Source organism: Panthera onca, chromosome A2, assembly GCF_046562875.1.
Source record: "Panthera onca isolate mPanOnc1 chromosome A2, mPanOnc1 haplotype 2, whole genome shotgun sequence".
NCBI lineage: Eukaryota > Metazoa > Chordata > Mammalia > Carnivora > Felidae > Panthera > Panthera onca.
The window spans coordinates 109,956,711-110,028,799 of record NC_138340.1 but is presented as its reverse complement, the minus strand read 5'-3'; the positions used below and the strand labels follow the sequence as shown (position 1 = coordinate 110,028,799).

Sequence of the window (72,089 nt, the reverse complement as noted above, 5' to 3'; positions counted from 1 at the left end):
ATTCTTAAAAATTATTCCAAGAACTAAAAATGAATTTGGTTAGAATGAGAACACATAAAATAAAATAGGATAGCATGAAAAGAAAAATAAATGCAAAATAAAGCAGTAACAATATAAACTGGAGTAGGAGGTTAATGCAAGTTAGGGAGAGATAAAAATGTAACCCAAATGTGCGAGCTCTAAAGGCATAAATCATTGTTCTAGTTGTTCCCTGATTTGGTTTTAAGTTGCCTGGTGTTCAAAATAAAAAGAGAGTCAATTACAGTTTGATGAGGAGAAAACATGCTGTTTTCCTAGTTCTAACACTAAGAAAGCATATGGATCCTTTCTAAAGGACTTAAATACATCCCCCACTGTAAATGCCGTAATTTCTTAAAACTGCTTTTCCTAGTACCCCGCAATAAAAATTCAGATCAAAAACACCAAAACAAAACTCAATGAAACTCTCTGCGAGGATGGTGAAAATAACATGCCTAAACCACAAAGAGTTTTGTGATGGTTTATCTTGACTAAAAGAAAAATTTAGAGTATGTTTATATGTGATACAACTAAGAGACCATACAGTGAGTACTTTGGGTGTGAAAATAACATTAAACTCTTCCACATATTAAAAAGCTGGATAGGGGAATCTATGTGCTTAGGCAGAGAAATGGCAGATAAGTTTAATGTAAAAGGGCATACCATAGCTATTCTAATCTTACCTATAAAATAATAGGACTCTGAACCATAGGAACAGTCCAAGAGAAGATCCTGGGATCTTTTACCATAGTTCAGAATTTTCTCAAATATTTTCCTTGGAATAACTAACATCATTGGATGAGCTCTGAAGATGGTTCCATCGTCAAGTAAGTTTGGAAAATATTAAACACCAGTTCCCTCTCTTGGATAATCATGATCTTCAGTAACACATTAGAGACCTGTAATAAAGGATATCTGATTAACTTTTCTTTGCCTAAGTTTTCCCAAACTTATTTGATCATCAAATCCACATGTTGACATCTTGTGTGACTAATATTCTATAAAACCATGCATTTAAAAACATTTTGTAGTTTCAGAAGACATTGACTTGATGTGCTGTTAAGATTAAAATAGCTTTAAAAATGTCATTGTGAAGAAAGTTCTAGCAAAGGAAACAATAGACATTAACTCAAAGCTCTTGCATACCACAGCCAGAATACAATTCTGGTCAATCTATTTCAAAAAAAGTGTGGCTTCCTCAAAATACCAAAAGGCTAGTGAAAAATTGTATATTGAACACTTGGAACATGGAAGAAAAACAGAAGTCAGAGTTCCTTTCTGTACTATTAAATCTGGTAAGATGACTTTTAAATGAATTTTTAAATGCTATAGCTGTGATTTCAAAGAAAGCATGGGAGTCTATTATCTAAGTGTTGTCATACTTCTGTTTTAAACAGATACTGATGTAAGTCTTGAAATGTCCATTTTTCAATTAAGAACTTTGATAAATACACAAATGTGAGTATAAATTTTACAAATGGACTTTGTGCAGAGAGGCACACGTTAATTTTCCAGGAAAGATTCAGTTCAGTCAAGAGCGAGGAGCCATCATGAACATCTTAGCTGATGAATGTTCAGTGGGAGATACTTAATTTTATATTTCACTTTAATAAAGGAGGGAAACTTTCTGAATGATTGGTCAGTCAAATGGCCAAATCTTAAATTTGGTTTTATTTGCTAGACAAATGAGGAGCATTTTAGGTAGAATAAGCATTAATTATCTCCCATTCTAGACTCAATTTCCTCAACTATAGTGATAATAACTTTTCAATAGTAACTCCTCAATAGATTCCAAAGTAGTAATCCTGCCTTGCTATCTGAGAGTTAACCCAGTTGAGCACTTGACCTTCAAGAGAAATTGTAGCTGCTTGGTGCATGTAGTTAAATCGACGATTCAACTCTTGTACCCGATCAGAGACCACCTTGAAATATTTTTTTTTTTAAGTTAGAACTTGGAAAAAAAATAATCAAAATTTGAACTTGGAAGACAGATGACTTGAGCAGAGACTTTGATGCCACCTGTTAGTCGCTATGTGTGCTGAATAATCTTTTTTGATTGTTTTCAGTAAAAACTCCCCTTATACTAGAGTAGTCAAAATTAATTCTGAAAATGGATAGGAAATTGCTGTGCAAATAACACATTGAAAAAATGTATGCTGTACTATCTTCAGAAAAAAGAAAAAAAGCTTTTCTGATAGTTTTGGGTGGCTTCCTCTCTTTTTTATAAATTCTATTTCTTAAGCATATGCTTCTTGCCACTTATTCTTTTTTAATGATCTTTATTAGACATGAGTACATGATCACATCATGGTACCTACCAGTAAAAAAACAAAAGCAAAAACTTTTCATACTCAAGCACTTTAAATGCATGGCTGTAAAGTGATGTGCAAAATAGTTTTGTTAATTTTAAATGCAGAACAAACACTTAAAGATGCATATCTGACGCTACTTGTGTAATGTCTAACTTACTGAAATAAAGCAATTTTTCTTCTAGGAATTAAGCCAATTTTTTGGGTTATTTGGAAAGATCAGACACATTTATCAGGACCTTCTTCAGAAACACATGTGGGGCTGTAAGCAATGTATTTCCTGGCTTCTGACATGAGCTAAACATCTGGAAAAGCCAAAGCTGTAATGAAGCTGTGAGTTGGCTGTGTTCTTGCACATTTCTTTGCAATGCCAAAGCAAGGCTGGAGCCCATCAGGCACCACTATCATCCTCATAAAGTGGAGGTCCTTTTGCAGGCCCAGATGTGTCTAAGGGTGGAGAGGAAGGATGGGGAACACTGCCAGACCTTCCTGATCCTCCCTTGCAGAAAGGCCAAGAAGAGATATGGAGAACAGCTTGTCTATTCTTCTCTATATAGTATTATAATGGAAGAGTAAATATTTTCCTCATAATGGCTCCCCTGCCTTCTGAAAATTTATAACCATGGTGTTGGTTTTCTATTGATGCTGTAACAAATAACCACAAATTTTGTGGCTTCAAACAATACAAATGTATAATTTTGCAGTACTGCAGGTCAGAAATCCTAAAATCAAGGTGTTGGTAGAGCTGCCTTCAAGCACTAGGGAAGGCTTGGTTTCCTTGCCCTTTCCAGCTCCTGGAAGCTGCCCATATTCCTTGGCCTGTGGCCCTCCATCTTCAAGGCAAGCAGCAGACTATCTTTAAATCTCTCTGTCTCTCTCTCTCTCATTGACCTACGCTTCTGTCATCACATCTCTTTATCTGACCCTGACATTCCTGCCTTCCTCATAGGAACTTGGTATACACCAAGATAATCAAGGATAGCCTTCCTATCTCCATCTTAATAACATCTACGAAGTCTTTTGCTATCTAGTCTGGGGATTCAAATATGAACATCTTTGGCAGTTGGGGTGGGGGAGGCATTAGTCTGTCTACCACAATCATCTTGGTCATTTTGATTGCTTTTTTAGAATACTTTCATCATGTGTCAATTGGGACAATTATATTTACCTTATGGGATGTATCATGAGTCAATGAGATAATCTGGATTATGCAATATGGCAAAGCCCTTGAATGATGGCCTTGGGAAAATTTACTCTTTGAAAGTATTGTTCATTCAGAAGTACAAAGCTTGGATTCTGTACCCACTACTGCCTCTGTGACCTGAACAGGCAGCTTTGCCTTTTGGCTCTGTTTCCTCATCTGTATGCATAAGTGGAGTTTTCAGATCAGGCTATGAGGATTGGTAGCCCTGACATAAGTTTCAGTATAACCCCACCTACAAAAGAAAGGACTTACAACCTTCCCACAGTCCCACCCACTTATTTATAAGAGTATTGGGGCAATGTTTCTCTGGTGTCCACACATCAGTTCTCAAGTCATCGCACTGGGTGCCCTCTTGGTTCTCTGGTCCAGCCAAGAAAACTGAGAATCTATAAGATAGGAAACAGTACAATATGTTAGACAACTAGGATTGGGAATATGAGAGGGGCCAACAAACAAAAAATCTCATGGACATTGCAAATAATTTTACAAAAGCAGCGTCAAAGAGAATGATAATGAAGACACTGCCATAGCCTCTGGAAAGGCAGACAGGATTAAAACCAGTATTCAGAGTCATCATCACATTATCTTAAGGCACTACTTCTGCACTGAGCCAGTCTATCTGCTGTAAATGCTCCTAAGTTTTATTGGCCAACATTTTATCTTACTCATCCCTCCATAGGAGAAAGGCCAAGTGGGTGACAGCCACTGTCCACATTCTTCACATATGTGAAACAAATCCATCAGTGGTCCTGGGCACAAGGGATTTGATTTTTTCCCATTTTTTTCCTTTGGTTGAAAGTGTAAGAGGCAGTGACATGGAAAACTGGGCTGGCTCTGCCAGCTCAGAGCATCTCAGAATAGTCCATTCTAAGGTCTAGATGGAAGACTGGGGAATAGAGCAGGTGATCCCTGTTTGACTTTTGGGCTAAGTTACCATTTGTAATGATGACAAATTTTCATATTTCTTCGTTATTTCTCAATAGCTTCAAAATTCAAACGGAAAAGAGAAGTGCTATTTGTTTTTTGTTAAATGCTTTATGCTATCAACCAAAATCTATTTCTTCTTCTTCCATAGAAATATAATGTTAGCTGGGCCGATGGTTGCAACCAGGTGTGACCACGTGACTAACTTCGTGGGTACAGAATGTGGGCAGAAGTGTAGTATGTGTAATTTCTAACTTACTTTCTCAAAGATCCATGGTCTGGGAGAGTTCCTTCCTTTCCTTCCTCCTGGTTGGAAAAGACAGTGGCTAGAGCATATTGAGGATGGAAGGCTTGCCCGACCTGTCTGGGTGGCTTTGTGGAGTAAAGCCTATTTATAATAGACCAATGTCTATTTTTGACACGATGCACTTTTGGTCTCTTCATTATTACCAGATTGGCCTTTACCCCAACTAATACAGTTTACAAAAATTTTAAGAGCTAGCAATTTTAACATTTATTATGTGCTAGTGACTATGCTGAGCACTTTACATGTATTATCCTATTAGTTTTCCAGAAGATCCTATAAGGTAAACCTCATTATTTTATCTTCTTTTTTTTTAAAATGTTTTTCATTTATTTTTGAGAGAGAGAGCGAGTGAGTGAGCAAGCATGAGTGGGGGAGGGGCAGAGAGAGAGAGGTGGACAAAGAACCTGAAGCAGGCTCCAGGCTCTGAGCTGTCAGCATAGAGCCCAACATGGGGCTCCAACTCACAAACTGACATCATGACCTGCACAGAAGTCCGAGGCTTAATCGAGACTGAGCCACCCAGGTGTCCCTATCTTCTTTCTACATAGAAGGGAACTAAAGGCACATAAAATTTAAATAAGATCCTCATATCACACGTCTAACAAGAGAGCAGAGCCAGAGTTCAAACATAATGTACCCTGGCATATTGCGTTGGGACAAGGACTTGGGGCAGAGTGTTAAAGTCACAGTTTCAGAACAATTTCCAAGGAGCTTTAGAATAATGTATTTTGAGGATAGAGAGTATTTCTGGTTTGTCATGTTATCTTTGTGGTCAAGAATGGGGAGCATGTCCAGCAAGGAAAGCGGTATGCTTGAAAGAGCAAGCAGAACAGTCATAAGTGATGGAGGCAATTTTCTGTGGGCTTTCTGCAAATTTTGCAGAAGGTACCAATTTCTTTTGTTCGGAAATAATCTTTTCAAGATGTTCGCGTAGTGAACAGCCTCAGAACAGGTAGTGTCTCCTTTCACAGCAAAGGGTCAGGCATGCCTACCACCATTAAAAAAGATGAGCGTTCCCTCAGTTTAGGGTTCCTTTCTTTTAAGTGCATGTCAAGATGTTTGTCTTGCCTTGTGGGGAACCAACACAGATGCTAATCAGTTGATAGAATTAAGAGGAAGGGAAGTATCTTCAAAGGGAATAGAAATTAATACCCTAGAAAATAGATACCCACTTAGAATTTGTTAAATTCTAACTATGTTAACCTAATTCTAAAACACAGATAACAGTCTCTCTTCTAGGTCTTTATGCCAGAGTCCTCAAATTGGACGTCAATACCCTAAAATGTCAATAAATAGGTAGTTTAGAAAACATTTTAAAGATACAGCATCATAGAAAAATGAAGTTGAGAATAACTGTATAGATATTCTGCAAGCATTACAATATCCAGCATTATCTGAAACTATAATTCTGAATAAAAGAAAATAAGCAGTTTCATGTATCAAGGGTAAAAATGGTATTTGAGTATTTTGATTTTCCTAAGTGGAGAATAATGTGACCTTCTTGTATTGGGGAAAATATACTGGACCAGAACTCAAGATACATGAGGTCAATGTATCACCAACTAAAGAGACTTGTACAGGATAGTCTGTTTTCTTTTCAAACATAAAATGGGGGGACATGAAATAAATCATTCCAAAGATCATATCTAACACAGAAATTATGTAATCACAGATTGTCAGAAGTAGAAGGAAATTGAGTAGTGATAATGTGATATATATACACATCAGAATTTTGAATTTTCTCATAAATTGTAAATGATCATTTCTAAAGACAGATCATTATAGTTCATATCTGCCTAATTCATCTCCAAGTATCTTTTAATGATAGTCTTCTTTACATTAAGGTAAACTCTAATAGCTTGTAACTTTTATCATTGATCCTCAATTAACTTCTGTACCATAAACAAGAATGTTTTTTCCCCCGCGTTAGTATGTCAGTTATCTGAAGCAATCATGTCACAGACAATTCTTTTGTTTTCTAGTGTCTTAGTTCCTGATTCCTATTAATTCTTCTATGTATGAATTTGTATTCCCTCATGGTTCTCATTGGTTTTAAAATGTGAGTTGCTTCATGCAGGCTGTATACATCAGATACCACAGATATAATTTTGTCTATCCATCCTCCTGAAAAATTTCGTTGGAGCCTAGGGCCTAGGGCCTTTCTAGGGCCTAGTTTCAGAAGCTGATCCTTAGGAGCTGTGGATCCTGTCCAAGCTGGTGGTGGGATTGGAGGTGGGGAAGGAAGCCAAAACGTGTTCTGCCTAGGGTGAAGTTTTAAAAATTTCAATTAAACAGCACAGGAAAGCAAACTAGACAGACATAAATTCTATCCAAGCAAGTGTTGATATCTTAAAGATCATATACTAGGAAAGCAGACAAGTTTACCTAATGAAGGTGATTTTGCTTCTCAGGTGGGAGTCAGAGGGTCCCCAGGACAGGGTAGCCTAGGGCGGGCCTCCACATTCTAATAATTAAATCATAAGAATGTGTTGTTTTCCACATTTTAATGTACATATGAATCGTCAGAAATGCTTGTTAAAAATAAGATTTTCGGGGCACTTGGGTGGCTCGGTTGAGCATCCGACTTCGGCTCAGGTCATGATCTCGTGGTTTGTGGGTTTGAGCCCTGGGTCAGGCTCTGTGCTGATGGCTCAGAGCCTGGAGCCTGCTTCGGATTCTGTGTCTCCTTCTCTCTCAGCCCCTCCCCAACTTGTGTTCTGTCTCTCTCTGTCTCTCAAAAATAAATAAATGTAAAAAAAACAATTAAAAAAACAAGATTCTCAAGATTTTTGAGCATGAAGTGTCTTCAGAAATCTAACTTTTATAGCATTCTTCATATGATATGAATGCAAGATGGCCCATGAACACCCAGGAAAATACACTATTTCTGGTTTATTCATGGACCCCATGTCCTAAGGACCTGGACCGTTAGTGAGGGACTCCCTCCTGATGGGAGGGAGTAAAATAGAAACTATTCAACTGGGTTCTTGAACATCAATCTCAAACTACACCCTATTGCACTTGGTTGGCTAAATGTTCGTGGAATGAATGATTTCTTACTCCCTCTCTCTAACCACTCCCAAATCCTTGCTTGTTGAAAACATGTCTTTAATTTTAAAACTTCTCTCAATCCCTGTAATTGTTTGTCTCCTACACAATCCTTTGCCATCTTATGTAGAAAATTTTTGCCCCTTAGTTTGCCTTTTCCGAGGTGTGGGTCAGCACATCATTCTAGCTGAGTTCTAGCTGTGATTGTAATCTAAAGTTTGTAAGATCGTTGAAGTACAGAAGCAAAAGATGCCACTGTCCAGTGGAAGTGACTCCTATGGTAATGGAGAGGGAAGCACAGAGATGGAGGTGTGAACAAAAATGATGGGAGAATCACTAGATTTATGAGGGAGAATGGTTCATTCAGTTTTGTTCAAAGACCATTTAAGTTTCTTGTAGGATATTTAAAAACGGTACTAAATATTGTACAAAATAAACCATGGAAAGTCCGGGCCAGAAACTCAGAGGAGAGGTCTAGACCACACACAGAGTCATACATAAGTGATATAATTAGGTGAGATCATGAAGACAGAAACATGCAGAGACAAGAGGAAAAGGGACAGACCAAACCTTATAAAAATGTCTATCTGTAGAGTTACAGAAGGTTGGACAGAGGGACAAAGAGTGATCCGAGATCAAGAAATTTGAGGACAATGATAGGGAAGCCAAGGAAAGAAAATATTAAGGAAGAAAAACTTTCCCCTTAATAGTACACTTGCACCCCATAAAATTGGAAATAGTGAAATTCAGAGTGTGAAGATTAAATAAGAGGTCAGTGATGAAGTAAAGCAAGCAAGTCATAGCCAGCTGCTCTATTCAGTAATGAAAACAAAACAGAAGAATGATATAGTTTGATTTCTTTTCCTTAGAAGGGAATGGACTATGCTTGTACGCTGAAGAAACCATTGCACTGAAGATGTGAGCAAGTGGAGTAAGGGAAATCTGAGAGGATGGTTGGCAGAAACGTAAAAGTCAAAGAGTAGAATACTGAAGTTGATGTCAGATTGTTTCCAGTCAAATTAGAATGTTATTGTAGCCAGAAATGAGAAGGCCACGGGCTGGGGGGTAGATATTAGAAAGATGGGGTTAGATGAGTGGGGGTAGATATTAGATGGGTTCACTGAGACAGAAGTCTTACGTTTTCTATAAAAGAGGTACAGAGGTAGGCAGACAAAGGTTGGGTTTCTGGCTCTAAGTTCTGAGGAACCTTGGCTCATCATATTGTGGCTTCACCTTTCTAGTTTCTAGCTTCTGTTTTACAGGCTCCAGGGAACTTCTAGCTCTGTCTTCATCACGTGCACACGTGCTGGCTAGCAGAGGAAAGGGCAAACACAAACTAGGTTCTGTGCCGCTGCATCATGTGTATTGAGGCATCCTTTCTGCAAGTTACCACACAGATTTTCCTTTCATATATTTGGCCAAAACTCACATTAGCTACACTTATCCATGAAGGAGGCTGGAAAATGTAGTCTTTTTCCCTCATTGTGACCAGAGGAAAGTCACAGTTCTCCTACAACGAAAGAAGGGAAGATGCTATTGCCAGTCGCTGCCACAGACACGGTAAACGTTTTTGGTGAGGCCATCAGTTCTGTCACTTTGTCTAGTTGACCAGGAAAAGAAGGTGTTTTGGCCCGGGCTATGGATGGGAGTGGCAGTTGCCAAGGAGGTGGTGAGCAATTTAAGTATACAAGCAAAAATACTGTTGAAATCCTGATACTGAGGTCCAGGCTGAGGGACTGAAAAAGAAGGGACTGCACGCTAGGAACTGGAGAGGACAATAAGGTGAAGAGCTAGTTGAACAAAGAAGATAGGATTGGGAAAGGAGAGAAAATAGTGTGATTAGAAAAGCAAATTTCAAGTTGGCAGAGTGAAGGCATTTACATGTGCTCCAAGTCTGAGCTGTGGCTGTACTCATCTGGAATGGAAAAGTAGATGATTAGAGTTGATGTGTAGGAATTACAGAAGGATCCTTGAGGATGATGATGTCAGGAGATAAAAGTGGAAAGGGACATTGACCTGGAGACTAAAAACCAAGATGTTCATCAAATCAACAGTGAACAGATTGAGAAGGATTAGTGTCCTGGAGTGACTGGGTGGCTCAGTTGGTTAAGCGTCTGACTTCAGCTCGAGTCATGATCTCGCAGTTGGTGGGTTCAAGCCTTGCATCGGGCTCTGTGCTGACAGCGTGGAGCCTGGAGCCTACTTCAGATTCTGTCTCCATCTCTGTCCCTCCCCTGCTCATGCTCTGTCTCTCTCTCTCTTTCTCTCTCAAATATAAAATAAAACAATGTAAAAAAAGGATTAGTGTCAGGCACAGATTTACCTCCAACTGAGAAGAGGTTGCATGGCTATCACAGGGAAATAGTAAAAGCAGATAGTTATTGAGTAGTTGCTATGTGGCTATCATCAAACTGTTTATTTAATATGAAAATGATTTCTTTGTTAATGTCTATTTTTGAGACAGAGTGCGAGCGGAGTAGAGAGAAAGAGACGCAGAATCTGCAGCAGACTCTAGGCTCTGAGTTGTCAGCACAGAGCTGGACATGGGGCTCAAACTCATGAGCTGTGAGATCATGAGCTGTGACTGAGCCAAAGGCGGACGCTTAACCAACTGAGCCACCCAGGTCCCCTAGAAAATGATTTTTAAGTAAACTATTTTGGAATAATTTTAGATTTAAATTAGAGATGCAAAAATAGAGCATTTTTTTTAATGTTTATTATTTTTGAGGGAGAGCAAGCAGGGGAGGGAAAGGGAGAGAGGGAAACACAGAATGGGAAGCAGACTATAGGCTCTGAGCTGTCAGCACAGAGCCTGAGGTGGGGCTCAAACTTACTGCGAGATCATGACCTGAGCTGAAGTTGGCTGCTTAACAGACTGAGCCACCCAAGCACCCCGAAAAAATAGAGCAAGTTTTCATCCCCTTCATTCAGGTTCCTCTAACACCACACAGTGTCTTTCATAGCCATGGGACATTGGTGAAACAAGGAAATAAATTAATGTCAAGCAAACTTTATTGGGATTTCTGTAACTGTTGCTGTTTTTTGTCGAATTGGACCCTTGTTTGCAGCTGTGTCCTTTTGCAATGGCAGGATGCAATCCAAGATGCTGTAATATATTTAGTGCCCATTTACCTCCTTAGTCTCCTTTGGTCTGTGACAGTGTCTTGGTCTGTTTTTCTTGAGCTTGACATTTTACAGAATACTCAGGAATTTTGTGCATTTTTTCTCACTTCAGGTTTGTCTGATACTTTCACACAATTAGACTGGGATTCAGTAGAGCTGAAGTGTGCTTGTCAGAGCATCACTTAGGGAGAACACGCTGCCATGACTTACCCTTGGTGATGTCAACCCCAATCACTGGGTTAAAGCAGTGCTTGCCAGATTGCTACAGTGTAAAGTCATTATGGTTTTTGTTTTTTGTTTTTTTTTTTTTCCCTTTTCTGGACTCTGTTCTTGGGAAGCAAGTTACTAAGTTCGGCCCACATTCAAAAGGAAGGGGTACTAAGCTCCATCTATTGGGAGAATGTAGTATCTACAAACACTTAGGATTCTTCTGTAAAGAAAATTTACCCCTTCTTGCTCATTTATGTGTTTAATCATTTATATAGATCAGGATGGACTCAGAATATTTATTTTATTCTTTGGGTTTTAATCCAATGCTGTTGTTATGTTATTCAAATTGTTCCAGTTTTGGCCATTGGGAACTAAGTAGTTTATCATAAATCATTTATTGAATCCTCCAACAATCCAGTGAGGCAGGTATTATGGTTATCCTTATTTTGTAGAAACTATGACTCAGAGTAAGAGATCTTCCCAATGATTCATATCATATATGTACAAAGCCAGGAATCACACTCCAGAGCCTGTGTGCTAAGCTTTGCTATGCTCTCAGAGGGAGAAGATGTTCCACAATGTCAGTCAGTGATTAGCAGAGGTAAGATAAGAGACAACAGGTTTTGCAGCAGTTCATCATAAAGGCAGGAGTTGCAGAATGGATGAGCTTCCAAAGGTACAGTATATAGAAAAAAAAAAAAAAAAGACAAAATGTCAGAACCAAGTCTGTTACCAGGTGGAAGAAGGGAGAGTAGCTAACACAGGAAAGACAAGGACTGATAGAAGGTTTCAGGACAATGGATGTCACGGAAGCTAAGGGAAGAAAAAAGTTCACCGATGGTACAAATGGTACAATTTGGCCTGCAGGGATAGAGAATTAGCCTCTGGTGGGAAGGAAGTTAAGTGAACGTCCATAAAGCATTTTAATAGAAAGATGAAAAATAAAACAAGATTTTAGGAGATAAAAAATTATTTTAGAGAAAGGAGGTAAAGAATTTAGTAAGAAAAGGATGCAGGGTCAAGTAAGTATTTTCCAGGCTGGAGGGAGAAGCAGCACAGAGAGAAGTTTATAGAACAAAGACTGGACAGGGGCAATGTAGACACTATGTGCACAAGACTTGGAAAGGCAGGGTATTCATCTGGAAGTTAGGGGAAGCTCTCCTCACATACAGTAGGTGAGCCTAAGAGATCAAGGGTAGTGGCACTGTTGAGGTCAAGGTACAGACACACTAAGGATGCGTTACAGGTTTCTGATGATTTCAATTGTATTAGTAACACTAGAAGCAAGGTCATCCGCAGACACTGGGAGGCAAACATGAGAGTACTATCCAGTCCTGTGAGTAACTACCACCACTGGTCAGTATTTGACAGGCTCGGTGAAGGGGCACAACTGGAAGTCATTCCTGCTGATCGAAGCCACTGGAGTGAAAGCAAAGACAATTATCATGATCTCGATTTTTTTACTTGATGTTTTCAGATCAAATGGTTAAAACTGAATATGGAACTCTTAGACAAAAGACACAGTATTTCTAAAATGTCCAAATTAAGTATGGTGTTGGTCACTTGCCATGCTTATATGTCGAGCGTTGAGAAGAAATATCTAATGATTGTAATGATTGTAATGGCTAAACATAAGACTAATGTAAAAAAAGTTAATAGAATGAAAACTGTTGTTTTAGGATTTTTTTCTTCAAATAATTCTAACTGCAACATTCTTAGTGAATGTTTTCCTGAGTTTAATGCCAAAGGCGTAACGTATCATTTATATTTGTTAGAGGATAGGCTTAAGCAATAATTTTTCTAATCTGAGAACAAAATACAACATGAGTTGTTTTAAAAACTCATCAAATATTATTAAAAGCGGAGTTTTAAAATTTAATCTGAGACACTAACACCACTACATCTGTAACACCAATACAAAGTTTAAAAGAGTACTCCATTTCAGAAGCATTTTAATCTGCGACGTTACTTGAAGAGCCTTTTTTATATCCATGTAAAGGCTAAAATATCCATGGGCAGAATTTCATAAATTATTTCTTCGTGTCTCCTTCAATATTATACATTGCCTTTAATATCGTTAAAACACTGTACTAAACATGCTCTTTTCCTCTATATGAACCAGAAAGAATTTACATTAAAACATGTAATTTATACTTGATTTTATTACCATATATTATTGTATACAATTTTGTTTGATAAGGATATTATAAATCATATTTTGAACAAAATATGTATGACATAGGTATGCAGTAATATTTTGAAGAAAAAAGTCATGAAAACATCTACCAAAAATTTAGTAATACTGAAAAACACTAGTTGGTGCAGAGTAATGAATGAAAGCTTCCTCATACACTGGAACACAGGCAAATCTGGTACCGGAAGAACAACTTGGTTTAGGAAAAGTTCAAATTAGACATACCCACATACTCAGAAGTGCACATTAAGAAATGAGTCCCTCATTAGACCAGCACACGGAGCATTCTCTGTTTGGCACTTAGCAATACAGACAAATGTGTATTTGGTTTAATGTGATTTTACTATTCTTAGATACATTTTATATAGATAAAAATATACAATATTGCTTTAAAAGTTTTTAATTTTGTAAGTGTAGAACTGTCATCCTATTCACACTTTAAAAAGCCTATTTTTCCACTAAATAATTCACCCAACGGCATGTGGAAGACACTAACAAAAATGGTTATTGTGAAGGCTTTTAATGAAAAGCTTAAATGTAAAAATGGAATATTAAGCCAGACCACTGGTCTAAACCTTTAGTGATACCTCATACTGGAAACAAATTATGAAATGTTTTAGACAAATTGTTTTTTTTCCTTAAATTGATTCTATGGATTCAAAGAATGAACTGAAAATTCATAGAACTGACATACTTTTTCTGAAGCCACTTTGATAATCATTAATTTACTAAAAAAAAAAAAAAGTGAAAATAGTGCATTTTAATACTATACCTTGGTTTAAGATTCCATCATGTTTTTTATAGAATACATGAAAAATGTGCCTGCCCTTCAGATGTCACATTTAAATAAATGAGTCTTTTTTAAAAATTACCTGAGGACAGTAGAGTTATCGGGGGGATCATTTGCCTTACCAGTAATAAAGGCCATTGTATCCTAGAAACAATGTACTGTTTGAAGTTAAGAGAATGGCATGGGTGTCTTAAGACCAAAGTAAAAGCAGTTGGATTCATTATTTGATATTTTTAAAAGACGCAAGACTATATGTAAGACTCAAATTACGTGCATATATAAGGTATAGACTATTTTCAAATGAAAGCTTGAAAATACTTTAAATATAATTTTGTTCATTATAAACTATATAAATGCACCAATCGTGTCACTCATAACAATACTTTGCATCAAACATTGCCACGTTCAAACTTCACGCTCCTCAAATATGAGAAAAAACAGTTTCCACTGTACTAGTAAGTGAAAGTTATAAAGTCAACACATTCTACCTTAAAGTTCATTCTAGGTCTAAAGTAGTTTTTAAAGAATTTATACACAGTGAAATGGTGATTAAAGAGCTAGAAATAAAGCTACTTCCTCCTCGTTGCAAGTTGATAAACACGGTCCCATTCAAGCAGATCTTTGCACACCTGCAACACTGAACCACCATGGTGGAGATTTCAGTAAAGGTAAGTTGCAGTGTATCTCTTTCTCCCGAAAACACTGTTGACATTTTAGTGCTGCAGTCTTTATTTGATCAAAAAATAATTTGGAAAGACATTTTACTTTCAAAATTTTTCAACGTAAGGCACATAGCAACATTTAATATGTAGAAGCAACTAGGTAATAAATATTTTTTCAATCATAACTTGCCCTTTTCCTGAAGAAAGTGGGTGAGTAGTGCAGTTAAAACATGCCTGGACTAATACAAATGACTGAATTTAAGAAATACAAATAATGTTTGTGTGCAGAAAGTTATTAAAAAGTTTACTTTCTATCAAATATACATCCTACAGTGTTATAGGTATAAAAAATTGTGAGGCACTTACACAACAAAGGAGGAAAGCACTGAGATTATCTTTTTATAAAAGCACCAAACCACTTATTTTAACATCTGAGATAAAAGAAGATAAAAGGAAATAGTTTGTTATTTGGTGTACTAATAAGAATAGATAAGTTGAAAACTCAAAAGTATTCCATTTTTTTCTAAGTGTCATAAAGTTCCCCTGAATAAATTTTGTATATTCTCTAGTACTCAGACTATAAAGTGAATTCAATAAAGATAGCATCTCCCTCTCTCTGGCAGTACACTTTCTTTTTTAATGACTACAGTATATGTAGTTTTGGTAATTGTTTTTTAACTCTTAACATTAAAATTTGGTTTGGAATAATAGTGCGAACAACATACATCAATGCCTCCATGTAAAGTTGCTGATGTCCAACACTGATAGTTCTATTATTCTGTAATCTTCTTTAATCCATGGTGAAAAATGGGCTTGGCATTACAGGAATCCACTGGATGTCAAATCGGGGAAAGGTCTGGCTTCTGACATGTGATGAAGGGGCTGAAGGTGTGTGGGAGTCTGAGTGCTATTTATATTATTTAATTCAGCTGGATAGGTTTCATTTAAAACTCCTCCATTCTGAAACTGCAAACAAAAATAGCAATGCAACTTATTAGATTTTTCAAGTATCTTGAGCCACTAAATGATATATTAAAAAGTATTTTTAAAATCTTTGTCTTGCATGTTAAACTTCAGATTCTTTACATCATTCAATGAAGACCAACACAGCAAATATTATGTATTAGCTGCATTTATAACAATTTGGTTTCTCCATTAGATGGTACAGATGTGTGATACATGGGTCTCAGCTCAGAAGTGGTATTAGAGTATTTGATTAACAAATTGCCTTTGGTCTGGATAGGAAATGATGGATCAGAGAGTACCAGTTATGAATCACAGTTAGATATATCCGTCATACATAGGTTGGCTTTGACCAGATTTCATCTCAGGCAAGTTCTGGGTACCAAAGTCTTGACTGCATTCAAAATGACTAGACTGGACTGCAGACGTAGAACTTTTCTATAAGAGGTCATTTCTGATAGAAGCATCTTAATATTCCTAAAATATTACAGCACGGGTATGATTTCCTAAACCATTTTTATTTGTTACAGGCTTTTAGTAAGTGCTATAAAAAAGTATCCTAATTATAGATTTTTATCAAATAAAATGCTTGCTCTTGTCCTCTTATAATGCAAATAGTCTAATGAGTCTACAACTGCTACTAAAAAAAAAAAAAGCAAAACCAGATACATAGTCTGTACGCTTTTATAGATTATAGGGCCTTTGTATTGGATATAGTTAGTGAAAGTTATGGAAATTTTCATATAGATCAAAATCATGCCCTTAATTCCTTGAAACACAGATTTAAAAGATCCTCTAAAACACACATTAAATATATAGTGAAAGTCATATAATCCAGGTCTTCAGTATATGGCAGCTGTGGAGCCTTCAAATGGAAGTTATTATGCAGAGAATGGTAGCCTTTGATTAAGTTATGCTTACCAGTCATTAACACGATGCAGGTCAGCAATTGTCTTGAAGTATGTTATCAAAAACAATGCTATTCAATAAAATAATACTGTGAGCCACGTAGGCAATTTTTAAAAGTAACTCCCTGGGGAAATACATAGGTCTACAGACTTGCTATTAACTCACTGTTCATAAAGAAGTAATACAAAGTGGCAGGGAGGGGAGAAAAAAAAAAACTCGAAAGAACCTGGTAATGAAATTTTAGGTTATGTAAATTATTAAGTTGTCAACAACTTACTCAAGTTACCTATCCATGGTACTTCATAGCAATGTTGTGAGAGTGTACTGAATAATTCTGATATAATTGAAGATGTCAGAAATGAAGATAAGAAAAACTTTCATTACCATTTTCTATCAAAAAACTCCTATACAAGCCAAATGTAAGACAATTACAAATGTTAACTTGAATCTTTGTTGCTAATCTATAATACACAGAAAACAGAAACCACTGAACTTAGTTTAAATCAAGATTTTCTTCAAAAGCCTACTTAATTATACTATAAAATGAACTCAATATTTTCTAACAGAAAAGCATGAATGAAAAAATGATGTATTCCCCAGTGGCCACAGAGAGTAGCTACCGTTACTGTTTAAATCTATATATATATATATATATATATATATATATATACACACATATATATACACACACACACACAATGTTTAAATGTAAAATATATACATAATCTAAAATATATATATACATACATATATGTTTAAATGTAAAAAATATATATACATAATCTAAATATATATATATATATATATATACACATACACACACATATATATATATTTTTTAGATTTAAAGTGTGCTTGCTGCTAGAAGTATTCTGATGACATAAAGATATAGGGGCTCCTGGATGGCTCAGTTGGTAGAGCATGTGAGTTTTGATCTCAGGGTTGTGAGTTCAAGCCCCTTAAAAAATAAGTACAAATTTTGGGGGGTCCTGGGTGGCTCAGCCTGTTAAGTGTCCGACTCTAGATTTCGGCTCAGGTCAGGATCTCACAATTCATAAGTACAAGCCCCGCCATGGGGTTCGGTGCTGACAGTGCAGAGCCTGCTTGGGATTCTCTCTCTCTCCCTCTTTCTCTGCTTCCCCTGCTCGATCTGTCTCTCTCTCAAACAAACAAAACTTCTAGACAAGTAGAAAATTTAGCACAGTACCCAGCTTGACCACATGAGAGAAAGCCAGTAAGTTATGCTTTTTTACAAGATGCTAAAAAAAAAATTCCATCTTGAAGGATAAAATGAGGATTGGGCAGATAACATGGAGGGATTGCCATAGAACACTGAGGAGCCTCAGACTGAATTCAGGGATCACCAAGGACAAAGGTGTCTGAAAAAAGCACAACTGTATTGACTTTAACCTGATTTTAACACATACAAAAAAGATTGAGCTTTAAGAAATTACTTTTAAAAATGCAAATATATATTTGAAGTTTGATATTTAAAAAAAAAGGTTTTTTTTAAGTTTATTTACTTTTGAGAGAGAGAGACAGAGAGTGAGTGGGGGATGGAGACACAGAATTGGAAGTAGGCTCCAGGCTCTGAGTGGTCAACAACAGAGCCCAAAGTGGGGCTGGAACTCACAAACCATGAGATCAAGACCAAAGTTGGACGCTTAACCAACTGAGACACCCAGGCGCCTCTGAACTCTGAATTTTTAAAGGGTCCTGTAATTATTAAGAACAGAGATAAACCAAAGGATCTATTCTAAACAATATATGACATACTCATGTTGCTGTAGCCCTTGATTTTTTCCTCCTTGGCTGTTCAGTTAAAAAAGATCTATTAGTATTAGTAACACACTACTACTGGAAAAGTACTGGCTTATTAAAAAATAGTCACATAAAAAATTTATAATTGAGGTCTATAAATGTAAGAAGAATCACTAAAAAGGTTTACTCAGCCTGAGAAAACCCTTACCTTGTTTAAAAATGCCTGTGGGTCCGGCATTGTTGGATTGTACCGCATCTGGGCCTCGTGGCCGTGCGGAGGTTCCGGCTGGCACTGGTACATGGACACAGCCCCGGCATAACACGTCTGAGGAGTTACTATGGGCGACTCTGGAGTAAGTCCGTGTGTTTGGTTCTCAGGAGCTTGTAAACACGTGAAAAAATCTTCTAAATTAGAAGTAGTAGGGTACGGGGATGGTTCGAAGTTCCCTAAGGGAAAGTCTAACTGTGGCCCCTGGGAATGTTGTGGCAGCACAGACTGATCACAGGGGATAAAGTTGTGTGTATAAGGCATAGCATCCGTCTCAGATTTGTAGGGACACTCTTGACTGGTCCCAGGTAAGTCTGAAAGGACATTATACTGCTGTAGCTCTTGCTGTGGACAACCAAAAGGCACAGACTGGTTAGCGCTCCAATTGGCAAACATGCCATTAACTTGCATATGCTGCATTTTCTGACACAGTTGTTGCTGCTGCTCCGATGCTAGGAGGTTTTGCTGGTGCTGCAGCCGCTGCTGCTGCTGTTCTAGCTGCAGGTGCTCCTGTACCATACAACTTGAGTTCACAGCCACGGCCTGTTGCTGCTGGTAACCGGGACACTGGAAGGCAGGCTTGCTTAAAGAATCTTGGACATAGGTCAGGATTTCATCTGTGAGGTCAATATCTCTGAAGTCATCCTCACCAGAAAAGTCAGTTCTGAAAAATTCCTCATTCTGTTGCATGTCTTTGATATCTTCAAAATCAATGCCTAGGTGTTTCATAATGCTGTACAAGTCACTATTTCTGTTGTCTGCAAAGGGCCCTGATTGACCTCCAGAGATTGCTGGGTTCATATCCTGAGACTGACCTATTTGCTCATGTTTCAGGATACTGTTATTTCCCACTGGTGCCATACTGTCTTGCCAATTACTGCATTCATTCATAGGTTCGTTAAAAAGATTTCTTTCAAAAGCTGTGTTACTGGAAGCAGGATAGAGATAAATAGACTCATCTTGTTGCATCATGGCACCCAGGAGGGAATTGGGATTGAAAGATTCCTTATTTAGAGTTGATGTGGTAGCAGACTCTCTTCCACAAGCAGTAGTTTTAGTCCTCACTGGTAAGGGATCCATCATGGGAGGAAAAGGGTTATTTACCTGGTATAACACAGCTTCTCCAGAAGTAAACATAAAAGGCAACTTCATAGTTCGTTTTCGTAAATGCTCTGTTCCTTCTTCATCTCTAAAATTGGGTATGAGAAAAAAAAAAAGTTATATCAAACACTTAGAAAAATGTAATAGAAAAACAATATAAAAGCAAAATACATTGTAATTGAGTTTGATCTGGAGCATGAACTTTACTTTGACATAAATGTTCCAGATAACAAGTGTTAGAAAACTTGTTAGAAAAATTTAAGTCATTTAGAATTTATCCCAGAATTTAGTCATTATATCCATTCTCAGTTTCCACCCCTGAAATCCTCCTGAAAAAAATAAATTCAAAGTGGAATAAAGATCCAACTATAAAAACAAACTATAACACTTAGGAATTAACCATCCCAGCCAAGGCAACCCCTGTGCAGAGCAACTAGGGACTCCTTGCCCTCTACAGCACTAGTCATTCAGCCAAATGTGCCAGAGACATGCAACCTACATAGGAGATCTTCCTACACAAGTCTGCTCCTTCAAGATTGGGAGTACCTGTTAAACCTAATGAGAAAGTCAAAATGAGAAAATAGGATAACACTTCGAACAAAAGAGTAAGACAAAACTTGAGAAAAACTAAACAAAATGGAGATAAACAATCTACCTGATAAAGAGTTCAAAGAAATGCTCACTGGACTTGGGAGAAGAGTAGACAAACTCAGTGACTGCTTCAGCCAAGAGACATAAAATATAAAAAAAAAAAAATCAGAGTTTAATACAATAACTAAAATGAAAAATACAGAAGGAATCAACAACAGGTCAGACGATGCAGAAGAATGGATCAGTGATCTGGAGCACAGGTAATGGAAAGTAGGCAAGGAGAACAGCAAAAAGAAAAAGGATAAGTTAAGGGGTCTCTGAGACAACATCAAACACACAAACATTCACATTATAGGGCTCCTAGAAGAAGAAGACAGAAGGAAAGGGACTGAAAAATTCCCTAAACTGAGGAAGGAAACAGGTTTTCTGGTCCAGGAAGCAGCCAAACTCTGCAGGCCAGAAGGGGCTGTCATTAGATATTCCAAGTACTGAAAGGAAAGAAACCTACAGCAAGGCTATCACTCAGAATTGAAGAAGAGATGAAAACTTTCCCACACAAAAGTTAAAGGGAATTCATCACCACTAAACCACTTAAAAGAAATGTAAAGGGACTTCTTTCAGGAAAAAATAGGTCACAACAAGAAGTGAGAAAATTAAGAAAGGAAAATTGTCACTGGCAAACCTAGAGTACAGGCAGGAGATCAATCATTTATAAATGCATGATTTAACCTTATGATGATGAAAAGACAAAAGTAGTAAAAATGAATTAGATCTAAATATTAGTTTAGGTAATCAAAGATAAAACATACCATCAAATATATAAAAAATGGAGAGGGCAGCAAAAACATAGTACTTTTAGAAATGTGTTCAAACTTAAGCAACCATCAACCATCAACTTAATATAAACTGCTATATACTTGGGATGTTATATATGAACCTTAAGGTTACTGCAGACCAAAAATATGTAAAAGATTTAAAAAATAATATCAAATAAAGAGAAAGAAATCCAAGTATGACACTGAAGAAAGATACCCATCAGAAGGGAAGCAAGAAAATAAGAAGGGAAAAGAGAAGAACTACAAAAAAAAAATCAGAACAGTGAACACAATGGCAATTAATGTATTAATTAAATATAAATGGTCTAAATGCTTCAATCAAAAGATACAAGGTGACTGGAAAAAAAACAAGACCCATCTATATGCTACCTATAAGAGACTAACTTCAGACTAAAGACAAATTCAGACTAAAAGTGAAGGGATATGAAAATATTTTCCATGCAAATGAAAGCAAAATAAAATAAGCTGGGGTAACAATACTTAAAAGACAAAATACATTTTAAAACAAAGACTATAACAAGAGACAAGGAAGGCATTGCATAATGATAAAGGGATCAATCCAACAAAAGGATATAACAAATGCAAATATCTATGCACCTAGTAGAGGATCAGTAAATATATGAAGCCTAAATGAAAGACATAAAGGGACACAAAATGACAGTAATACAACAGTAGTAGGGGACTTGAGCACCCCACTTACATCAGTGGATAAATCATCTGGGCAAAACATTAATGAGGAAACAGTGGCTTTGAATGATACATTAGACCAGATGGAGTTAATCTATAACAGGGAATTCCATCTAAAAGAAGTAGAATGCACATTCAAATGCACACAGAACATTCTCTAAGACGGATCATGTTAAGTCACAAAACTAGTGTCAGTAAATTTGAGACTGAAATCCAAACAAGGATTTTTTCTGACCACAGATAAATGAAACTAGAAATCAACTGTAAGGAAAAAAAAAAAAAAAAAAAAAACCTAGAAAAAACACAAATACATGGAGGCTGAACAACAGGGTATTAAAAAACCAAAGGAATGACAAAGAAATGAAAAAGGAAATCAGAAAATACCTGGACACAAATGAAAATGGAAATACAGTGGTCCAAATCTTTGGGACACAGCCAAAGTAGTTCTAAGTAGTTGAAACCAATACAGGCCTATCTCAAGAAACCAGGAAAATCTGAAACAAATCTAACCCTTCACCCAAAGCAACTAGAAAAAGAATAAACACAAAGTTAGAAGGAAGGAAATACTAAAGATCAGAGCAGAAATACATGAAATAGAGACTATAAAGAAATGATTAATGAAACCAACAGCCTTTGTAAAGATAATCAATAAAACTTTAGCGAGGATCTAGAAAAAAAGAGAGAAAATGCAAATAAATAAAATCAGAAATAAAAGAAGTAACAACCAACCCTACAGAAATATGAGAGACTATATGAAAAATTGTATGCCGACAAATTGGAAAACAAAAACAAAACCAAATGATTAGGACTGCACCAAAATAAAAAGCTTCTGCAAAGTGAAAAAAACAATCAACAAAATGAAAAGACAACCTACTGAATAGAAGATATTTGCAAATGATGTATCTAATAAGGGGTTAATATCCAAAATATATAAATAATTCATACAACTTACCAAAAAGAATCTGATTAAAAAGAGAACCTGATAGACATTTTTCCAGGGAAGATAACAGACGACTAACAGACAGATGAAAAGATGTTCAACATCACTAATTATCAGGGAAATGCACATCAAAACTACAATGAGATACCACCTCACACCAGTTTGAATGGCTACCATCAAAAACAAGAAATAACAAGTGGTAGTGAGGGTGTGGAGGAAAGGGAGCCCTCATGCACTGTTGGTGGGAATGTAAACTGGCACAGCCACTGTGGAAAACAGTATAGAAGCTCCTCAAAAAATTAAAAAAATAACCACCACGCAATTCAGTAATTTCACTGCTGGGTGTTTACCCAAAGAAAATGAAAACACTAACTCAAAAGGAGAGAGACACCCTTATGTTTATTACAACACTGCTTACGATAGCCAAAATATGGAAGCAACCTATTGAACAGAAGAGAGGATAAAGAAGATATGGTATATTGCTCAGCCATAAAAAAGAATGAAATCCTGCTATCTATAAAAACATGGATGGACCTACAAGGTGTTACACTAAGTGAAAGTTAGAGAAAGATGAATAGCATATGATTTCACTTACATGGAATCTAGAAAACTAACAAAACACACACACACAAAAACAGATACAGTTTCATAAATAGAGAACAAATTGGTGGTTGCCAGACTGAAGGTGCTGGGAGGATGGGTTAAATAGACAAATGGGATTAAGAGGTATAAACTCCCAGTTATAATAAATTATGGGGATGAAAAGTACGACACAGGGAATACGGTCAATAATACTGTAATAACTTTATATGCTGACAGATGGCAGCTACACTTACGGTAAGCACTACATAATGTGTATCATTGTTGAATCACTATGTTGTACATTCGAAACTAATAAAATATTGTATGTTAATTATACTTAAAAAATCTCAGAAATCTGAGTGGGAAGAGTCATGTGTAAATAAAATGTAGAATCTCTATAGGAAAATACTAGCATAATTGACATAAAAATTAAAAATCTTACATGGCACAAGCATTCATAAATCAAGTTTATACATGGATAAAACGTGTCATGTTTGTAATTTCACATGTATACTACATATAGTATGTGTGTGTATAAATATATCCAACTTAACACCCATAGGAAGTAAAGAGCTCCAATGAGGACCCAGAGAGAAGCAAACAACATAGGAGAAAATAGACAAACAATATGAACGGACAATTCATAGAAGGAAAATGCCCTAGAAAGATACAAAAGATGTCCTGCCTCATTGGTAATGAGAAAATGCAACCAATAACCTTTGAATAACTAACAAGCAAACTCAAATAGTAAAAATATGAACAGCCCAAATGAAACCACTGATAAATGAAGAGCACTATACCTGCAATAGAACATAGATTCTTTACCAGAGTACATGGGATATGTTACTAACACTGACTATATATTTAACCATAAAACATTTGATCATAAATGATACAAAAAATACAAATTTCAAAACACTGACATCACACACAGAATGTTTTCTAACTTCAGTGGAATTGATGTAAAATTCAATAACAAAAACACCAGGGGCACCTGGGTGGCTCAGTCGGTTGAGTGTCCAACTTCGGCTCAGATCACAATCTCAAGGTTCATGGGTTCAAGCCCCACATTGGGCTCTGTGCTGACAGCACAGAGCCTGGAGCCTGCTTTGGATTCTGTGTCTCCCTATCTCTCTGCCCCTCCCCCACTCACGTGCACTTGCTCTAGAAGACATTAAGAAAATTTTTTTTTAAAACAAAAAACCCAGAAAATCCCCAATGTAAAAAGTACATACTACTATATTTAAAAATCATGAATAGAAAAAACAAGACACATCAAAACACAAGGACTGTAGTTAAAGTTGTGCTTAAGGGGGAATTGATAAAGGCTGGAAAAATAGCAAATATACCCAAAGAGGGTAGAAGGAAAAAAGTAATAAGCAGATATAAATGCAGCAGAAAACAAGCAAACAATAGGAAAAATCAACAAACCAAAAGTTGGATCCTTGAGAGGATTAGAAACTAATGGCTTTGTAGCAATATTATTTGAGAAGGCACAGTTTGCTAATAACAATGTTTCTTTAAAAGTCAGTACAGATACTACAAAATGAAAAGGAAATACAGCATAAAAGAGAAAAATCATCATCATGTTAATGAATCCAGAAATATTTAACAAAATTCAGCACCCATCATGATAACATTTAGTAAACTAAAGAGAAGGGAAGCTCTTAAATTAAAAACATATATATATATATACACACACACACATATATACACACACACACTAATATATATATTATACGTATATATACATGAGTGTACATATACTTAAACAAAAATATATATTTAGTAGCAAAATGTATATAATCTATATGGATATATGAATATAATGTATATAAATACAGAATATATGTATATATGTATGCATGTAGTATCTAGATATTGTATATGTGTGTATACATACACACACGTGTGTGTGTGTGTGTGTGTGTGTATATATAATTTAATAGCAAAAGCACTACCACAACATCATACTTGATGGTAAAATATTAAAAGATTCCCCCTGAGACTGGTAATAAGACAAAAACAAAACCTGATATCATTATTTTTTTCACATTTTACTGAGGGCCTAACCAGTGCAATAAAGGAATTTTAAAAAATAATAAATGTCTAAAGATTAAAAAAATTATTGCAAATGTTATGTAGTAAATTGTGAAGGATCCAGACACTTATGAGAATAAGTGGATTTCAATAAGTTCACTGAATACAAGCCAGCATTAAAAAATTCAACGATTAGAAACTGGTGTACACATGCATACTATTCTTTTTAATGTTTTATTTATTTATTTTTTTGACCAAAAGAGTGGAAGGGGGAGAACAGACAGAGAATCTCAAGCAGGCTCCATGATGTCAGTACAAGAACCTGACTTGGGGCTTGATCTCACGAACCATGAGATCATGACCTGAGCTGAAATCAAGAGCTGGATACTTAACTGACTGAGCCACCCAGGCACCACACCATGCACACCATTTAAAAACAGCATCACAAAACATCAAACAACTAGAAATAAAATTAAGAAAAAGATATGTAAGAGTCAGGTAAGAAAAATACAACCCATTATTAAGATAAAGACATAGGTACAGACTCATGTACCCATATGCACATACATATATTAACCATGTTCAAGGGTTGGAAGAGTCAGTATTGTAAAGACGCTGATTATCCCAAAATAAGCTCTAGTTTCAATGCTATTCCGTTCAAAATCACAACAGATACTCCGGTGAAATCTGACAACTTATTTCTAAAATATAAAGGATAAAGAAGAGAGGAGACAATGCTAGAGGAGAACAAAAATTCCTCAACTAATATGGAAAGCTGACACACAAATATCAAGATTTATTATAAAGATGTAGTAATAAAGATAATGTGCTATTGAGGTGAAAACAGACAAGTAGACTAATGGAATCCAAAAACAGAACCACAGACACAATCCCCTGATCAAAATGCAGTGGAGCAGGGAAAAAAAGCAGCCTTGTCAATAAGTGATTCTGATCAACTGGATATACATATAAAGGAAAATATTAATATTGATCTTACCTCAAGTCACATACAAACAAAACATCAGCTCTCTAGAGCGTAGAAAACATTTCTAATACAAATATCTGACAAAATGCTTATTTACAGAATCTATATGAAACACAAAAACCTCTGCTTGTTTAGAAAACATGTACTAAACACAGGACTGTTATGCATTTATTTTATATATGGCACTAGCTTTTCATCTTTCCTTCATACATCAGAAAAAAACCTGGAGTTTTCTTTGGTTATTCTCTTTCTGTAATTCCACCTATTTAGTTGTTCAATAAAGTTTGTCAATTCTGTCTTCTCAATGTCCTTCATTTATGCCTTGTTTCTTTACATATTTTCAGTTTTTACTTCCAGAGAAAATTCTCATAGAATTTATTTTGAGGTTTTCATGTAAGAGGATTTAAAAACCAAAGTGTTATTAAAAAAAAAAAAAAAAAAGAAATGAAGACATGAAACATTTTGTCTTTGTACTTACGTCAGTGGTCTCTGAGTTGCAATGATATAATCTGGTCTTCCATTTTTATACACTAAGCGTGCATTAGACTGAACCCAGGTCCATCGATTGTCTTTGGTGAGAAGCCTGAATACTATCATGCCACTTTCTCCAGTCTTAATCACTAAAACAAAATCCAAAAATTATCAAACCTGAAAACAACATTTTAATTCTTTTTAATGTTTGTTTATTTCTGAGAGACAGAGACACAGCATGAGTGAGGAAAGGGCTGAGAGACAGGAAGACACAGAATCTGAAGCAAGCTCCAGGCTCTGAGCTGTCAGCACAGAGCCCCACGTGGGGATCGAACTCAAGAACCATAAGATCATGATTTGACACGAAGTCAGTCGCTTAACTGACTGAGCCACCCAAGTGCCCCTGAAATCAACATTTTAAAGAAAACCTCTGAAACAAAGCCCTTATGACATATTTTTTGGACATATTTCTTTTATCACCAAAGATGATATATGTCTTGATAACTTTAAACACAATATATTAAAATGTATGGAAACAGTTCTTCAGAGTTGTTTATTTTCTACTACAGACTAAACATTATTTAAAAAAAAAATTTTTCTTAATGTTTATTTTTCAGAGAGAGAGACAGAGCACGAGGTAGGAAGAGGCAGAGAGACAGCGGGGACACAGAATCCGAAGGAGGCTCCAGGCTCTGAGCTGTCAGCAAAGAGCCCGACATGGGGCTCGAACTCCCAAACCATGAGATCATGACTTGAGCCGAAGTCAGTCGCTTAACCGACTGAGCCACCCAGGCGCCCCAAGACTAAATTTATTATTTAGTAGATTAAAGGGAAGATTAAATCAGAAAATTCTGGTAATACATCTAACTACAGAGAGGGTACACAATTTGGGGAAAACAAAACTATTAAAATTAATTTCATTTTAAAAAGGGAATGTTTCTACCACTTAGGATTTTATTTAACCATTTTAAAGCATAATCTATATTAGCATAGATTTATAAATTAACGATACCATTTAAAATGCCGTTAAAAATTGAGCAAAACATTGGGCAAAATGTTCATTTTCATAGTAATTAAAGTACTAGACTCTTGCATGGTAAGTGTAAGGCAGTTAATAAATTGAGTGTAATTCAGGTTAATCATAATGGTTTGACATCAACTGTAAGTTTATCCAGTTGCTTTAAACTCATTACCTTTTGTGAAATTGGAAACATGTACTAGAATATATGCAGTTTTTTGGGACACATTCATAACAAAATACAACTTACTCCGGATATGGTACTCTGCACAATAAAGCATATCAGCAGCATGAATAAATTGATATCCTGATCCTCTCATGCACAACTCTGCTTCAGTGTAGCCTAAAACAAGTTTTCCTCTGTTTAAAAAAAAAAAAAAAAAAGGTAAATAAGAAATTAAAATTTAACATAAATGAAATAACCTAATTGATCAGCTATATGCTATTTTCTGCACTGTTTTCCTTGATTCAGAATTTCATATGAGCAGTAGAAAAAACCATATTCATGCAAGTGCTCTCTTTTGTTTATGACTGTTAATACCAGTTTTATTTTCTTCCTCTGAAAAAAAAAAAAAAACTGTTGAAAATTAGCATGGCTAAAGATGAATCTAACAGAGTAGATTATGTAGGTAAAACAGAATCTTTAATAAAAACCTAGAAAGCATATACTCCATTTCAAGGGGCAAAGCTTTTCACATCTGTCTGCATTCCTGTATTAGGGGAAAACCAATTATAGGTTTTGACACAGTATGAATGCTAATATCACAGTCTACCTCATAATTTTCTGGAAGTTACTCAACTTCTAGGGCTAAAAATCAAATAGAGTCTGTGCATTAAAAAATGTAAAACAAACCAACAAATGTCATCAGGATAGTGAATCTTACTAATACAAGCAAATCATCTTTATGACACAGAAACTGTGACAAGTATCGTAAAAAAAATTACAAGAGGATTTGTGAGCCTGATGAAATTATTTTAAAAGGAAACACTGAAAGAGTATGAAATAACAGCTAATTTAATAATAAACATTATAATTTACACTACATGTTTTACATACTAAAAGAGATTTGCTACAACAAAATATACGTTTAATGAAAGAAAACTGAACAAGTTTTACTTACTTGGCATCACAACCAGTAGGTGTAAAGTCCAATTTGTGTTTGGTTCTAAAGATGAAGTTTTTGGTTCGAATTTCAAGTATGGAGGGTGGCTGCAGTGGAGTAGCTATTGCAAACAAAGCCAACTGAGGTGGAAGGATTGACCCATCTTTGCCTTTCTTGTTCTGTCCGTGAAGATACTTTAACCTCCCCTGGAAATTCATTGCCTTTAAAAAACCAAAACCGGCTTATTAAAATTAACCCTTTAAAACTGTTAATTTCCAAAGGCTCAATCATGGCCATTTCCAGTGTTGTTGATAATTCCATAAAAGTTCCTGAGGCTGACTGATGTTACTTCCATTCTTTTCTCCACAAGAAGCCCATTATAATTATCCCAAAAGGCAATACGAATTAGATGCTAAAGGGGCAGCCCAATAAGGTACTCCTTTTTAACTGTCACAACAAAAATACCCGTATCATCTTCTGAGCTCACAAATGCCCTGTCATTCACACCTAGAGGACGTAGCTCCTTCCCCCCGTGGCATTCAATACATGTTTCCTGAATGAACGAATAATGCTAAAGTCATCAAGTACACATTAATTTTCAAATAGAGATGAGCTATATTCCACAGCTCATGCTCTATTTCATAACTCATGGCAATCTTTCATATACAGATAAAATGCAATTTCATTAAAATGCTAAAATTAATCATAAAATCACATAAAGAATGCAGAACTCAAAGTAACAATAAAGGGTACTTTTAGAAAGAAGATCGAGGAAACAAAGATGATTTAAACGTGAACATGATCAACTTAGTTGCTTAAAACAGTATTAATCAGGCTGAGGGATGATTCTGACCTCAGTATGATATGGTAGCAGCACAATGAACCAAAGACCCAATTACACAAATTCCACCTGAGAAATACATATTAGCTGATCATCAGTACTAGGAAAGCTATCTCAAAGCACAATTCTAACTCTGGGTCAGCAAAATTATCTTCAGAAATAAACACATTAACAAAAATCACTGTTTGCTAATAATGTTTAAGATCTGGTTACTTCAAATTCCTGCTAATTCACAAGAGTAATATGCACTATGCTTTGTACTGTCTTCTGTGCCTAGTGGAGTGCACTTCCTTAAGGACAAACACAGTATGAATCTGAGCATCCTGCGAAAGCTGCTCCCTGATTATCCTGTTCAGGTGTTCAGAACAACAGCATCTCATACCAGATGACTACTTTGCAATCATGAATATACAAACATTTTTCTTTCTTTTTAAATGTTTTTATTTATTTTTTTAGAGAGAGACTGCAAGCAGGGGAGGGGCAGAGAGAGAGTAAGACACAATCTGGAGCAGGCTCCAGGCTCCAAGCTGTCAGCACAGAGCCCAACACGAGGTTCAAACCCACAAACCATGAGATCATAACCTGAGCCTAAGCCGGACGCTTAACTGACTGATTTACCCAGGTGGCCCTACAACCATTTTTCTATATGGCAGTTACTGTAGCTGTGTAGCAAAGGACATGATGATTTTCTGTTCAGCAGGAATCAAATGCAAAGAGGGTTTAAAGCAACAGTCTGCTGCTAAACGGCTACTAAGTTGTCTTTTACATAAAAAAGTCCCAGAAATATTTTGCCAAGATACAAAGTCCATGTTATTTCACTCAGCCTTTGTTACTATATCCTAAAAGATCGAGATTTGGAGTTATGGAAAATACTAGAAATCTGAAAAAAAAAAAAGTTACTTTCCTTCATGCAATTATTTTATAAAGGAGGTTTTTAAAATCAAACTCAAATCTAACCGAAGAAAATGGTTTTGACATTTATTTCTTACTTTCTGAACTGCAATTGCCAGTATCATAAGATTTTGCACCTTACCAGGAAACCGGATGAATTATCCAGGAGACACCTTAGTCGGCACACGAAGCTCCTCTCCATAAAGGAAGAGTTTTCTGGAGGAAGCTGGTCTGGGTTATAACAGACTGCTGGCTGTGGGAGGCCATTAGCTTCTAGAGAAATAATAGCAACACAAATTTACATCCCATTTTGCTGTACAATCAGGTGTTTTGGGATAGATAAAATTTGTGTTAATTTCTTAACCGGATTCTATTCTGAATACAAAAATGAAGAATCATTTTCAGAAGAGGAGCTAATGAAAAGAAATACACATACAGAATATCACTTTGACTACACAGAACTTCACCTACTCAGTTTTGTTTTTATTTCTATTGTCAATAATCTTCATATTCTCTAACACTTTTTATCTTCTTAACACCTTCACACATTTCTAAAAGCATTGATTGAGAAAAGATTTTACCCTTGGATTTTTATTTGGTGCATTTTACAGACAGAACAACTTCTACACACTCCAGGATCAACCTTATACATTCCTTCCAATCTTTCAAAAGTTATTTGTATAAAATATATTACCAAGTATGGTAACACTTCTTCGCTTGAAATTCATCAATGGGGGTCATTTGTCAAAATATTCCTTAGGTCTTCAGTCTGTGACTTGACTGTGACATACAACTGCAGACTCCTGTCTTTCCACTTCTTCCCAACCTTAACCAAGGAGTTATATGCCTCCAAAGGTTCTCTGCCTCCTTTCACAGACTTACATTAAAAACTCCCCAACACTATCTTTCGGTAAACATTCTTACCATCAATTCTTTGTCCAGAGTCTGCACACTGCGTAGGGTTTAATGTCCAGTGCAGCTGACGCTGAAATTCAGGTCGATCTTCAGTGTGAATAAGTTCATACACACTCTGGTGTATGACATCAGACTAAAGAAAAAACATAGAGGGAAATTTTTTTAAAGCTGTGATTAAAAAAATGTGTCTTACTAAGTTAATTTCAAAATGTAGCTACATTACGGGGTGGTCGTTAATGGTGATGAATGCACATGAATCAGACAGATGATCACAGAGCTGTCCAGTCATCCAAGACAGGAAAAGCTAGAGAGAGGGGAGCACTGTCACTAGTGAGCAAGAGTTCCTTGCCATCACTTCCCTAGCTGAATGCTCTTCAATTATAGAAGTCAACTCTTCACTCCTTCATGGCAACACATTAAGTTCTGTGTCTTTTTAGCCACTTCTTGATCTTTTAAATCCTATTTCTTTTACAAACGGTTGTCTGAAAATCCAGTTGTCTTAGACTTCTCTAAGCTTAAAAGTATTAAATTATTTCCTTCACTGTCCTCTAATGACTTTCTTTAACGTTAAATTTTTATTTCCGGTCCACTCTGGAAGAATAAGGGATTATACCTCTACCAGGTCAGAATCCTTCTTCTACCACTTGACTCTCCACAAGATAGGCTTTGTCTCAGAGCCAGGTTCCGCTGGTTTAGCTATCTAGACTTAAACCTCCTTGTGAACGTAACTAGCATTAAACCATCTCTATGCAGTCCATTACCCAATTACCAGAGTTCTTCTCTGAAACACAGACTGTAGCACAGGTTCCCTTAAAAAAAAAGCTTAGAGGCTTCCACTGTGTACTTAACAGAGTATAAACTTCAGTCGGTTTAACAGTGTAGACACTGTTACTCAAGCCAGCAGTCTCAGCATCACCTGTGAGATTGTTTGACATACGAATTCATAGGCCCCACTCTGACGCACTAAATCAGAGTATGTCGGAGTGGGGACCAAAGATTTTAGTTTTGCATCAAGTTCTTCCAGTGAGTCTTAACACATTAGAATTTAAGAACTAGCGATACATAAGAATAGCTAGCAGTCAAGTGTACTTACAAAGTGTTCTCACATCATATCAGATGCTCTTGTCCCTCAAATACGACAAACACCACTCCATTTATGCACCATTTATTCAAGAACATTAAACAAACCAAATACATTCATCTCTTTAAGCACTTCCAGTCTACTGCTTAGAGTAGTGCTTCTATCTCTTCTTTCCTGTGCTCCTCCTACACTCAAGCCCACCCTCTGAATCTTATGCTTAAATACCATTTGCATCAGGAAAGCTTCCATTATCAGCATTAAGTCAGAATTAAAGATATAAACCATGGTATTTTGCCTGTACCTTTACATATCACCTCATTCATTTCAGAGCTGCCGCATGCCCTCCATAGTATCCATAACTAATTTGATGGCAAATAATCTCCTGTCTGCCCCCCATCCAATGTTTCTATATATGAGATTCCTTAATAAGTGAAAGATGAAACACAATATCCATGAATCTCATAAAACATTTAAGAAAATTATAATGCAGTAAATTATTAATAGTATAGAAACTATTAGCTGCAAAAAGATGATTTTTATTTTATAAGCATATTTTAATTGACATTTTCTATATATAAGTCAACTCTTCACTCCTTCATGGCAACACATTAAGTTCTGTGCCTTTTTAGCCACTTGTTGATCTTTTAAATCCTATTTCTTTCACAAACGCTTGTCTGAAAATCCAGTTGTGGATTTTATATATATATATATATATATATATATATATATATATATATATATATAATGACATTTTCTATATATAAAGTATCAATTACATCCCTAAAATGTATGATACATAATTTCTAAAAAGATTTTAAATGACTCAAGAAAAATATATTTACCTGCTGGAACCCTAAGTAATCTTGTATAGTAGAAGAAGCATAAAAGACCAAAGCATCTGTAGTGACAACCAGCACGAAGCCATTCAGAGCCTACAAAGAAAAAGATTAGTAATTAGAAAAAGATTCTAAAATTAGTAATATGACTAAATAACAATATGGTCACTCATAAATAATGAGGTTGCTTAAGGCTGTTACTTTATTGCTGAAAATTTTTCTCTTTAAAATGGCTAAAATCACACCTCATAAACACAGATACACTGTATACTGTGGGATGAGTGGAATCTATTCATACCTTTTGATTTAGGTAAGGAAAAGTTTACAGCTAAATTTAATGCTCAGTCACAGTAACTTCAGTAAAATCAGTTTCGTCTTCCTCGTGCTTCAGATACTGCTTTAAATATACTGTATATTTTTACTGTACATGTTTTTTAAATTGTATAAACATGTATTATAATCTATCACATTGCTTTTTAGAGAATGATAGTCTGTAAAGATGCTTATTATTTTCTGAAGAGAAATTTGATACAACATCTTTGCACAGACCATTCACACATTGAAGCAATTTGAAATCTGAATACTCCCAAAGCATTAAAACAATTTAAAAGCTTTTATTGGCAACATAATCACATATATGGACTGCACATAAAATACACATACATGTAATACAAAATATACACTTTAATTACTAATATATTCAAGTTTAAAGCTGTCATTTTATATAAGACAAATGTCCATCTAATTACTAATATAGTCAAGTTTAAAGCTCTCATTTTATATGTGCTATTTCTATTATTTCCATCTATATTATACTTCTTTTTCTTTCAATTTTACCTGCTTTTGGCCAATTTTTATTTTTATTATTCCCTTTGCTCCCCTACTTTCAGCTTGGAAATTTATATTCTTTTCTGTTCTTTCAATCATTACTCAAGTCCACTGTTAATATTTCTATACTCTTGGATAAAAGAAAGAGTATTTATTTGGATCACTTTAAACATTTATGGTTATCACATATTTTATCTCTATGAGCCTTCACTGTTTGCTGCTTCAGTTCAGCTCAGCAGAGTTCAATGTGTTCTTTGCTGTTATCATGCTAAACCCTTCTGAGACTCTCCTCTTCTTCATGTAAAAGGAGACATGGTGTGGTTTAGTGAGAACCATACAGTTTGAAGTCAGATTTGAACTGGATTGCTTTCCCAGTCTCTTATTATCTCTGTGGCTTTGGTTATTTATGCCTTCAAATTTTAGTGTCATCATTTGAAAAACAGGCAATTTGGTTAAGAGCCTATTTCATCTTAGCGCCTGGCACAGAGTCGGCACTCAATTAACATAAGGCACCATTACTATAAGGTTGTGGAAATGAGCAATTTACATGACCATGCTTTGTGAACTGTTGAGGTATGTAATGACAACAATTAGCTAATTCAACACTTAATCAATGATGACAAACTAAAGAGGACACCTATCAGGTACTGGAACTAGAGAATTACCAAGACATTGCCACTGTGCTTAGAATGCTAGCAAAGTCAGGTAGGTATCTACCTTAGTTATTAGATACAGTAGATGAACAGCAACTGTCTTCCTTTTCACTCTAATTCTTTTCATCTTCAAGATTCTTGGTCTCTAATATACGCCTGCAAAACTGACTGCAAAGACAATAAACAGCACCTACTATTTAACAGCCACTTTTCTAAACGTTTCTGTTTATTCGTCAACATTCCATTGAGGTAGGTGCCATATTCCAGTATTGCAATCAGGTAAACGAGGTGAACTGCAAAACAACTTGCCGAAGGTCACAGAGCGAAGCTGAGCCAGGAAACAACTAGCCTTGCTCAATGAAGCCTGTCCACGTACCTATCATGGTCTGCCTCCTCTAGGAGTATTGCTCGCCAGCTGTGGCAGGACTGTTACACTTTTAATCCCAACTGGGCTCTAAAGTTCTTGATTTCAGAGATTATGGCTACAATGCCTGGTGATTTCCCCAGAAGGAATGGGGCTGGCACCCACCAGGAACTTAAATATTTACTCATTAACACCCTACAAATTATTCTTAAATTTCAGTTGGCAGTAATAATAGATATACCGTTTTTGTATTTTTTCCTTCCAAAAATATCTTCTTTTTAGATAGGAGTATCCACTTATCATATGCATTTTATTTTGTAGAGTGTCCTGCTTTCTCAAACAGTGAAATGAATTTAGTACTTTCCAATGAGCTCATTATGCCAGAAGACACAAAGATAATTTAAGTTATAATATCACACTCTCTTAGACAGTGAATTGTCAGAAATAAAAAGCCTTTAAAAAGAATATATGCATCCTGATTTTATGTATATCTCAAATGATCTTAAATACTATATGGAAGAAAGTTATTATACTGAAAGAGTCAATAAAAATATGGTAATTACATATTAATGAAAGAAAATATCATTCTTTAGACTTACAAAAATTTGCCCTACCTATCTGAAAGTCATGTTGAGGTTCACTTACTATTTCACGTAAGACAAATAAACTGCAATCAGTAGTGTTAATTATTGTTTCAATGGCTGTTAACTCAACAACAAAGCTGTTGATTATAATCAGCACCACAGTAAATAGCACCAGACAGAACGTGATGAAATAAATGAAAATAAATGTCTGAAATAAATAATGGCTAATGAGAAGATACAAAAAGTCATTTTTTTTTTCATTTTTATTCCTGGTAAAACAGTAATAAATTTAAGCTAAGTTTAAAAGTAATTATTTAAAATTTTTGCTAATAAACTATTATGTAACATTTTCTTTATGTATCTCCTTAGTTAAAACCAAAGGAAAAGATTTCTCATTAAAAAGTTTCATGCCAGGGGCGCCTGGGTGGCGCAGTCGGTTAAGCGTCCGACTTCAGCCAGGTCACGATCTCGCGGTCCGTGAGTTCGAGCCCCGCGTCAGGCTCTGGGCTGATGGCTCGGAGCCTGGAGCCTGTTTCCGATTCTGTGTCTCCCTCTCTCTCTGACCCTTCCCCGTTCATGCTCTGTCTCTCTCTGTCCCAAAATAAATAAAAAACGTTGAAAAAAAAAAAATTAAAAAAAAAAAAAAAAAAAAAAAAGTTTCATGCCAGAGGGTATACTCTACCTCTGGAAACATTCTCTATGTCTGAGGGATAATTGGTTGCTAATCACATGTTGAAAGTATAAAGTTAGATGCCATTATGGCAACTGTATATAATGAAGTATGCCATTTTCACGTGTCTACAAGGTTTTTGGTCAGCTATTTCAGAAGAGGTAACAGCCAAGCATGATACTAGCAAATCAGATAACGTGTGATGCTTCCAAATGGAAAATCTACTACTGATATGCACTATAATTCATAACAGATGCATTTATTTTAAAGACCTAAATGTTTTCAATTTTCAGATAATTAAAAAAATGAGACTAGTTTTTCATTAGTATTATTTTTATTCTTTGTCGTTGACATAGAATATGTTTACAATTTGCCTAAATATTCTATGAGGGAAAAAAAAATCATTGGCCCATAATTTAAACAGTTTTACCAAATGTTAAGCATTCCATATGTGATTATTTTCATTTGAAATAAAGGACTTCCTTATTACTTTACTACATAACCCATGGTGTGTGTTTAATCACATGAAGCAACAATTATTAGAATGTTTTCCTATAACCTGAAGAAGGAGTCTTTACGTTTCAAGCTATTATATACATAAACATCCTCAGCCAGGGACAGGTTGAGTACTCATGCTTGAATATATTTAATTTGTTTAACCTAATGGGTGCAAAACTTAATTTTCCTAATTACAAAATTATAATAAAAAATGTTATAAATTGTTGGGTTACACAAAAGCATTTTCAGAAAGAATTAATGGAGCTACCAAAGTTGCGGCTACTTTCTGTTACAATGGCAAACGGAGTTCTTCACTAGGTTCACCGGGTAGAATTGAAGATGATCACTTAATAGTAATAACATATCAAAGCACACATCCTCATTCTATCTTTTTTTAACAAAACAAATACCTGAGAATTTTAGCTGACAATCAAGCATCCTATCAATTCCAAGAAATAGAGTAAAAAAAAAAGAAAATTAAAATGTTTTCACAGACAAATCTAGAAACTAGGTTCTAAAACAAAAATTAGGACTTACAGCTGTTAAGAAAATCTGTAGCGTGTTGATAAGACATACCCCATAGCTAAGAGTTAAGAGCATAGTGAAAAATAAAATTCAGGTAAGAACATTTTTGAACTGTTAAGTAAATACAATTAACTGCTTTAATGAAGCTATAGTCCTGAAAAGGTACATATAAATTCGGTGTCTTAAATGAGAACCTTTAAAATAATGTAGGAGTTTTGCTATTTAAAGAAATACAATAGGGAAACTGATAGGTAGACTTCTAATCTACTCGATACCATTACACTTTTTCATATAGTAGCATTATACCACTGTTGCAGTCCCAGTAAACGTGGCATGAAGCACCCTGGGTGAGTTCTAAGTAAACGGGAGTAACTGAAAGACTGATCAATTAGTCTTCCATTTACAATGTTTTTTATTAGGAGAAGCTATATTTACTAAAATTCACCTGTAATAAGAATTCTCCTTCTTGTAGACTCAGGCCTTCTCTGAATTTTGTTCTACAGTTTTCCTGAACTCCATTTCTGTCAGTTGGGGAGGCCTGTAATGCAACTGTGGAGAAAAGGAAAAAGCAACGATAGAGTGAGCGATTTCAAAGGGCTATAATGGAAAAATCTCTATATACCTAACAAAGACACAATTTGAAATACTGGTATCTACTGCTACTATAACGACTAAGCAAATACTCCTTTGTCAATGAGCGGTTTCCGAGTCAATGGACAGATTGCTAAAAATTATTAATTACAAATAAATAATTTATTTAAATTAATAAAAACAACTTCTGATGAGCTCATTATGATTTCTGGCACATAACTTAAGAGTTTTAAAGACCTGCATGGTACCTCTATAACTACGCCTCCCATTTCTCTTTACTCATGAAAATAAATGATTTTCATACTAATATACACTTATCTAAACAGTGAACTAGTAGTGGTGAGGAGAAAGAATCAACCATATGCTTTATTAAGAAATATATTTCCATCAAGTTTAGAATCTTCTTGTCTAACTTTTGGGTAAAAAAGGGATTAGTATTGTTAGCAGAGTCTTGCTAAATTTATAAATCAACTCATGGAGAATTAACATCGTTGTGATTTTGAATCATTCTATCCAATAACATGCATTTTCTTCCTTTTGTTCATATCTGTATTTTTTTGTCTCACTAGAATATTTTAAAGTTTCCACAAAAAAAGATTTGTACATTTTTATGTTTATTCCTATGTATTCCATCCTGTAAAGTGCCTTCCCCTTCCTAACTGCTTGTGGATTATGGATTGAAGGGGAAGTCTGTTGCCATGGTGGGATGCTTGCTTACTTCTGGAGGTAGCATGTTATAATGCTCTCTCTCTTCCCCTCCCATCTCTCTTCTTCATAGTGTGTGTGTGTGTGTGTAGCTTGGGAGGCACCACAGCTGAGGGTACTAATAATTGCTGCTATGTTCTTAGAATTTTTCCAAGCACTCTCAAATATTATCTCATTTAATAGTAGTATCTGGCAGAATTAAGTTCAAATCTTAGCTTTGCCATTTATTAAAATGTGTAGGGTCTTTGAGCCTCCGTCCTAATATGTGAACTGGTAATCAAAAACTAACAAACAAAAAAACAATTTTGCAGGGTTATTGTTAAGAATAATGAGAATATATGTGAAGTTCCTGGCATTCAGCAGCTCAATAGTAGTTCAATAAATGGTAAATTATTAGCAGTGTTTCCCAGATCCTATAGATTATCTTGTTATAATATGCAACCTTTTAGATACAATTACAATACAGTATTTCCATTTTTCTGATCTATTTTTAACCTTCAATATCAAATAAGAGAAATCATTAAGTGAAACTGACTTTGACATTCCTTTTAAGACTCATTTCATTAGATTTTTATTGCACCAAAGATAATCTGGCTTGGCAAAAAACAAGATTTACTAATAACCAGATTTTCTCTCCAGTTGAGCAAAGCCTCACATATAAAACATTTTCACGCTGAAGTGTATTTTCTGGTAAGTCAGTGCATGTGTCACACTGGAATCTTATGCCAAGTTCTTGCTTTTGCAGAACTTGAAACATACCACTTTGAAAGAAGAGGCCAAAAGTTTGGCCTCTGAATGTAACAATTTCAAGAGGCCAAAGAACATATTTCCTTGGGCCAAAAAAATAGTTTGAGGTACATAAATTGATCTAACAGTTAATCAAGACCAAAGGAAATGGTTAATCTTTCTCAATGTAAGTAGAAGAGAAAAAGGCTTTTTCTCCTTTCCTGTTCTGTTGCTGCTTGCTTCCTAATGGTCAAATTTGACTGAGTGCATTAGAACCTCACAATGTCAGGGTTAACTATATTCTCACTTTTCCAAAAGCTCCAGTGCAAGGCACCATTTAAGAGTTACACCAGGGGTGCCTGGGTGGCTCAGTGGGTTGAGCGTCTGACTTCGGCTCAGGTCATGATCTCACCATTTGTGAGTTCAAGCCCCACATCAGGCTCTGTGCTGACAGCTTGGAGCCTGGAGCTTGCTTCGGATTCTGTGTCTCCCTCTCTCTCTGCCCCTCCCCCACTTGTGCTCTGTCTGTCTCTCTCTCTCTCTCAAAGGTAAATAAACATTAAAAAAAAAAAAAAAAGAGTTAACACCAAATATCAGTAAGATTTACTGTTAACTTCCGAGCAGTGCTAGTGCTGGGTCATAGGGTAGATCTATTATTAATTTTTTGAGGAACCTCCACACTGTTTTCCAGAGTGGCTCCACCAGTTTGCATTCTCACCAACAGCGCAAGAGGGTTCCCAGCAATAACACTGCTAGGAATTTACCCAAGAGATACAGGAGTACTGATGCATAGGGGCACTTGTACCCCAATGTTTATAGCAGCACTTTCAACAATAGCCAAATTATGGAAAGAGCCTGAATGTCCATCAACTGATGAATGGATAAAGAAATTGTGGGTTATATACACAATGGAATACTACATGGCAATGAAAAAGAATGAAATATGGCCTTTTGTAGCAATGTAGATTGAACTGGAGAGTGTTATGCTAAGTGAAATAAGTCATACAAAGAAAGACACATACCATATGTTTTCACTCGTATGTGGATCCTGAGAAACTTAACAGAAGACCAGGGGGAGGGGAAGGGAAAAAAAAAAGTTAGAGAGGGAGGGAGCCAAACTATAAGAGACCGTTAAAAACTGAGAATAAACTGAGGGTTGATGGGGGGTGGGGGAGAGGGGAAAATGGGTGATGGGCATTGAGGAAGGCACCTGTTGGGATGAGCAATGGGTGTTGTATGGAAAGCAATTTGACACATTTCATATTAAAGAAAAAAAGGTTTACTGTTAAAAAGAAAACAACAAAACCAAAACCTACACATTGCAAAAAGCAAAGTATGTAATTATAAAAATGGATAGATATTACTAGTATCAAATTTTAAAATGTCTAAATTATCAGGAATCTCTTAAAATTAATTTTCAATTAAAACAACTGGTGTCAGTTCCAACCAGAGCTACTGGACCACTGACACTATTCAACTCAGAACAAGTTACAATTTGTTTCTGGCTTTGTATTAGGGATATTAGCCAATGTAATTAGAAATCAGACTCTGCCCTTAGCTGGGAATATAAGTTATAGAAATAAAGAACCAAGAATGTCAGAAATGATTAAGTAGCAAAATGGGATTTAATTAAAGTTTTACAGGATCTTGGAAGAAAAAAGAAAACAAACCCTTTTTAAACAACAGGGCTTACAATTCTAAATGTTGGAAGGTTTATGTTTAATATGTGTAACTGCTTAAGTAGGAAAAGTGACAACTACATTTTAGGGAAGGATCACTGGAGAGTTCTTCCAAAGATATTTCTGTTGCTCTTAGGTTTAAGATTAATAACTAGTTAATAACTAGTTAATAAGGTTAATAAGGATTTAAATAAATACTGTGCAAAGATGAGTCCAGGAATGATGCATTCCCTTCGCATTCTCGTTTTACAAATATACTAATGTGACTTTTTAGAGATCTTACTTTACGTCTGGGCCTCCAGTCCCAAACTATGCCCCTCCATGAAGTTTGTCCTCTGTTTCCTGACCTCATACCTACCACCTCTCCCTTCTTAAAACTGCTTGAGCTACTTTAATACTAGTCATTTTCATGTATGCATTTCTCCCCTTGATTAGAAAGCCACAGAAGAGTGAGATGACTTGGGGTACTGGCACCAGTGTACTTCCTACCATTGAAGTGGCCTAAAATAATTTCCTTAGTAATAAGATGTGATACGTAACTGAGCACACACTGTATGCCAAGCAGTTTCCATACACTAGATCTTATCAGTCTTCCAAACAGTATCCTGGGAGATTGGTATTATTTTGTCCTTTCAATGAAACTGAGACTTAGAGAGGTTAGGAAACCGTCTCCAGGTCAGAGGGCTTAAAGCAGTGAAGTCTAGATCAAACCCAGGTAGCCTACTCGTGCAAGCTATTATTAACCACATGCTGGACTCCTCACCTACGGCAACCACCTCTGACCTTTAGTGTCTTCATCTTTAAGTGAGGACAAGGATACTTCTGGAGACAAATTCTTGTTAGAGCTAAAGTAAGATGTGGAGTACCTAAGTAATACCTAGAATCACAATTTACAGCCCAGGATTGAGATAATTGAGATAATGGGCTATATGTTGAGTTGATATACCCTCAAATCATTATGAAAATCAACACTGAAAATGCACATCAGGGGGGCACCTAGATGGTTCAGTCGGTTAAGCATCTAACTCTTGGTTTCAGCTCAGGTCATAATCTCGAGATTTCATGAGTTCAAGCCCCACGTCAGGCTCTGCACTGGCAGTATGGAATCTGCTTGGGATTCTCTCTCTCCTTCTTTCTGCCCCTCCACCACTCATACTGTCTGTCTCTCAAAATAAATAAACTTAAAAAAAAATTTTTTTAATGCACACCAGAGATAAGTGAGCGTATTTTCATTTCTAAACAGGGAGTATTAATGAATATCATCTATTAGGACTGCTATGATGCCTATACATTACAGATTTGAAAGCACTTCACAATGATGAATTGTTATAAAACTTATATGAATAATCAGATGCATAGGACACTTACACATTACATCACTGGAATGAAATATACAATATTTCACAGAAACAAAACGTAGCATCTGAAAGTAAGTCACAGCCAATTCTGTTACATGAGAAGCATTTGCTATAATAAATAGACACTTGTTAAAATCCTCCCCATCTGCAAGAATACACTTTCTAAAATATAAAGATGTGACTTTGAACAGTCTGAGGAATATTAAGATTTTATAGCATCAAAATATTTCACCTAATTCTTCATTGAGAAGTCATTGAAGCCATTATACAAGAATTTAATCTAATGGATGAATGAATCTAGAGGGTAAATATCATCGGAGCATTATCAAATGGTCATTTAAACAAGTGATTCAAGTCTTAACTCCCACATGTATTTAACCATATCCATTTCCTATATGACACCTTCCTTCCTTATACATCTAAACTAGGATTTCCATTTCTCCTATAAACTAAAAATCTCCTCTTTGAAAGCATGCTCTGAAGTGTTCAACAGAGAAATTCATGAGGAAGAAATATTGCATATGGTAAATTATATTTTGTAGGCTACTGTATTTGTAATTAAACAGAAAGATGACATGGTAAGTATCTTGCCAGGAAAAAGCATAAGATTTTTAAATCTCTACTTATTGATTTAAATTCAATTTATTTTATAATAATTATTATCCCCTTTATTACTTCTGGCAGAAAAAGTTAAATTCCATTTGCACACTGATATAAGCATAAGAGAGAGCAAAGCTATCACTATAAAATTCAACCACATAAACTTCTATAAATTAGGAAGAGTTAAGTAATGCAGTAATTCTTAAATATAAACAAAACATTCCTAGTTTAGTCCAATATGGATCAGTATTTGTAAATAATTTCCAAATAATATATTAACTGTACCTAAGGAGAGCTTCTTCTACATACTTTGGGGTAAAAGAAATATTTCAACTCTAAGTTTTTGTTTGTAAATGAAGTGTTCTTCTTTCGAGGAAAAGAAGGAAGAAAAAGAAGGAAGAAACTGAAATTCAAGAAAACTATGCTACATGCTGAGTTCCTAGGACACAAAGACTAGGTCTATATAGTTTACACAATACTTTCCCCTATGATATTGACAGATTTTTTTTTTTCTACCTAGAAATTTCTAATCATCAAAGGCAGAAATAAAGTAAATTCAGTTTTTGAAAATGCAAATGCATGCTTCTATCTTTAAGAATGAATGTAGGTTGCATGACTGGTAGTCTATCTTTTTAGCCAATCTAAAACACATTATTTTAAAGCCGAGTAAGTCCTTAAAAGTTAGACCTATTCCTGCTCTCAATTAAATGGAAATTGACTAGATGTTATTTAACATTTCCCCAGTTTTCCATTTAGCGATCATCAATTCTACTGTAACTGTGTTAGGGCCCTGAGGTAATGGAACCAACAAGAGCAGTTAGTTTACCTTTGTAGTGGGGAACGAGTTGCACTGAGCTTTCTACATATTCAAGACTGGAATTCAAACTGCATTCTAAGTAGCAGAATTTAACCAATTAAAGCAGTGATTCTCAAACGTTCATAGACAGTACAATTACCTAGAAGGCTACCGCTATTAAAAGACACTGCGGGACCTCACCCTCTAAAATTTCTGATTTAGGAGATCTAGGATGGGGCCTTATAGTTTGCGTCGCTAACAAGTTCCCAAGTGATGCTGGGACCAGGTGCCACATTTTGAGAACCAGTGACTCTAGAAATTCACAAACTTTTAAATGTTCTGAATCTCATTCTCTTATTATTTTTTTTTAAATTATTATTCCTCTGCTTAAAGAGTGCTTTCATTAATATGAATGTCTTCAGTAAATGACTCAATGCCACTTTTATAAAGATCAAAACAGAAGCACATAATTTAAGACTAAAATATAAAGCAAAAAATTCTGTATATATATAACAAAAATGTAACAAATATAAATATATGTATAAATATAAATGTACAAGTGTATAAATATATGTACAAATATAAATAAATGTAACAAAAAATTCTGTATATATATAAATACAGCAAGTAGCACATAGCCCACAGTGTATTCCTCACCAAAGCAAGCCATGTCACTTTTCCCTGAACAAAGTGTCTAGATTTCAGTGTGTGCCACTTCTGAAGAGGAAACAATATGGGGAAATAAATAATTACATATTATGCTTAAACGCTAAAAAGTTTACTAGCAAATTTCTATCTCTAAATCAAAATATAAAATTAACTCAAGAGATTGTCAGAGAATATTAACGCCAGGTCTGAAAGGCCTCTATGCATATCCAACAATGACAACAAAATTGCCCATTAAAAGAAGTAAAATATCAGTGTTCCGTAATTAATAATTATAATTTATAATTTTAGTTGTAAAATTTACTTCATACAGCTCATACTTTTAGGATAAATCCACCATAAACTTAGCACATGAGGGAGGCAAACATTCTTATTGTCCATGCTGAGACGATGAAGGCTCTGGGCAACAGTGAGGTTAAAGGTCTTATCTAAGGCCAAAGGCTTAGCCTCTATGTCTCCTGCCTGCCAGTGCTTTTGTTCCGTGACAATCCGCCTCTGCCATCCTAAGATAAAGAGACAGGAGGCTGACTCCATAACAGAGAGACCAGACGTAATGACACTAGACACTATTAACACTCCAGTTGACAACAATATCTGTAAAAGTGACCATAAGAGGCACGCCACATCATATGAGAAAATTTAAGGCTAGAAGAAAGCAGAATAATTCAATACAATTTTAGGTTAGATTGATTCGAAGTGACTGCTTGTTTCCCTTCCCAACCTCTACGGCAAGCACCTGAATGGCTTTCTGGCTTCTATGGACAGTCGGGGACAAGAAATGATCTCCTGCAGGAATATAATTTTTCTCTCTGGACTGTGATGTCATTTTAGTTTACACTTTCATGTGCAATTTTCTTTTGAGCCTCTAAGAACTTGAAATAGCAAAAGCTTTTTTTTTTTCATGGATATACATCTTCAAATTTACATCCAAGTTAGTTAGTATATAATGCTGTAATGATTTCAGGAGTAGAATCCGGGGATTCATCCCCTACATATAACATCCAGTATCCTCCTTAATGCTGCTCCCATTTAGCCCATCCCACCACCCACAACCTCTCCACCAACCCTCAGTTTGTTCTCTATATTTAAGTTTCTTATGTTTTCATACAGTTTCATACTCCATGTACACACAGATTTGCTCTCCTTCACTGCTCCTTAAAAGATCTCATCTCTGGTATTTTTCGTCTTATTCTATATGCTCTCCTCTGGAATATTTTATTCACTTTCATGGTTTAAAATATTATTTCAACTGTATTATAATGATTCCAAAATCTAAATCTCCAGCTATTGAACAAACAAGAATTTGAGCTATGGGGTGCCTGGGTGGCTCAGTCAGTTCAGTGTCTGACTTTGGCTCAGGTCATAACTTCACGATTTGTGGGTTCGAGCCCTGCATCAGGCTCTGTGCTGACAGCTGGGAGCAGGGAGCCTGGAGCCTGCTTCGGATTCTGTGTCTCCCTCTCTCTCTCTGCCCCTCCTCCACTCATGTTCTGTGTTTGTCTCTCAAAAATGAATAAACGTTAAAAAATTTTTTTAAAAATGGTTGATCAAAAAGTAGAAAAGCTGTAAAAGCATGATTTCAAAATACGACATAAATATGATTACTAACTAAAAATGATTAATGGTAATGTAACTATATTTCAGGCCTTAAAGCGATCAATTAATGTAACTATATGAGGCCTTAAAGCGATTAATTTTCTACTATACGTAAATACAATTTCTAAAACACTACAACAAGATGATGCTGTAGATTTGCATTAACCAGATCACACACACACACACAAATCAAATTAACACACACACACAAAATATCAAATTAACTACAGACATTTAAAATCTTTATTTGGGGGAAAAAAGGAAAAATTGCAAGTTGGAGGGCTTTAATATTACCCCAATGGGTGTGCCCGGGTGCCTCAGTAGGTTATGCGTCTGACTTCAGCTCAGGTCATGATCTCATGATTCGTGGGTTTGAGCCCCACATCCGGCTCTGTGCTGGCAGCTCGGAGCCTGGAGCCTGCTTCAGATTCTGTCTCTCTCTCTCTCTCTCTGCCCTTCCCTTGCTCATGTTCTGTCTCTCACTCTCTCTCAAAAATAAAATAAACATTAAGAAAATTGTTTTTAATTTTACCCCAGTGGTAATCTTCCTAAAAAAAAAAAAAAAAAGCTAAATGCATCAATTTATGACCACCTGGACCTGCTCATGGCCAAGCAATTAAGGATCCTACAGACATATAATGCTAAGCATGATCAAAGAGAAAACCCATTTAAAAAGCAGTAAATTTACAAGAGGAAAAAAAGCAAAACATAATAAAAGATATAGCAAGTTCAGGTTCAGTCTGAATCTTTAATATGCACTTGTTGTCTTTTTTGAAAATACCTATCAAAGCAAATGAATACTCAGTGATGAAAGTATCCTATATAAAATATCATAAAATGTTAAATTTATTCACAGAATCTAATGAATCTTGTAAGTTACAATATCTGAAGAAAAGAGAAAGTATATTCCTTATCCAAAGAGATCATATTATTAAATGTAAGAGCCAGGATTTAATACAATTTCAAATGGGCTCAATAAAAATATTCTACTATTCCTTTTATTTGTCCCTGTTTCAGTTTACATCGATTATAGAAAGTCCATACATTAAAATTTAAAAGAACCTTTACATTTTTAAATCTTTACATTTTATAGCTTTAATTATGTAGCTATCATGAATGTTATAATTAGTTTCATGTTTAGAATATGAATTCTGGAAAAAAATATATAATTCAATTATAGTAAGGTAGATAACACCACACATAAGTGAAACTGAATCCTATATGATGATTTCAAACATGCTCATCATTTACACAAACAAACCTACCATAGAACTTTCTGGAATTAAGAAATCACATTTGCTGTGGTACCACATTGCTGAAACTTTTGCAAACTACTTGCTATACAGTAACTTCAAAATTATATAATGTAGATGAATATAGCATACAAATCCCATGAATGAAAAGCACACATATAATAAAACCCTTAAACTTTATAAAATTTCAACCCCTGAAAGGGCTTTTTATTTCATTCATTTCTCTGCCTGTTCAAGCTCATTCTCTGCACATGTTTCTCAAGACAGTGTTCTGGGTTACTCAGACACCAAAACAGGATTGAAATCCAGAGAAACACACAAGCTCAAGATGAATAAACACAATAGCTCTCTTTTGAAAACCTAATGAACTGGAAATGAACTGTTAACTAAAGACAAAAGGAAGACCAAGAAAAGAGCACGGGCAATTTTTTAATTTAAAATAAAGTCAACAAAGATCCATATTCGACAATGAGGTTGACTAAATGTTAGATCACCACATCATGTAAGTTAACTATTGTTATCCTCCCCTCTTAGAGCATTTTTTAGACTTCATGAATTTAGAACATTCCACTATGTAAATAATACTACACTTTATAAAATGGTGATTATTTTAAGTACATGTAATGGTTCAGAATGATTTTCCCCTATGTTACTTAGTTTTTAAAATAACCAGAAACTACTCCCTATAACAGCTGCCTATGCAGGAGTTGGGAATTAGATCTCAGGTCCTCAAACTTGCCAGGCTTACTGAAACCTAGACAAAATCATCTCTTTCTTGTGTTTAAGTTTTCCTTTCCACAGGTTAAATTTATGTATCTCAATTATAAAGATGTCACAAAATATAACCCATGACATATATAATGGAGTATGTAAAAGACTTCACAGTTAATAATTATATTTTAATGGTGTAATATATACTATGAATATTTTATTGACATAATACTACATGCCACTGATCCGTACTACTGCCTCACTGAAAGAAAACTTTTCTGCCTTTTCTACCTCATTAGATACTTGTGCCTCAGCAGACATATGAATTGTAATTTTGGGAATGCTGTCCAAAAGTAAAGTAATTTAAATGCAACACTGACATAATAATGAATATTTTAAAAAGAGACAATGAAATCTAACTCAAATTTTTTAGATGCTACAATTACTCTTACCAAGAATATGACATTACCATACTGATTCCAATCAGTCAACAAACCCAATGTCCACTGTTTGACTTGGAACTAATAGACACAATACAAGAAGAAACAAGCCTTTCCCTTAATACCACCCAATTTTAAAGGCTGGGTTATAACCACCCAAATCCTAGTCTCCCTGAATAAACTATTACTGGTCATAGTCAGTAAATTATTTAAACTTCTTAGATATTTTCCCTCTCAGAGGTAACATGATATTTGAGTTTAATACTCATTTTGTAACTCGGGTCATCCTTTTATGCTCCTCTTTTCTTTTTAATTAAAAGAGTATGTTTTAATCTTAACATTCTAGAATTTGGTGAAAAAGTTTAAATATAATGTTAAAGACTTTAGTCTTCCATTCTGTATTTCCAGGACCTAAGGCCACACTGACTTGTCAGGTCACAGCTCTATGTGATCCTATAACTGTCCTCAGGCTCCCCTCTGGTCTGATTTAATTTGCCTTGACAGGCAAAAATGGCACTTTACCGTGTTTAATCACCAACATCAGAAAACATCAATTTTGGATTGTGGGTATTTTTTTCTTTTTTTCAATATTTGTTTATGTTTATTTATTTGAGAGAGAGTGTATGTGCACAGTTAGTGGGGAGGAGGAGAGAGAGAGGGAGAGAGAGAATCTGCTGTTAGCAGATGCCCAATGCAGGTTTCGATCCCAGGAACTACAAGATCATGACTTGAGCCAAAATCAAAAGTCAGACACTTAACCAACTGAGCCACCCAGGTGCCCCTGGGTATTAATTTTCTAAAGACAGAAAAGACACTACAAAGAAACTTCAAAGATACATAATTTAGAGGAGTCTTTATAAAAAGAAATAGGCACGGAAAAATAAAAGAGAACCCAGAAGAGCAATGTTACTGAGGAAATTGAATAGAACTTCAACAGCTTTTACTATTTTAATCTATCATTATTAATATATTGTTATTAATCCTTAAAATATGTCTACATGTGTCCATTGTGCATAAATTAAAAATAAAGTATCACCTTATTCTTATCAAATTTACAAAAGAGAGTGATTTTTTTTTAAATACATAGCTCTATTTGAACATTCCGTCTACACTAATAAAAATTTTTTTAAGTCCCAAGACTGCCAGACTGCTGGCAGGTACAAAAGGAGCATCCAACAAAGAAGCAAAGAACCAGCAAATCAGGAACAATACTCATAAAGAGAAGGCAAAGGAACAGAGAGACAGGCAAGGAATGCAAAGGGAAGTACTGATTGGAGAAGGATACAGTTGATACTAGTTCATCCTAAAAAGATGTATGTAGCTTTCACATTTGCATCTTTAAATTCTTGTACACACTTCACTGTATGACCCAGCCAATCAGAGACCATGTAAAAAAATTTACTGCTACAATTCCATAAAATATTTCTCATATTTGCATATTTATAGATAGAAAATAAAATAACCGATAGAACCAAAAACTGTAATTGGCGACTAGCAGAGAGAGTATCTGGCAAAAGCAAAATATTAACATCTGAAACTAAGTTCCACAACTGTACATTTAAATCCATAATCTAAAATTTCAACATGAATTTTACATTGTTTTTCAGATATAAGTTAGTGAAACTGAGTTAATAAATATTTACTGAATGCCTACTATGGGACGGACCTTGTTCTAAGTATGTTAAGGTACAATAGTACACATAATACCCTCAAGGAGTTTCCATTCTAGTTAGTGAAACAGGCGATATATAGGAATTTTAAGTGCACCAGAAAAACCAAAGCACTATAATATAGAAATGAAAATGTTTGTAATGATTACTTCATTTGTGGCATAAACAGAATACAAACTGAAAAATAACTGTCTGAGCTTTATTTTCTAGAATATAGTTTACAAGTTTTCAAGGATTCAGTATTCAAAGATTCCCTCAATTATTTCTTCAGTTCAAACCAAAATAACTAACAGAACTTCTAATCTTCTTACTTCCTTTGAAATATTCCCTAAGTAGTGCATTATAAATACTGAATAGGTACATTTTTAAAGGATTTCACATACTATATTTATCACAGTTGCTGAAACACTAGACCTTGAGCTATTAGAGAGCGGAAATCTTTTTCTACCTCTTTTTCTTTTTTGTGAATTCAGCACCTGCACAGGGTTTAGAATAAAGTGCAATCCTGAATTACAAATTTATTATATAATAATTTTAATCTAATAGTGTCAAAGAAAGTGCTAACTTTATCATACCTGAAAAATAAATATTTTGTTCAAAGTTGTATTTCAGAATGTTTTGATCAATTAGAAATGGATAAATAGTAGTGTACTTAAATCCTAAGTGCTGCTTTTCAGACAGTCAGAGCAGTATTAGAGTCATGGCTCCAAAGTTTAAGAAGATCCACCCAAGCTGGATTATTTAAACTTGCAATAAATAGATGTATTTTCTTGGAAAAATATCTATTGTTACTGTAAAACTTGAGTTTCCTTTTTAACAAGATTGTATGATTACTCGTTTATATTGTTCTTTCCGCAGGAATCACACACCCCCTGTTTGCATCCTGTTATTCACTTAGAGCTTCCCTTCACTTCACTATACTGTTTTCCCTAGTAGGAGAGTGGTTTTACTGCACATTAGAACCCTAAACTGTCCGCATGCTCCAAGTCTCCTGGTTTGTAGCATTTAGCATCTGTCCAGATCTTAAACATTACCTCGAAAAATGAATTGTCTGCGTCCTTTCCAAATATTGAATTGCCATCCTACATCACTGGAGGCCTGGAAAAGACTGGAATCTTTTCTACTGATTGTATCTCTCAGTTTCCATCTAATTCTGTGAACAACTTAAGAAACTACTTAGGGTATACATTCCACTAAAACCTAAGCAAACACATTTATATTCTTCTTAAAATTTTGTACATTTGGATTTGTTTTTCTGAAGGCAAAGAGACAATTTTTTAAGTAATTCAGGCGTAATCAAAACCAAGTTAAACCAATGCCTCAGACTCATCTAGGATCCGTAATAAAAATACAGACTCCTTGGTTCTACACTGAAGCCACTCAGAATCAGCAATAAGAGGGGCATGCCCTAGAATGTGCCTTTTAATAACCTTTCCAGGTTATTCTGATACACACTGAAGTTTAAAAACTGTAATGCAAATGACCTAAAATTAAAGGTAATGTAACTGATGAAGGAATGATGAAGGATAATAAGATCCTATTGTTAAATACATTGAACCAGAATGAAAAATTAACTCATTAATGAAGAGCTAAGAAAATAACTGTTAATACCTAAGACCTCCAAAAGGAGCCCAGCTATGCTATAATAACATTCTTTGTAAGTAGGTTTGAAATCTACCTTACTTGGGGTATTCAACAGGACACATGTGTCTCATGAAAAAAATCTATCTATCTATATAAACTTATACATTAAACATACATATATTACTTTAATTAGCATATGTGTGTGTGCATAGATATAAACACACACACTGCCTAGAAAATGGTAATTATGTTAGCGCTTAAATGGTACCTGGCTACTTGCTAAGTAGCTTCAGTGCTAACCCACTATTTCTTTTCTTTTAATTTTTTTTTTTTGAGAGAGAAAGGGAGAATCAGTGTGTTGAAGGGGCAGAGAAAGGGAGAGAGGGAGAGAGAGGGAGAGAGAGAGAAAGAGAGAAAATCCCAAGCAGGCTCTGCACCTTCAGTGCAGACCCCGATTCAGAGCTCAAACTGACGAACCGTGAGATCATGACCTGAGCTGAGATTGGTCCAATGCTTAACTGACTGAGCCACCCAAGAGCCCCTTACCCACTACTTCTAAACAGGGCACAATCTATACATTTTTTTTTTAAGTGTATTTATTTATTTTGAGAGAGAGAGAGAGAGAGGGAGGGAGGGAGGGGGGCACTTGTGCTCACACATGCACAAATGAGTGGGGGAGAGGGAGAAAGGGAGAGAGAGAGACACACACACAGAGAGAGAGAGAGAGACAGAGAGACACAGAGAGAGAGAAAGAGAGAGAGACAGAGACAGAGAGAGAGAGAGAATCCCAAGCAGGCTCTATGCTTAAAGGGCAGAGTCCTACATGGGGCTTAATCCCAGGAACGGTGAGATCATAACCTTAGCCGTAATCTAGAGGCAGATGCTTAACTGAGTCACCCAGGTGCCCCTTTTCTCTTTTTAACATTTATAGTTTGATTTCCTATCATATAGGAGCAAGAAACGAAAAGGCAAAAATGACTAACATCAATGCATCTTTACCAAAGTCAAGGAATAACATCTCTCTGGCTTCTAGTCAGTCAACTTTCTAAGGGCAGAAACCAGATCCTGTTTGTCATAGAACCCCTTGCCACAAGGTCAAGCAGTAAGCACTGCATGTGAACTAATGCCGAGGATTAGGACAGCATTCCACAAAGCTGGGAGTGGTTACAGTCTATGATAGGGGCTCCCAAACTTCCACATACATCCAGCCCCACCATTCTACCAGAGTTTTATTCTGCAGGTCTAGGGTGGGCCCAAGATCTGGCATTTGTAACAAGTTCCCAGGTGACACTACTGCTGCTTATCTGGGGACTACACTTTGAGAACCACAGATCAGGGGAAAGTCCTCAGGACTGTGCTATATAAATGGTTCCCAGAAAAGAGAAGTAATTGGAAGATGGTTAGGAAAAACAACACAGGGCATCCAGAAACCAGGGTTCTAGTTCCAACTCTATCAAAGAATTACTGTTTAGTTGATAAACACACACTCACACTCTCTCACTCTCACACACACACACACAAACACACACACACACACACACACACACACACACACCACTGAATCCCACATAACCCATCCTAGAGATGAAGAATCTGGTGTAAAGGAAAATTCAAAGACTTTATAGATAAGAAACAATTTTAAGTGTCTACTATGAACCTTTAAACATATAATCTGACCTGAAGTGATTATCCTCATAATCAGTGTGTATTGCCCAAATCACAACTGTTAAACTACATAGTTTTTATCCAAAATAAAGATCATACACAGCAAGCAAATAAAAAAATGCCCAGCCTAAACACAGCAAACCATTTAAATATAAACCTGCAGGGAAATAGCTGTTTTCCAATATTCTAAACACATATTATAAATTCAAGTATCTGTAGATGGGTCTAGGGCAGCAGCAGCAGCAGCATCTGAGACCCTGTTAGAAATGCAAAATGTTGGCCCACTTGGGTGGCTCAGTCGGTTAAGGGTCTGACTTCGGCTCAGGTCATGATCTCACAGCTTATGAGTTCGAGCCCCACATCGGGCTCTATGCTCACAGCTCAGAGCCTGGAGCCTGCTTCAGATGCTGTGTCCCTTATCTCTCTCTGCCCTCCCCCACTCGTGTTCTGTCTCACTTCTGTCTCTCAAAATGAAATAACTGTTAAAAAAAATGCAAAATCTCTGACTACCACCTAAACCTACTAAATAAGAACTCCCATCTTAGTAAGATCCCTATGTGATTTGTAGATACTCAAAGTTTGAGAAGCACTGACTAGGGCACTCAGATTTTATCACTAATTCTTTACTCTATTTGTAAAATTGCATGATATATTTAAAAGAATCAACATTTCCCCAAAAAAAAAATCTATTTCTGACATATAAACAGATAAAAAGAGAAACTGAGGAATTATTTTACATAAGAATATGCAATGAAACTTTATTTTCCAACAAAAATTTCCAATAAAATACTTAATTGCTATGAAATCATATATGATTAGAAAGTAACTTTATGGCTGAGTAAACTGAGGTACAGGGATGCTAAATGGTTTGGTTAAAATCAAATAGTTTATCATGGCACAATGAGATTGAAATCCAATTCTGACTCCTGTAATATAATACTCCTTCTGGTGGAAAAAAATTATTTACATTTTCCTGGAGTAAACACACGGTTAATATATAGTAGTAGAAGTGTACATAATTTTTTTAAAGAATAAATATCTACCCAAACATATTGAAGGAAATGAGCAAAAATATGTCATAGTATGTGTTTTATTCCCTTCATCGAGAGATTGAGAGAGAGAGAGAGAGAGAGAGAGAGAGAGAGAGGGAGGGACAGAGACTTTAAAAAACTGCATTGGAAGGAGTAGTGGAACTGGAAACTATATGGACATAACTTTCAAACCTATGATTTTCACAGGATGACACTACAAATCAGGCAAGTGGAAGCATCTTTCTGATGAATGAACCTGGAACACGTATTTTTAGAAATACTACAAGTTTGGCTCTGCTACTTAAATTTTAATATATAGCAATAAACAAAACTTCTTCTTACCATCAAAGAAGCTCTTGGCTCTTAGGTAACTGACACTGAGCCTGAGAACTGAAAGTTTGTCCAGCTTATTAATAACATCTTGTGGAAAAGGCAGCAGGCTAGCCAAACGGTCCAACTCTGTATTAAGTCGGTCTCTATGTCGCTTGGAAGGATTTGACTTGATTCCTTCAGGTGGGATTGGCTTGACACTGAAAAACAAACAAAATACCACGAAATAAGATAGATGAAGTAAAAATTTCTATTGCATTATAGCTCGTCAGGTATTTCTCTAATGAAACAAACACCAAAAAGTCTACTCAAGTTTATGTAAATCCCTTCAAAAGGCTCTTTGTATCGTAATTAAGAAAAACAAACAAAAAAAATTGGTAAAATTCCTCATAATGTTTTATTAAAAGCTTATGAACTCATCTTAAGAAAATGCTGAGTGCATCTTATATACTTCATACTTCCTTCACTTCATACATTTGTGGTACAGTGATTCCCAGTAACAAATCCAGTAGGATTATTTTTTCAAACCCAGACACTGTTCCAGAAAGAAATGAAAAAGAAATCTGCAATTAATTATGTGAAGATTACGCTTCCTTTGCTATCTTCCTCAAGAAGCATCTTGGCATCATTTATGATGTAGATAAATAGGAGCTACCCTAATCACCCCAGCTTCCTATATTTAACACTTTCATCCTGTCAGTGACAACTATTCAAAGTCCTTCTGGCACCTCTATATGGTCATCTAGGCATTTAATGGGGTCCTCCAATATTTAAAAAAAAAAAATTGGCTTTGGTTATTTATATTTGTTGAGTGACAGATATTAGAGGTTAACTGTGATTCCTTGCAAATTTTGCTTTTAGGGCTAGTCAATAATTCTACTTAATTATTAGCTTTCATAGCTTATGTCTTAGAAAATTCAATGAATCCCCAACATGTAGCATGATTTTCATCTGAGAGAAAAGATATTTATAGTTAGGAGTAGAACCTGAGTTCAGATATGAGAAACTGCATAACTTCACAGAAAGGTCTTAGCCAGGATTTCACAGCAGAAATTCATTATTTAAAATGAACTGACAGATCATCACACACACAATGAAATATAGACAAGATATTAAAAAAAAAAAAAAAACAAAACAAAACAAAACAAAAAAAAACAAAGATCATGCCTCTTCACCTTTCCATTTACCAGAAAAATAAAATCCTATGCAGGGCATTCTTACAACAAAGACATTTCCTTCCAGTTTTATTGAGAAGACAAAAGCAATTCAAATGATGGAATCTTCAAAAGTAGAAATTGGCCTGAATATAGTGCTGATTTAATCAAAATATTTCTAGATACTTTATGTTTTCAATGTTGTATGTGGAGAAGTAATACTTTATTTAAAAATTAATAAAAAGTCAATAAAGGGGCACCTGGGTGGCTCAGTCAGTTAAGCATCTGACTTCGGCTCAGGTCACAATCTCACGGTTCACGTGTTCAAGCCCCGTGTTGGGCTCTGTGCTGACAGCTGGGAGCCTGGAGCCTGCTTCGGATTCTGTGTCTCCCTCTCCCTCTGCCCCTCCCCACCCCTCTTTCTCTCTCTTTCTCTCTCTCTCTCTCTCTCTCTCTCTCTCAGAAATTAATAAATATTAAAAAAAAATCTTTTTTAAAGTCAATAAAAATTTTAATGTTTGTTATATATTGTCCCCAACAAGTAATTTCTTCAGAACTTATCTATTTCTGTTTTTATTACAGTTCATGTTCTTTCTTTCTTTCTTTTTTTTTTTAATGTTTTACTTTTTAAGACAGAGAGAGACAGAGTATAAGTGGGGATACGGCAGAGACAGAGGGAGACACAGAATCCGAAGCAGGCTCCAGGCTCTGAGCTGTTAGCACAGAGCCTGACGCGGGGCTTGAACTCACGAACTGAGATCATGACCTGAGCCGAAGTCGGACGCTTAACCAACTGAGCCACCCAGGCGCCCCCAGTTCATGTTATTTCTACAAAAGTAAGAATTAATAAATTGATAAAGTATATGGCATACATACAAAATAAATCAGGTACTTTCTCCAGACTGTTTAATTGCATACTTAGCAGAAACAGATGATTCTTTCTCTATTTTTCCTTAATCATACTGCATTTGTAATCAAATTCAAGTCATCTCTAAATTTCTTCAATTAATCAAATGATTTTCAAAAGTTACCTATAATGCATGTCTACCTCCCTGAATAATTCTCTGATTAATCTCTTGTTGACACAAATATTTACTTGCAGTTATCATGTCCTGGGTAATCTAGGAAAACATTCCTCTCCTACATATTCAAAAAGTGTTATGGGAGCAAAGTATGTGAGCAACTAACTACTTGAATTAAGATCTTTATAGACAAGGTAGTATCTGAGATAGACCTTTAAAGATGAACGGGATTTCAGGAGGAGGCAGGGCTGAGAAATGGTGGCCTGTGAAAAGTCCCCTGTCCGTAGTGTGAAGCATAGAGTACAAGAGAGAGGAGAAAGGGGAAAGTGGTTGTGGCCACATTCATGCAACAAATAGTAACCACCTACCATGGGCAAGGCACAGAAGACTCAGCAGTGAACTATACTACATGTACTAATGTTCCTGTTCTCATGAAGCTTACATTCCAGTGGCAGGAAACATAAATAACTAGTTGAGTGAATAAATAAACATATAACTTTCAGAGCTGCTAAGTGTTAAAAAGAAAAATAAAGCAAGATAAGGAACTAAAGAGTGACAAGCATGCTGGTTTTGATAGCCAGGAAGGGTCTCTGATGTTACATTTCAGCACAGACATAAATACAATGAAGGAGTGAGCTATGTGGGTATCTGATGAAAAAAAAAATGTTCAAGATAGAGCAAACAGACAATTTCCTCACAGAAATGGTGTAAAATTAGACTCTGGTATCTGGGAGTCATCTTAAGCTCTGAGCTGGGATTTACATGACCAGTCTTGTGTTTTACTAAGCTGACTCTAGCGATGACGAGCATGAAATGTAGGGCAACTCTCAGTGAAGCTAGCACTTGTTTCTAAAATACAAATCTACAACACTCCTCGGATTTAAAAATTTCAGTCGCTCTGGACAGTCCATGTTCCTTAGCCTAGAAGCAAAACACCTCTTGATCTTTTATGGCCCCCTAACTATTCCTCTGGCCTCATTTCCTGCAGCCAAAGCCTTTCTTGTCCATTATACTCCAGACAGAAGAAAGTACTTAGTTATCAATATATACTTTGGTGCTTTCATACATGTTACTCTCTGGAATCCTCTTGTTCTGTCTCATCCGCTACAAAGCCGTGCTCAATTAGATGACTTCTGTAAAGTCCTCCCTGACCTACTCACAATGGATCCCTCTTGTACTACTTCTGTACCTTATGCATCTTAAGCAAATGTCTTATACAACCATTCCATTAAGGAATACCCTGTGCAGATAGTATTTCCAATAAACTGAAAATGCATTTCGTCTCGCACTCTTGGTAGCTTTCCAGTAATGATTATAAAACATCGGGGACAAGACAGTTAACACAATGAACCAAGACAAACTAAGAGGACACAGAGAAATAACAATCACGATACAAAAAAAGAAAAAAAAATCATTCAAGATATTGCTCCATGAAGTCCTGCTGTCCATCTTGTGCTGTCTCTCTGCAGTGCTCAACCATGAGCTAGATGAACCTACTTCTTTGCACAACATAAAACTTTCCACAGCTCTAATGTGTTATCTATCATACACATTATGGAATATTTAGCATGAGATCAAATTTCTTAAGTGTTATGTAACTGGTAATACTTAGACTTGTTTATTGCTCTTATGCCTGTAAACTTGATCGTTTTTGTATCCCCAGTGCTCAACATAGTACTATCCACAGAGTGGACCTTCAATTAATGTTTGCTGATCAAAAGTATCTGGAAAAAGAGTTATCAGGACCTGACCAAAGGCAGTGATAGGAAAGAAAGTAAGGCCTGGTATGAGATACTTCAACACAGCACTTTATGCCCATCATAAAGCTTGCTATATAGCAAGACTCCAATGTTTGCTGATGGGGCACAGGAAGTACGGAAGAGGAAAACATGGAGTGAGGAAGAAGCAGGTTGGGGTAAGGACTATACTTCCTAATGGAAGGTACACCAAACAAAGAGAACGAGACGAGAGGACAGAGCTTGATGATACAGACATTTAGGCATAACACTGGGGAAGAGGCACAGGCAAAGACAACAGAGGAGGAATTACAAGAAGACAGGAAAAGAACCAGGTTGGAATATTCTGGATATTACAAAACAAAATCAAATACACAGAAAAATTAAATGAGAAGTACCCACCGGATGTGGCATTTCAAATGCACTACTGCTAAAAGTAAAGCAACCGACGTGGCATACTCTGTCACTGATTTTGTGAGAAATGTTTACAACTATTTTGTGAAAGTATTTCATTCTTATCTACACATCTTAAAGATGCGCATAATAATTCGATAGAAAAAGTAAACTTACATCGGTTACACCTGACTTGGGTTATGCTAGTACTTTTACTTTCGTATCGCCTTTAAATCTATGCCAAAATATATACTGCCAACTACCTATTTAAATGAGAGGCTATATTTGAAATATAAACAAACATCCCTGTAACCTTAGACTTGGGAGATCTGAAGTTAAGATATCTCTTGACATAGAGAGACCACTGATGTTGATAAAGAGAAGAAGCAATTTATTATTTTCTTAAAGCCTTACCTCAAAACCTTGTCCCAACCTGCAAATCAAAACTGTTGTGAAATCAAGACTCTAGCTGACTGTGTGCCATGCTTCTGTTTTCAAAGCCCTGCATGCTGTAAGTACTGCTATTGAGAAGCCCAACGCCACATCCAATGCTAATATGAGTGCCATCTTTAAAGCCTTTTCAATATCCCAGTGTAGAGTGTCTATTAGACTCCTCACTTGCGCCCAGTGTTGAAAACAAGTTAAATGTCTAACCCAGTTTAATCTGGGTTACTATAAGTTACCACAACTGTAAATGTTTATGTTTTCATATGACATTTATCATAAAACCTCAAATCTCATGCAAAAATACAGTTTCAGTAATCCTATGAGATTAAAGCAACGTTTTCTAACAGATTACCTATCGCAGTACTGAGTCTGCTCTATCAGCTTTTTCCTCTCAGTGATTTAATCTATTCCCACTGCTTCTGTCAATTTACCAATAAATTGCTAATCTTTATTTCCAGCTCCTGTACCTGGGTGTCTTCTCATTTACATTTTCCAGAATTTAAGCACCCCCTTCTTAGCATGTGATACGGTACTACTCTTCACTTTAGCCAATGGCTATGAAACTGAAATAATCCTCAATAAATCTCTGCCCCATACTGACTTTACTCAAGCCATTCATTCACCATTTCCACCTCAATGGCTTCAGTGTGTACTTATTTATCTCTAAAAGTAAATGTTAAATGTTTCAAGTCATAAATTATATGATTAATGTAACATTGGACAGGTGATCTGTGACACAAATAAAGTCATATTTCATTGGCAGGGTGAATACAGCTGGATATTTTACTTTCCCAGAGGAAGGGGGAAAAAATCTACAGAAACTTCTGAGAATTCTAGCTGAAAGTCACTTTTAATGAGCCAGAATTCTTCAATCACCTGCTGCTGCCACTGTATAGTTGTGATGAGTCCTTCCCTTTCCCCCTTTTTGCTATACCTAAGGATAGGCAATAAGGTTCAAACAGCACATAATCTCTAGCACAAGACTTTAACAGTGAAAACCTGGAACATGAAAGATGCCCTAGAAATCACGGTTACTTCCAAAATCCTGAAAAAAGTCATTGAAAGTGTTTCCTTTTTCCTTTCTTATATGAATGTATATATTTTTTTCAGTATGTCCTTTGGAACCCATATAAAAAGTATCTACTATACTAAAATCACTAAAGCATGACAATTTTAAGTGGTGGTCAATTGTTTAGTAAATAATTGTAAATACTGACCGTGTGCATGGTATTAAGAAGCTCTGGTGGCTACAAACGCAAATAAAAGCCTGAGCTAACCTTGAAGAACTTATCTTTCTTACTAGGAGGAGATGCATTATAAGAAGGCAATATCAAACAAATGTGTCATACAGTTGCCATAAAAGTGATGCTCAGGAGTTCAGGAAAGTAAGAGCAGGTAGAGCAATAGGGGAAGGTTCATGAAGATCTGGCATCTAAACCAGGTCTAAAAAGACAGGTAAGTCACTTCTGGTTTTGTGACAGCCAAGTACATAGCTCTCTAAAAAGATCCTTCTCTTCAGATAATTCATGCTAGAAAGGAAAACAAGAGACAGAAACAATCTGTATCCAATAAACCTAAAAGATAGCTAAACCCAGATATAAATAATACGGAGATGAAAAATGGGTACAAACAAAATCAATGATAACAAAGAACAGGAAGGAAAATGTACTCACAGTATATTACTTAGCTCAGCAGTAAACAATATTTACAGTTAAAAAATACGGAAACACCCAAAGTTAATTTAATCCGTAACAGTGAAAAAGTTATATTGGGAGAGTGAAGAAGGTGAGGGGGGGAGGAGATATGAAGTAACAATCACTTTAACTATGACAATAAAACATCAACAGAAAATACCTAATATGCTGAAAAGATAGCATGATACACATACCCTTGACTTATTTAACCATGCATATGTTATTTAATAGGCATACTGTCCCAAAAAAGTATTTCAATCAAAGGGAAAAGAGCAAAATGAAAAATATAAGACAAAGCAAACAATACACTTCAAGTAGAAAAATCTGCAAATAAACTATTACTACTAGTATTACAACTTCATACACGCATGCGCGCGCGCGCGCACACACACACACACACACACACACACACACACACGCTCACAAACCCAACATTTAAGTTGAATTACCTACCCCTCCTCTCTTTTTTGCCTATGAAATTGACAATTCACATTTTAAAGCAAAAATGCAAGGACACAGGCACTCTCCCATACTATGCACAGGAATAATTTTTTTTTGTAGAGTAATTTGATACTATTTCAAAGGATATTTGGCTCAACCTTGAAAGTATGCATACACACCTTTGTACCTCCAAATTCCACGTAAAGGAATTTTTCCTAAGGAAACAACTAAGAATCTGCATAGAAACTCATGTATCTCAAGGATATTCTCTGAAATACCAGATAAAATATTAAGAAGTTGGAAGTAACAGAATTTCCCCCCAAAACAAAAATAGTTAAATAAATCATGGAACATTTATAGAATGGAGTACTATGCAGCCACTGAAAACCATATAGGAATTATAAAGAAAGGGAGGCAGGTAGTAAATCATAAGAAAGACCAAGAGGAAAGACCATGAATGCAAGTACGGAGGTAAGCACAAGTCTGGCAAACAGTAAATCATTTATTTCATATAACACTAATTAATGTTATTATTGCAAATAACACTAATTATTTAAGGAGAAACAGGGGGCATTAAGGAAATCCCTAGTATATGGGTGTGCCATAAAAATCACTAAACTTACTTACCTGAGCACTATGGTGAAGTTGGTAATAACATAAGCTTTGTAGCCATAAGACCTGAAATCCGATATTCAAACTCAGCTTTCTCATTTGCTACCTAACAATTCTGAATCTGAATCCCAGATCCCTATCTATAAAATAAATAGTAATACCTTTTCACACTACCATCATAAAAATAAAATAAAATGTAAAACACTGTGCACATATATATCACAATAAGTACTAATGAACAGTAGCTTTTTGATAAACTTTTGGACAAAAAAAAATCCATTTAAAAAAAAAACTGCGGAAGTAGAAAGGTACTGTTGTTAGAGATTTGCATGGTATTTATTTCTAAGTAACTGTCCTAATTATATACAATGCTAAGCACGCACTATATAAGTTTAGATGTCAGTGAAGTACCACATTTCAGCCATAATCATAATTGAGAACATAATCATATACTGCCTCTTACAGGAGAACTGATTGTTCTGTGATAATGTAAGCTACAATTATTTATAGAATAGAATTTTCCATTTCATTTATATCATTAAACAATGACTTACAGTCTTTACAGTTTATAAAAGTTTTGTTCTTCTCATTTTAGTTTTGAGACTGACTGTGTAGGTATTGACTGTGCTCCTTTGCTGGTCAATCACTTGCTTGGATCTACAAGAGCAAGGAAACTAGACTCCATCCTTTAGTTTAGACCTAATGCTCTTTCCATTTATTTCTCATTTTTCCCTCTTTTTGCCAGTTATTTTTCATAAATGCTGATAACTAAACACTTTCACTTATTCATTTCATAGTTCCAATATGTAAGGATCTCTGTAGTCATTATGCATAAACTAAGGAAAGCTATCCGAAAAATATGATAAAACAATAATTATGGAAGTGAAAAGACCTATCCCTTTATTTTAAAAGCTATTTGGGAAATGATACCATAATATATTTATATGAAATACTTTCAGTAAAACAATATATAATTTTATTCCACTACTATATATAAATGAGGCTTATGAAGCTTAAATAAACAGTAACTTAGCAAATATAGCAACAAAGACCATGGTTTTATATTATATAACTAGTATATTAAGGTAACCAGGATCATCTAATACTGAGAAGTTATTACCCATACAGGCATTTCATCATGGCTGTCTTGATCACCACTGCTGTGACTATCATTTTTAAGTGTAGATGTCATTTACTCAACACCTATTATTTACCAACAATCAGTAATAACTTTGTAGAAAAACAGTAAATTGAAGTACTGCTCGACTTTTCCAGTAGTAACAAAACTTTAAAAAATGTAAAAATATATACAAAGTTATTATCAACAGGAAAAAAAGATTCTATTTAATTCAATGGTATCCTTTTCACCTACCTTCATGAGACAAAGTAACTAAACAAATGAACAATACTTTCATCTCCAAAGAAAACAAAACAGGAACATAATTTAAATTAAAAAGAAGAATTTCATTTGTTTGTGTTCTAAGCAGAGTGATTACATATAGAGCAACACCTTAAGGAAAGCAACGGTAGAATCCATTCCTAAGGGTATCTTTGGAAATTTCCTTTAGGAACATGGGTCTGGTGCAAGGTTGGTTAGGATCCTTTAATTTCCTAACTTAATTATTGCAAAAAGAAGGGAAACATTTACTGAGCATCTACTATGTACAAGATACTTTAGTGGGATTAAATTTAACACATTTAAATTGTATTTGGTGCCAATTAGATAATTTTCAATGTTAGACTTGCCACTAGGGGGAGATTATCTTGTTTAATACAGTCAATTGAAGAGGGACTGGAAGAGCTTCAGATTAAAGTTGTCACATACTTGATTATAAAATTTTATGAAACTGGATATTAAATTGACTGTATTGTTAACAGTCCTATAATTATGATACAACATATCTTTTTTTTCTTTAAGTAAAATAAAATGACTCTCACTTAAGGGATCAAAGTTAAATACCATTTTCAGCTCAGACTAGTCGTGTTTTTCTGATAATGCTGGCATATTTTAGACCTCATTAGCTAAAAACTAGTAATTTAAATGCATGTTAAACGTAGCATTAGGTTTAATGGCCACATTCCTAAAATAAACCTTGACTAACTGCATTATAAAGTAATCCGTTTTTCATTCAGGTAAAAACAACTTATAATCAATTTCACGTGATTCTGCAAATGCCAGCACTAGGCTTTCCTTAAGGGAGCAATATGGTGACATGTTAAGGCATTTATATGACTACAAGCAACACAAAGTACTCAATAAAGATCAGATAAAATCTATACTAAAATAAAATGAACGTGAACGTGGATAATGCTTTAGTTATACTGTATTACAAGAGATTGTTAAATACAAATGTATTTACAAGTTTTCTGAAGTATATTAAAACGCTAAAATAAAACAACGAAAGATAGATCTTACATAAATAAAATGCTAACTAAAAGCCAAAGATGTTAAACTTTATAATGAATACAACATTAAGGCTTTTGATTAAAAAAAAAAAAAAAGTCATCTAGATGCTTTGTTACGACAATGATTAAAACCTAAAAATTCATCACAGAGATCTTCAAGTTTTCTGACCATACACAGAAAACCCATGATACTGCCTTTATATTAGGCTAAGTATACTACTGTATTAACAAATACATAGAAGAGGCATTTGGGATGCCTCTGGTTATTTTAAATAACCACCAAACACAAGGCCGAGTTAGACAAATACATTTTTATATAAGGAACTCCTTTATAAAATATAAGTATTTTAAGCCAATGCCACAGAAAATTGCTGACTAGGCAGTATTCCTAATGCCAGCCACACTGCAGGATAAGACTTCCAAATTTTAATCAGTCTACTTATAGGTTAGTATCTCCTCTTAAGGCCAAGTCTAGACCTGAAGAACTATAATTGAAATTCTAAAAGGAAATTAAAACTTCAGAATAATGAAACTTTTAAACCTGTTACTGGTTCCAAACACATATTCTGAATTGTGATTTTTCTGATCTGGATTAGTGATCTAAACTGAGTTTTAAGCAAAGTGTACACTTCTGACTTGTTCTGAGTAAACGTTTCTGTTCTTAAAATGGTTTATGAAGACTTGAAAAAAATGTTAAGTAGCTCAAAGATCAAATTAGTAATAAACACGTGAATATAACGATCTCAGCAATCTGTGTCAAGCATTAATTTTTTTTCCTGAACATTATTTTAATGTATTTACCATCTCACACAAATATATATCACCAAAACAAATATCTAAGTTTCTAAATAATCTATTAGAATCGATAAAACTTTGAAGGAAGGGAAAAAAAGAAAAATGCTAAGAATGCAAACGTGTTTCAGTAATTCCAGCTTTAAATCTTTCACTTTACAGACCCTAAAATCACTTCAAAAGTGGTAAGAAAAGTCCCCAAAAGGGTGGCTGAAAATACAAATCCCCCGCTGTATCCTGTCCACTACACTCAATTCATCCCTGCTCCCCTGTATATACATTTTACCGATATGATCACGTTGAGCGCTACAAAATTACTGCCAAATAAGTAAATAAGAGCCGGTTGCAGAGACCAAAAAATACCTTCAGAGGAACTCAGACCCTTTTTTGCAGACGGCACGTGTTTAGCTCTTTAAAACATCTGGCCCTACCAGGATGAAAATAATAACCGTCCTCTAACCCAACCAATGAAAATATTAAAAATCGAAGAGGATTTCAAGGCGGTTTTGTGTTAATTAATCCACCAGTCCCACTGGGCAGGCTAGACCAGTCAACAAATTAAGACCACAGAAAAGAGAGGTGCAGATGGGTGGGGGTGCGGGAGGGTGCGTGTGCACCGCGAAGTGGGAGGGGGTGCATTTTTTTTAAATGCGATCATTAAAAACTAAAAACCCAAGGCCTGGGTCTGTCGACCGGCCTCTAAATCTCGATTTCACGGACTGTATCGCGAATGAACCTAATCTCTGCACGGCGGAGATTTGGAGGCGGGGTGGGGCCGCCTCCCGCACCGGGGTGCAGTGGCTCACACTCCGCGCGGAAGACTAGCTCTGCACACTCACGTTTTCTGCACCGGCTTCCGCCGCTTGCGGCTGGCGTAGGTGATGTGAGAGCTGCTGCTGTTCATGGTGCCCAGCCGGCGGCGGCTCCTCCCCAGGAGCGGGCGCAGACGGCCAGGTTCCCGGGACCCGGAGCGACCCGGACGACTGCAGCGGCCGGCGCCGGATTCCACGAAGTCGCGCCCGCTCCACCTGCGTCCTCGCGAGGACGCCGCGCGCCCCGAACCCTGGCTCCCGCAGCCCCGCGCGTCCAGGTGCGCCGCCCGGGCCTGGCGCTGAGGGGCGAGGGGCGGAGACCGGAGAGCAAGGCGGCGCAGGTGCCTTCAACACCGGCAGAGGCGGCGTAGCGCTGTCCGCAGGTAGGCGGCCCGGGTGGAGGAGGAGCCTGGGCAGCCTGTTTGCATAACCGGCCTGGGTCGCGCGCTGTGGCGCCGCGCCCCGTGACCGTCGCCGCGGCCCCTCGGGTAAGGGAGGCGCAGCTCCGCTGCTCCTGGGGCTTCCCCTATCCCGGGTGCTTCCCGCCTGCAGAGCTCAGACTTCGGCCGCACTCCCCTACCACCAGCTTCCGCTAGACTACGCAGCTGCTTCTGCTTTGAGCCGGTGGTCCTGATCACGTTTTCGGGACCGAGCGTCGAGGGGACTCTCCCAGCGTTGCCTCTGGACTCAGTCAGTGCACAGCGGCTGAAGAGCAGAAGCGCCCCGACTCCACTGCGGCCCCGCCCAGCTCGTTGTAGCCCCGCCCTATGCCACTTGGCCACGCCCCTCATTACATTCCCTTGAGGGCCCCACCCTCCCTGCGCGTGATGACGTAAAACGTAACGACGCCCTCCCCCCTCCGCGTAGCCGTCTTCTTTAGGTCAAGGGGAGGATTCTGTGAAAACATTTCCACACCTCTAGAAGGGAGGTGTGACAACAGATTACGTAGAGCCAAACTCTGTAGCTAGACTAGCTCAAGGAGACATGCCAAATAGCTTAACTTCACCTATGTGAGAGATAGTGACTCAGCTAACTTTTGGCTAAGAGTTACAGTGAGCTGGCAGATAACCAATGGGACTCTAAATATTTTCCTAGAGGGGAAAGCTTCATTCAGGAGGCCACATCTGAGTTGAACTGGAAGGCTAAGAGTTTCCTTGGTCTTTTGTTGTTGTTGTTTCCTTACCAGTCAGAATAACTTTGTTACTCTCCAGCCAGATTTCGATAGGACGGAAAGGAAACAACGAAGAAGGAAAGGAGGCACTTAGAGATAAGAAGTGGTCTGGTATGATTGGAGAGAGGCACTGAAAGAGAACTTCAGGACTTCTAGGATCAAATCAGAAAGCCTTGATGAAGAGTCTAGATTTTATTTTGTAGTCAGTGGAAACCTTTTAAAGATACGCAGCATGAAAGTGACATTGTGGTGTCCTAGAAAAGTCACTCTGGGAGGAAAGTGCAAACTGTATTACAGGAGAGCAAGGCTGGATGCAAGGGGAGTAGTAAGAGAGTTGTTGAAATAGTTCAGGTGAAAGTCCAAGGAAGTGGCAGTGGGACAGAAAAGAACAAATAGATGATGATAAAAAGGGATAAGAAAATAGAAGAGAGCGCACTCAAATGGCCCATGATTTCTTACCCTGTGCTGGTAACCAAGATAGTGAACACAGAGAAGTTTATTTGCTTGTCAGCAACAAAGTGCATCTAGACCAGGATGCCTAGATGACATCTCACACCATATTCTATCCTACATTTTAACATGTCTTCAAGCCCTTTCCAAACTGGTAAGTTTCTTACCTCAAGTGCCATTGATGGATAAATTGAGCTTATCATTTTATTTAGCTGAAACTGCTTTATCATTGGCTTTACCATTCTCTAGATCAACCTATGAAATATCTTCAACTCCTCTTCGACTTCCTTCCTAATTATTAAAGAAAGTGCTATTACATTTTGTTCTTTGCAATATCCCTATTCATCTCCCTCTACCTTATTCTTCAATAATTACAGAGAGTGCCCAGCTCAAATCCCATACCATTTGGTATTCTTCAACTGATATTATCCTCTCCATACAATAATTCCTCAAGAGATATTTTGAGAGTAACACCTATGTGTCAGGAATTGTTCTAGTACTGGGAAGATAATGGTGAACAAAACCAGAAATATAACAGCCTGTCAAGGAATATGGGAATATGGTGATCTAGTAAATGAATTTGACCAAGTCATGCACACAGAGATAGGCTTTCCAAAAAAATAAAAAATAAAAAAATAAAAACAAAAACAAAAAAAAAATGGTAATTGAGTTGAGGTCTGAAGGATAAGCAGGGTTACCTAGGAGAAAGGAGGGAAGAACATTCCAAGCCATTGAAACAGTACAAGCAACATCGCTTTAGTGGGAAAAAGCTTGACTGATACAAGGGATCAAAACAAGTTCAGGGCATAAATGGTGAAATTTGTGTTTCAAAAATAATACCGTATCTGCAGGGTGTAGAATAGATTAAAGAAGGAGGAACAGAGTAGAATGGATGGAAGTAATACTCCTTAGGAAATCATTTGTAGTAGCCCAGCCCAGAGATGACAATCATTGATACTAGGATGGAGATGATGATGGAGATGAAGTAAGTAGACTACATTCTATAGACATCTGGGAGGCCTCAGAATATAGAGTGGATATATGACAGAGAAGAGGATGTATCAAAAACTTAATAATTTTCTGGACTATGTACCTGGCTGTGTGATACTGGCATGTACTTTTGGGAAATCACTAATATAGCTTGGATCTCTTATGTTTGAAGTGCCTTTGATACATCTAAGAGAAGATGTCAAGTAGGTGATAAGACATACAAGTTTGTAATTCAAAGAAGATGTGTAAGCTGGAGACATAAATTTAGAAGTCATTTGCATTTAAGGGCACCTAGGTGGCTCATTTAGTTGAGTGTCTGACTCTTGATTTTAGCTCAGGTCATGATGCCAGGGTCCTAGGATCCCAGGATCCAGCCCAGCATCAGGCTCCATGCTCAGCATGGAGAAGAGCAATTCTCTTCTCTCTCTCCTTCTGCCCCTCTCCCCTGCTCATGCATGTACACTCTCTCTCTCTCTCTCTCTCTCTCTCTCTCTAAAAAAAAAAAAAAAAAAAAAAAAGTGTTTGGTTGACAGAGCATGGAGTTTATATGGTACAAATATATACTGGAAAATATATACTGGAAAAGAAGGACTATGTCCCAAAGAACTTCAATATATAATATCTAATAGCTGGATAGAAGATTGTGGTCCTAGGGGCGCCTGGGTGGCGCAGTCGGTTAGGCGTCCGACTTCAGCCAGGTCACGATCTCGCGGTCCGTGAGTTCGAGCCCCGCGTCAGGCTCTGGGCTGATGGCTCAGAGCCTGGAGCCTGTTTCCGATTCTGTGTCTCCCTCTCTCTCTGCCCCTCCCCCGTTCATGCTCTATCTCTCTCTGTCCCAAAAATAAATAAAAAACGTTGAAAAAAAAAAATTAAAAAAAAAAAAAAAAAAAAAGAAGATTGTGGTCCTATAAAACCAAGTGAAAAAGTCACTAGAAACAGGAAAATAACAGGATAACAGGAAAATAAGACCATCATGTCATAGAGAACAATGTGGAAAAATATCAGGTGTGGTTCACAGAAATGAATGCTGTTGATAGGTTCAAATAAGATGAGAACTGAAAATGTCTTTGTTGGCTTCTCAACATGCAACCATTGGTGACTTTAGTGAACAGTATGTTGATGGACTAATGACCTGCAAGTAAGATTGATGCATACAGAATCCAATCCACTTCTGTATTGGGGGTGAAGAAATGGCATAAGCAAACACAGTTCTTTCTTTCTAACAATTTCTTTTTTAAAAAAGTTTGGCTGTGAAAGGGAGGGACCTGCGATGGTAGCTAGTGGGGAGTAAAGGGTTAAATTGAGGTAGGTGTGTGTGTGTGTGTGTGTGTGTGTGTGTGTGAGCGTGCACGCTTTAATGGGTGCTACTTAAGCAGTTGAGACAGAGAGGAGATTGAGATTGTGAAAGAAAAGGAGCAGTGAAGGAACAATAGATATTAAAAATAGTAAGGGCAGGGAAGAATGAGTTCCAAAGCAGAACAGGAGAATTAGGATTATAGTAGATTAGGTAATGGCAGAAAAATCTCCTCTAGTGCTTTACTCTTCATGGTGGTCCATGGCTTCTCGGGAAGTTATATGAAATGGAGACTTCACTTGGGTGTCTCTACAGAATCAGAATCTGAATTTTGAATAGAATTTGAGTCAGAATTAGAATTCTGAATTTTGATAACTGAAGTGTACATAAAGTTTGAGGAGCACTACACCACAGAAGCTGGAGGAAAGGACAATGGGTGAGATGCAGTAGCTGGTAATTTTTGATCAGAAAGATAAAGATGTGATGAGGAGGGTATTCTAGCATGACCTAAAAGGAAACCAGGTCTGTTTTGTGGTTGATGATTTTGTTTTAGTTTTACAAGTTGATAAAATAAAAGTGATCTGGGAAATGGCAACAGGGAAGGAAGTGGACATAGACCCCATACCCTGGATGTGTGATGAGAGAAAATAATTAGGCACCATTTGGGAGATATCCAGCCTCGGGAAAGCTAGCTTTCAGCTTAAGGCAAAAGAGGGAGCAAGTTCCCAAAAATGACAGACTTTGCTGTCTCTATTTGACCTTCTCTTTTATTTCTCCATCTCTGCATTCCTGTCCATCACCATTCTATGTAAAATGTATAAAGTGTAAACAAATAATTTCCTCCTAGCAGAGGAACTTCTGGGGTGAAAAATGCATTTTGAAACTCAATTTATTGATTGTGTAACTTGAAGCTCCTTTTAGAAAAGAAGTATATGAAATGAATTAAATCCCATGAAGCAATCTTAGGGGTTTTTTTTTTGTTTGTTTGTTTTACAAAATGTCCACCTTTAAAAACAATATATAATTTCTTGTCAAGTTAGCCAACGTACAGTATATACAGTGTGCTCTTGGCTTCAGGAGTAGATTCCCATGATTCATTGCTTACATACAACACCCAGTGCTCATCCCAACAAGTGGCCTCCTCAATGCCCATCACCCATTTTCCCTTCTCCCCCACTCCCCCGCACCAACCCTCAGCTTGTTCTTCATATTCAAGAGTCTCTTATGGTTTGCCTGCCTCTTTGTTTGAAACTATTTTTCCCCACTCCCTTCCCCCATGGTCTTAAGTTTTTCAAATTCCACATATGAGCAAAAACATATGACATCTGTCTTTCTCTGACTGATTTTTTCACTTAGCATAGTACCCTCCAGTTCCATCCACGTTGTTACAAATGCAAGATTTCATTCTTTCTCATTGCCCAGTAGTATTCCATTATATGTACATATATAAACCACATCTTCTTTATCCATTCATCAGTTGATGGACATTTGAGTTCTTTCCATAATTTGGCTGTTGTTGAGAGTGCTGCTGTAAACATTGGGGT

General features: G+C 36.2%; 1 protein-coding gene across 3 annotated transcripts; it reads right to left on the bottom strand.

Annotated features, from left to right (window-relative positions):
* Nucleotides 1-15,310: 15,310 nt before the first annotated feature.
* Nucleotides 15,311-66,776, bottom strand: AHR (aryl hydrocarbon receptor). 3 transcript variants are annotated; one of them, XM_060632627.3, is made up of 11 exons: nucleotides 66,668-66,776; nucleotides 55,144-55,331; nucleotides 38,176-38,279; nucleotides 33,615-33,704; nucleotides 31,701-31,824; nucleotides 30,919-31,049; nucleotides 29,063-29,265; nucleotides 28,192-28,301; nucleotides 26,931-27,072; nucleotides 18,631-19,879; nucleotides 15,311-15,755 (listed from the first exon to the last, which is right to left on the bottom strand). In XM_060632627.3, exons 1-11 carry the CDS (start codon nucleotides 66,730-66,732, stop codon nucleotides 15,609-15,611), a joined length of 2,553 nt encoding a protein of 850 aa, XP_060488610.1. In that variant the 5' UTR covers nucleotides 66,733-66,776; the 3' UTR covers nucleotides 15,311-15,608. The 3 variants fall into 3 exon arrangements, with proteins under 3 accessions (XP_060488610.1, XP_078297724.1, XP_060488611.1); XM_078441598.2 differs by having other exon boundaries at nucleotides 30,919-31,046; XM_060632628.3 differs by lacking the exons at nucleotides 55,144-55,331; nucleotides 66,668-66,776 and adding an exon at nucleotides 35,154-35,257 and having other exon boundaries at nucleotides 38,176-38,269.
* Nucleotides 66,777-72,089: the final 5,313 nt, after the last annotated feature.

Excerpts from the sequence above, each read along its gene's own strand:
- AHR (XM_060632627.3), bottom strand. The coding sequence starts at position 66,732 with ATGAACAGCAGCAGCTCTCACATCACCTACGCCAGCCGCAAGCGGCGG. Across the intron at positions 31,050-31,700 it reads CTCTGGACAAAGAATTGATG|AAGCTAATGGCCTCCCACAG; the intron begins GTAAGAATGTTT and ends TTATTTCTCTAG. Across the intron at positions 28,302-29,062 it reads CCTACTGGTTGTGATGCCAA|AGGAAAACTTGTTTTAGGCT; the intron begins GTAAGTAAAACT and ends TTTTTTAAACAG.